Genomic DNA, 72,089 nt, shown 5'->3' with positions numbered 1-72,089 from the left:
GAAATAGTAGTCAGAGCAGCAGCATAGGTTGAAAGGTGAGCAGATTCTTATTTGCCAGGAGCTGAGGACAAAACATGGGTAGTCAACCAAGTAAAAGGGCGAAGCTCTTTTCTCAGCCACCGCGCTCATTCAGTTGGTAAACCATCGCCAAGCTTTCCACCGTGCCATCTCAGAAGACCTTCGTTGTCAAGCACAAGAATGAAAATTGTCCTGAAGCACTTCCTCTCAGGGTCAAATAATCTGGATGCCGCGAGTCAGTGGAGAAACATGTGAATTAGAGGAATTTAAACTAGAAATTTATCTGAATCACGTGTGTGCATTTCAGGGAGTGTGATAATCTAATTTTTATTATAGTGAAAGGTTATCTCGAATTTGTACTGATATGAAGCCACAAGCAGTGTTCTGAACAATTTGCTAAATATAAGCTGCTGAAACGCACTTTCGTGATCTAAAAGAGGGCTTCCTCTACTCCAAAAGTTTTGATGGCTTACTCATGTGTTTGCTTCTCCACATGCTCTGCACAGCCACTGTTGGATCTGTTACCTTTGTACATACTGAGTTGCTTCAGGGGAAATCTCTCTGACTGCTTCTCCATTGAGGAAGCAGAAACACAGCAGTTTCGTGACTTGAATGTTTCAGGCAAACTAGCTGGTTCACATACAAATCAAAATTTAATATTATCTATGATGGTTTTATTGCATGCTTTTGCTTCAAAAGAAAAAAAAAAAATCTCCCACCCCTTGGAAGCTTTCCTAATTAATTTGAAGAGGAGTAATAAATCTGTCCATTGTATCCTGCCCTAATTAAAAACATAAAAAAACAAATAATAAATCTTATGATTCTTGCTTTAACTATCATCCCATGGTACATATTGACATCATACTTATGAGAATAACGTTAGTATGTTGGCAGACAAGGGATGCCAATGTATAATGTTAATATATAAGAATATTAATGCAAAACTGATTTATGCTGCAGGAGAATCCTATAGGCCAACTTCTAGGTGATTGTTACACTAATAGGAGAATAAAAACTACTACACATTGCATACTCTCTGCAGAAGTGATTCTCCAAAGGGTTGATTTTACCCCTCATGGGACACTTGACAATGTCTGGAAAGGTTTTGTTATTAGCATGGCTGGAGGGGGGTTGCTACTGACATCTAGTGGGTAGTGACCAGGCATGCTAGAAAACATCCTGCATTGCTCAGGACAACCAACCCCTGCCCCCAGCCCTCGACAAAGACAAAGAATTACCTGGTCAAAATGTAAATAGGGCTGAGATTTAGGTACCCTGCTCCACAAGCAAGCAAACTTTTCTTCCCCTGATATGATAAATGTATTGCTTTCTATTTTAGAGTGTTTTTTGGGGGAAGGGGTGTATGTGTGTGTGTGTGTGCGTATCTCTGACTTCTGAGGCTGAGAAATATATGGACTGAAGATAAAATACATTCTCTGGACTTAGACAAACCGAGAGGAAAAACAGCATTGCCTAATGTAATCACTGAAATTCCTAAAGTGAATTTCAGAATCCAACTTATTGAAAAGAAACAAAGATTACGTGTTATCTGCAGAGTACTGTAACAATGCATTGTGTTACTGTTAAGTATTAAATGAGGCTACAAATAAGATAAAAGCAATAGTTAAAATATCCTTAGAGTCTTGCCTAGTATTCATAAAATGGTATTTTTCTGCAATAGCTAATATCTGGTATTAGGAAAAACAACAAGGAATTTGATAGTTCTCTTTACATTTATCATTTGATTTGACCTCTTTGTGTAACCGAAATTCTTTCTTGACTAGAGGCCCATCTGGGACTATTTATAAAAAAAACTGTATTTCACAAGTTCTTTGCAAAACTAATCTACAATGACAGAAAGCAGTCCAGAATTGCCTTGGGCTAATTGTGGGTAGAAACTGACTGCGAAGAAGCATAAGGGAGCTATTTGGGTTGATGGAGATATTCTGTATCTTCATAGGGGTGTGACTGCATGAATATACATATTTGTTAGAACTCATTGAATTTAAAATGGCTGCATTTTGGTGTATGTCAATTGTATGATAATAAAGAAATGGTTTTTTTAAATTGCCTGGATTAGATGATAAATCATATGGCCATTTTACCTCTAAATCCAGAAGAAAGGGAATCTCACACTTAGATTTGGAATCAAGCAACAGGTAATCTTATGTGGATAATAGCTTCTAATGACTAGCCCTTCCTCCTTGTGCTCTGCCTGTACTGTCATTTATTTCTCACAGGTATTATTATTATCTTTGTTTTAAAGATGAGAAAACTGAACCCCAAAGATCCTGAGAGTAAACATATACTAAACTTTGCATAAAACCCCAAGAAGTTTACTCTATTATTATTATATTATTCATAAGTAAACTATGGGTTTTGGCACTAGCTACCTTGCTGAAGGATACACAGCTATACAATGAATATGCCAAGAATAAAATGTACACTTTTCTTAGTTTTTCCAAGATGCCTTGGATGACCCTATAACATATTGTCTAACCTGGGTGGAAAGACAGTGTTATGAACAATTAAGTTGGATCACATGTGATGCAGAAGTAAACCAGCAAAGCTGGGGTCTATGGCATGTGGTCGCTATAGATGCTATTTTGCCTGTCATCCTTGGCACAGTGTATTGCATTTTGTAGCCTAGAAGAGCTGATTACTGCTCCTTTCTACACTGAGCAGTTCAGGCATTCTTTCTCTTTAACACAGGTACAAATCAAGACACACAAAGAATGGACACCTAAAGCAGATTTACTTTGAACTTAGTTTGTTGATGAAAAATGAGATGAGATAGTGCATCGGGGAGGGTCCTCATAAGAAACAAATCAGATAAAGAAAATTTGGTCAGGGTTCTTTACAAAGGATCCAATTATAACATGTGGATGTGGTAGAGAAAACACAAAGATGAGCCACAAGAGATAGCAGCAAAGCTATCACACCACTTCTAGGCTTCCGAGATAAAATATAAGGTGCCCAGTTAAATTTGAATTTCAGATAAATAACCAATAAAGGTTACAAATGTTTTAGTATAAATATGCTTTTTTTCCCCTCTGGATTTGAAGCTGAGTCTACTCTCAAAAAGGACAAAGGGAAGGAATAGAGAGAGGTTCCTGGCTGACTAGAAGGCAGAGATTTGAGTAAAGCTTATGACATACCTTAAGTGCAGGGAAGAGGCAGAGGGAGGGACCCTCACAGGAGGGAGCCTAGGGACGAGGAACCTGGCCTTGCTTTCCTCCCACCTCCTGTGCTCCTATAGAGCCTTCGCATTGCTGAATCCCCAAAGACCAGCTTCCTAGGGCACAGGGCGCAGGCAAGAAGGATGAGCAGAGCAGATCTGGAGAAACAAACAGCAGCTATCTGGCCCAGATAGGATTACATTTTCAGTATGGCAACGGTGGCGGCCAGGCTTTGGACAAAAAAGCTATACCTAAAGTGACACCCGACTAATGAAATAAACTTAAAATAAAAAAAAGAATCAACAGTAAATTATAACCAAATGCGCATTTTAGAGTACTTTTCACTCAAAAATACTAAACCTGTGTAACAAAGTTCTAAACAGGGAAAGCAAATTATGCAAAAAATATATAAAGTGAATCAAAGGAATACTTACTGAAACTAGATCCCCGCTTCTTTCAAAAGGAAGGCAAGTCATAGAATGAAAACTAGATTAAAGTGTCCATAAGATAAGAAAACAAAACATGATCGCCTGAAGCTACTGGATTTCTCTTAGAAAAGCAGACAATGTAGGTTGGAATTTCTTTGGATTAAATCAAATATTCTCCTCTGGATGAAATAGTTTTAAGATATGAAGACTTTCTTTAACCATTCCAGATATGTCTTGCTATAATGATATTGCTTATGATTAAGCATTGCTTATGATCATAAATGTTTTCTGACCAAAGCATTTTGCAAATTTTATCTGCACCCATGATTTTGGATGCCCTAAAAATGTTCATTATAAGTGAAAATCTAAATATGAATTTAACAGCGTGATTACAAATTTATGGTAAAGTAAACACAGAAAAGCATAGACACACAAAGAATACGTTTGCATACAGACATATCTGGAAAGAAATGCATAGAAGTGATGGCATTGCTTCTAATTGTGGATATAGGACCTACAGGTGACATTTTCTCATATTTTTACCTTTTTTATACTTTCTAAATTTCACATACTAAATGATTCTTTATAGTCAGTCAAAATAAATGATATTTTAATATTCTACTTTACGAAGGTTTCATGTTCAAAAATAATAATAGTTTTATGTTCCTTTTACATTATTTGTGATTCTGATATAAAAATGATTCAATAGAGGAACATATTTACTCATGGATAGCACATTGTATTTATCCATTGGAAACACCCCAGAGAAGAAGATTGCAACTTTGTGTGTTCTTTTAGTTTTCATAGTAAAATGGAAATTGTTTGTAGTCTTTGCCAAGAATAAGGCTTTGTAACTTTGAGTTTGGCACAGACCATATACCACATATCACTATCCAAATGTTGCTGGAAAATCTGAAGACTTTTTCAGATGCTTTTACAAGAGTGAGTGAAGTATTATCTTATCACAGTTACCAATTATATGTTCATTCTCTTGAATGAGTACAGGGGAAAACATCAGGGGACATTTCTGGCCTGGCATCTCAATTCCCCATGTTTGGCATAGGAATGGCTATCAACTACATAATTGGGCCAGGGTACAGGGAAAGGAGAAATGGCTCACGGTAGGGGACATACACTTGGCACTGTTTGGGCCATTTCTCAACATTTCAGTAACTGGAATGCCTCATTTCTCTGTGTCGACAGTCCTGAGTAACATAGTAGTACCCAAGAGATCATTTAAAGTCTAATTTTTTTTAAATAGGTAGCTTTTCCAGGCAAGCATAGCATTTTGCATTTTAAGTCCTGTCATCACCCATTGAAAAAAAAATATATGATGTATTTCCTTTCATGCATTTAAGTTCAAATTTTTGAGGTCATTCTTTTTTTCCAAATAATCGCTGGGTGCAGTCCTTTTTTTTTTTTTTTCCTTTCTGAGTTTCAACAGCTTACCCTTAAAAGAAATAACAGATTAAAGAAATGCTAAGATTTGCATTTTTTCTAAAACTAAGGTTAGCATTCACTGTATGAAGCTGATATCCATTTATAGGAAAAAAAAATTTGAGGGTTTCTAAATTCCTGAATAAGAACATGGAGCGTTTTTGTTTTTAAGTGCATTCTAAACTGTCGAGATGTAGGTTACAGCAAACAGAAAACAGAACATTGTCAAGTTAACAAAGAGAGAATGTGGGGTCAGTCAAAACTTCTTGTTTCAGTTAGAGCTTCTGCCACAGGTCTATAGAGAGGGTCAACCGGGAGAGTCTGAGCCCGTTTACTCGGTGGGGTGTTCGAAGAAGAATGTATAGTTCCTATGACTCTATGTTAATTACAAAAGAAAAATAGTGTTCTTTTTAGCTCTATCTCTTAATGAACATCAAACTACTCAAGATAGCCAGGAATATTAGTCTTGGAGTGAAAGGACCTGATCAGAGCAGTATCAACTTGGTCAAATCATGTTTTTGAGTTCTTTCATTTGTCCCCACCTGAAACATGTGGATCATTGTTGTGGGGCATATAACCAGCAATTAATAGTTAAACTATAATTTTCAAAAAATTTGCTTGAACACACATACACACACTTACATGCATACTTCCATATTTTGCATCTATTAGAATAACTCTTAAGACAGAGAATGAGAATGGACGCAAATACATTAGAAAATTCTTAATGTTAGGAACTAGGAAACACTATACCATACTAAACCCATAAGCATTATCTCCATCCCAAGGAATGGAAACTTGAATTCATTTGCTGGTAGCTTACTTCTTTATTGTGGAACAATCACCTCATTAGGGTTTTAGTTATGCAAGTTCAAATCCAGTATCCGCCAGTTGACTTGGGGTGGGGAGGGTGTTCAGGACACCTAATGCAGACTTTCTAATATTTTAAATTGGTTGTACTTATTAGAGCTAAGTCTGCACAACCTTCCTCTTTACTCTTGTTTGATTTTACATTTCCTTTCTGGAATTAGAGTGCCTTTTTCAGGGACAGTGTGTGAGTGTGAGCTAATGCATCTGGTCATTAGTGATTTGGAGCAGAGACACTGAGATACAATGAAAAGTGATACAATCCTGCTGTTCTTCTCATACTACGTGACAGACTTAGAAAAGGACAGGACTCAGATTGCCACAGCTCCACATTATTGCTGCCCATGTCTTACGTTTATAATGACTGTACTCTATCCTTGTGAAATATGCCACAGTACTTTCTCATGTGTACTCTTTAATGAGAGACCTAGGAGAGGCCGGAGGGCAAGGCTACCTCTCTGGTTAAGAGATGACTTTTCCGGGAGGGACACGAGCATTGCAAGCTTGGAGGCTCCCAATCACACCCTCCTGAGGTTGATACCTGTTCTGACCATGACTGTTCCTGACCCTGAGAGTTACTGCATCTAACTATAGCTATCAGTTAATCCTTATCTGTTATTTCCTTTCTATATTTGATAAGGCAAGAAATCTTAAAAAATGCCTCCTGTGATGTGGGGAAATAGAGACACTGTCCTGGCCTTGTCCTTCCATGGGATAACGTGGATACTGAGGAGAGCAGGAGGAGGTAAGGAAAGCAGAGTCCAACATTTTAAAGAGAAACTGCCAGTTAACTATGGCAGATGGCCCAGACACCTTTATTTTTTCTCTTTCTACACTCCTCATTAAAATAACAATAAAACAACATAAAAAGAAGGAAAAAAACCCACAAAGACCAAAAACAATTGGTGGGGCCTCAACTGAAATTCAGAAATCTCAACTGACTTTGAGAAAACTGCAGACGCAAGCGAGGAACTGACTCAGCAGATCATAGAAGTTGCAACCTGAGAGTCTGATGGGAATTTGATGAAGAAGTGTGTCAGCTGACCACAAAAACCTTCTGAGAGTTAGACCCTGAAGACAATTAGTACTACCCAGGGGTGAAGTAAGGCGTGGTGCTGAACATATAGAGAGTGGTTGAACTTCCTACAAAGAGTTTGGACACTCGGAGCCTGCAGAATCAGAGGCCCACCCCTCATCCTCCCCTCCTCCCACACCCACCTCTGGCCAAGGGGATGGAGTTTTCTATTTGAAGAAATTAAATCTAAAATGCCCGAGAGATACAGTGGTGGAGCTTGAATTCAAAAACAGAGAAGCAATACATAGTGAACCATGGTCTCTGTGGTGGGCAGACCCTAAGGGGCACCATTCCTGCCATGATTCTTATCTTCTAGTATTAATATCTTTGTAGTGTGAATGGGACCTCTGAGTCACTTCAGCCAGTAGACTACGACAGTGTGATGCGATGTTACTCCCGAGATTATGTTACATTAGATAAGACTCAGTCTTAGTAGAGTGGAGCTGTAGAGACTCCTGCTTACTGGCCTTGAAGAAGTAAACGATCACAAAGTAACTAGCCATGTAGGAGAAGCCCAGGTGGCAAAGAACTGTGGGTGACCCCCCTATGAACAAAAGGCAGCCTCTAGCAAGAAACAAAAGCCTCAGTAGTGAAACCATAAGGAAGTGAATTCTTCCAACAATCTGAGGGATCCTGGAAGCAGATCCAAGCCCAGCCAAGCCTCTGATAAGAACACAGCCTTGGATTTCACCCTGTGAGCAGAAAACTTGGAGCAGAAGACCCAGATAAGCCATGCCAGCACTTCTGACTTGCAGACTGAGAGATAATAAATGCGTATTGTTTTAAACCCCTGAGTTTATGGTTATTTGTTATACAACATCAAAAATTAATACAGTCTCTCAAACTCCTACCCTATCTTCCTGATAGAATATTAGCAACCAGACATATAATCCTATCTCAGCAAAAAGAGGATTAAAGAATTCTTCTCTGTAAAAGCTGAAAGGTGTGATTTGCTTGCACTGAGGGTCCTCTAACTAAAAGGCCAGCCACAGGCTGCTCACCCTACATGCAAATCCATTAACGAAGATGCATCTCATACATTACATGTATGTTCCAGAGATGCATCTGGAGCAAACATTATGAGTTTTACAACTAAAAGCCATAAAGATAAAAACTTCCTTTCTTCTGTTTAAATCTTCACAAAACCTCACACTTCCAGTTCCTGTTTGCATCTTTAGAGAGAACTCATAATGTTTATGACCAGAAAAAAATACCATTTGAGGTATTGAACCAGGTAATCAAAAGGTCTTTAATTATGATATTTTAATGATAATTTGCAGCATATACTATAAAAATATAGAGAGGATGCAATAATTAGACACATATACAGTTCTATCTTTTCCCCAGAATATAAAAAGCAAGTAAGAATTCCTTGGAAAATTCATGATCTCTCACTTTTTACTGTAATTGATATTTATAAATTGACACATTCTTATACTTACATTTAGATATTTTGATTTTGAACCCATCCTCTGATCTACACATTGTAGTGTTCTGGTAAGTGTTTAACAACTGTAAAAATACAAATAAAGCTCTGATTTGTAGTGTTTATAGATTTCCTAGGTGTAAATATTGCCACAATGGCCAATTTTAAGCTATCAACCTGGTATCATTGAATGCAAAGTTGCGACAAGATGCTCACAATTGGTTTTCTTGAGCCTGTGCAAGTCAGCTCCAGTATACCACTGTATTTAACCAGTATATCTCATATTACAGGCCCTATGATTCTCAGATGCTTTGACATGAGTATATGTGGTTGACTTTCCATAGAACTTGTGCCAGTGGATGGGCTATCGATTTCATGCAAAATAACACTATAATGCTTTGACAATTTAATGTTGTTACATATGATTTTGTTGGTGCTAGTGGAAACCAATCAAAATTGAACATTGAAAATTAAAATTCACTTCGTTTTTTTTCTTGGATGGTTTCTTTAATTCAAAAACATCAATACAGAGTTTTTTTTTAATCTCTAGAAAATTATATTGAAAGAGAAGTTTGCCCTCATGAAATTGCTAGTATTTCCATGTTTGGAGTTTATAACTATATAAAAATCCTAGTCTATACAAGATCAGAAAACAGATGAAAAGTCAGAGTAAGTGTTTCAAAGGTGGCTCAGTAATTCTATGACTATACGAACACAGAAACAACCTAAGAAGCAATAGTCAGTTCCCATTTCTCCACCTTTTCATTCGGCTGTAAACAAGGTGATCTAATGATTTTCTTGGTTTCACCCATGCTCATAAAATTCCTCATGATTCTTAGAGTCAAATGAAAATCTGATATGGAAAATGATTGTAAGTAGAACTTTTGCGTACTAATTAAGAATAATGTTGTGTGACAAAAATACCTTTGGCAATCTTGGATGGAAAGTCAGCCAAGTTTGCTCATAAGAGAGTGCTCTTTCCTATTACTCTTAAATTGTAGGTCAGGCTCCCTGAGTAAAGGACTCCTAGGTGGAGAAGTGTGTACAAAAGACTTCCTGCGGAGAGCTCTCGAGACCATCATCTGTAAGGAACAAGGGGCACAAGACTAGAGGGAAAGTTTGATTGGAGATGCAGGTGCAACAAGGGCTTCAACCAATCCCATGGAAGCTATGCGGTTGGAATGGTCCTTCAAAGATGTCCGAGTCAAGGCAAGAGGGCCAGACACGATGCATAGATAAGCCACTGGACAAGGGTCATCTCCAGGGAGGAGGTATAACCTCTCTTCAGCCAGAGGCAATACTGGAGACGGACTCAGCTGTGTCAGCAGGCGATACTCCTAGCACCTAGAATGAGTGCCAGGAATAAAAGCCTGGGTCCTGAAGTAAGAATTCTGAGGATCCTGGGCAGAGCACTGTGGGAATGATCTCATTAAACAGTGTTTCTTATCCTAGCCCTCGTCCTCTTAATTATTAATATTCTATTTTAATCTTTTTGAAGCACAGTAGATTGTAACTGATTCTTAGTCATTTACATTCTGTTCGGAAAGGAGCAATTTCTCTACATTTAGTTATTTCTAAACATTTTTTATTATGGAGTATCATTCCTTATCAGGAGATGTTTAAGCCAATGGATGCAAACAAATAACAAATATGGTATTTAAATAGTAATATTTAAATGGTTATATTGAATAAAACCTTTCACTTTTTGTGTTTTTAAGAAATGAATCTGCTAGAGTATGATTTTTATTACAGTCAATCAGGAATTGTAAAAGTAAGATAAAACCCTTTGATGTTTCTTGATTAGGTAAATACAAGCCATTTATATTCTAGCTAAGTTACAGAGTAACATCAGCGGGGTCATAAATAGTGGATTATATTTCACAGGAGCTAACAATAATCTTTTAAAATCGAGATATCCCAAGGGTACATCTCGTGAACTAGCTATGAAGCTTTCATGGTAACAAGATATGGAACAAGTAGTAATTGGATAGCAAAGGGCATCCAACATGGATTATAGTTAATATTCTTAGTGTTTTCAAGGTGAATGTCTTGCAAACATTTCCTAGTTTTTATAGACATTGAACAAGATACAGCTCAAGGATTTAACTCTTCAAAGTGCCTGTGTCATAACCTATTTTCTTAAGCTTGTGTGTGGGTTTGACAATTCTGGCTTCGGTTTCATCTCTCAGCAAAGCTAAATTAACAGATATCAATCTATAGTTTTCTGTTGCATAACACCCTGTGATTTTCAAACTGGGGAAAATAAAATAGCCATTTAGCTTAATGTGGCTGAAGAATTTTAGGCCTAGATAACAGGCTCATTTTCTACCTCTCTTCCTCCTTGCACATAGTCTTCAGAATTAACCTCATTGCTTCCTAGATTAAGTACCTGAAACATAAAAAATTACAGCTCCTGACACATATAAGCTTAAAATAGTTACTGGTGATATTACTTCAAAGGCAATTTACTAATATCATAATTGACATCTTGGATCATCATAAATAGCCCAGAAATCTGAATTCTGCCTGAAACATCATTTGTTCTCAGATAAATTACTGGGCATAATAATCCATTACATTCTTTCTGAATATATATAGAGGGAAATTTTCTTCTTATTGATTGGGAGAAAAATTTCATGGCTTTCTCAAATATTCTGAATGCATTGACAGAAATATTGTCAACATCTGGTGGAAAACTCCCACTAGAAATTAGTTCCATAGTGAAATATTATAGTTGACTGTTTCCAAGAATCCACAACCTTTATCTTGCTGATAATAGGCAATTGGGCACTGAGGATATTGAGACATAATAATTTCCTAGGCGTTACACTAGGGAGGAAAACAGATTTCCACTGGGCCTAGAGTTCTTGGAAAGGAAACTAAGAAAAAAATTTCCTAGTCTATTCTCTTTCTCCCTTCTAAAATGTTAAAAACTAAAATTCTCTATCATCTTACACTGTTTTATTTTGATGCAAAATATATTATCCACATATTCTTTACGTGTTTACTGATTTTCTCTCTACTTGTTTCAGAAATTTTTGAGAGAGGGATATTTAAAATTCTCTATAAATGGTGTTGCAGTTGGATGCCCATATGGAAAAAAAAGAAAAGAGAACTTTGTTCCATGTTTGCACCATATACAAAAATGAACAGAAAATGGATCATAGGCATAAATATAGAATCTAAAGCTATAACATTCCTTCAAGAATACCCAAGAGAAAATCTTTGTTACCTTTGGCTGTGTAAAAATTTCTTAGACTCAACACAAAAAGCATGAACTATAAAGAAATCCAATTGATACATTGTACTTTACCAAAATTAAAAATCTCTGTTCTTCATAAGACATTGTTAAGGGACTGAAGTGACCATAGACTGACAGAAGATATTCGCAAAGCGTAGATCTGATAAAGGACTTGTATCTATATTGAATGAGGAATGTTTGAAACTCAAAAATGCGAAAGCAAACAATCAATTTTAAAAAATGGGGAAAGTTTTTAACAGGTGCTTTACCAAGGAAGATGTGAAGATGGCAAATAAGCACATGGAAATTTGCTCAACATTATCAGTCACTCAGAAAATAAAATTTAAAAACACACTGGAACATGACTCCACACCTAATAGAATTGTTAAAATTCAAAGAGTGACCATACGAAGTTTAGACAAAAATGTAGAATAAGTGAAACTCTCATGCACTGCAGGTGGAAAAGTAAACAGATACAACCACTTTGGAAAAGTCATTTGGCAGTTATCTAAACATGTAAAAATAAATCTATGGTATAGCCCAGCCTTTCTACTCTTCAGTAATTACCCAATGGAAAGCATATGTCCACATAAAAACATGTTCAGGGATGTTCACAGCAGGTTTCTTCACCTTTATGTGTAGTGATCCCAAACTGGCAACAACGCATCTGTCCATCAACAGGTAAATGGATTAAAAAAAAAATGGTTATACTGGAATACTACTCAGCAATGAGTATACTGGATGTAGTAAATGTATACTGGAATACTACAAAACAATGAGATGTTAATAAATACCACAACATGGTTGAATCTCAAAACAATTGTGCTGAGTGAAAGCAGAAAGACAAAAAGGAGTAAAACTGTATGATTCCATTTATGGAAAATTCTATAAAATTCAAACTAAAATATAGAGACACAAAGGAGATGATTGGATACCTGCGTATGGAATAGATGTAGGAAGAAGAATTATAAAGGGGCACAAGGCAACTTTTGGGGATTGTATATGTTCATTGGCTTCATTATGGTCATTATTTTACAAGTATCTACATATGGCAAAATTTATCAAATTGCAGACTTTAAATATATGTAGTCAACTATACCTCAATAAAGCTATCAAAACACCGGGAAAGTGGTTGCCAATAGGAGAGAAGGAGTAGTTTATGATAGGGAAGAGACACATGGGAGATTCTGGGATGCAGGATTAGTCTGTCTCTTGACTCAGGTATAGGTAAGACAGGTGTTCTTTTTATTACAATTCATTCCACTGAATATGACACTATTTTACATTTTATGCACCTTTTATCTTTTCATTATATTTCACAATTCTAAGAGTTTAAAAATTTATATATACATATTATCTTTGGAAATGATAATTTCTAAAAAAAAGGAGATCATTATCCCTAAGACTCATGAATTTTATTGTTATTCCTTAATAACAGCCTTAATAATTCTGTAATAAGAATTTTATTATTCCTTAATAATTTTATAATAATTCCTTAATAACAGCCAGTTTGGGTCTTAGTAGTAGAGAACACACCACCTTATGGAACATTATAAATTATGTGTAGGGGCCAGCCCAGTGGTGCAGTAGTTAAGTGCACACGTTCTGCTTCAGTGGCCCGGGGTCGCTGGTTTGGATCCTGGGTGCGGACATGGCACTGCTTGGCACACAATGCTGTGGTAGGTGTCCCACAAATAAAGTAGAGGAAGATAGGCATGTATTTTAGCTCAGGGCCAGTCTTCCTTAGCAAAAGGAGGAGGATTGGCAGCAGTTAGCTCAGGGCTAATCTTCCTCAAAAACAAAAAATTACGTGTAGTCTAAGCTTCCTTTGGAAATTAAAATCAGTTTCTATTTCACTCACAATCACATTCCTATGCAAAGTGCTTGTAAAAGATAAACCAGAAAACTACAATTAAATCATATCTCTCTGAAACTTATTGGTGGTCCATGCATCATGGAATTGTTCTCTGTTCATCTGTCCAGTGGTGCTGCTAGGTTTATAGCAACATTTGGGTGGGTGGCTCCCAGGAATAAGTGCATCTTTTCATTTTATGCTGTTTTATGGCTTTGCTGTATTCTGTATCCATTACATGCAGTGCCTCTGTCATCCCCAAGGGTACAATATTATATTTATTATGAGCATTTATCTTGTCTCTGATGGTTCATTTTCTTTTCCATCCATGGTGAATTTCCTTTTTACCTTCCACATCACTTCTAGGAGTCATTCCATTCACTTGCTCAAAGGCATTATCATGGAGTGCAGTCTATATGAAGAATCTGAGGGGAAGTGTTGGTGTCTATAAATGACTCCAAGAAAACGTCCTCAGCAGAAGGAGAATGACTGTGTGTGTATCTCATAGAAAGAGAGGAATGGTTCAGAATTTAGATGGGGAAAAAATTCTTATCTCATAAAACAGTAATGTCTGTAGGAAAAATGAGAACCAAATCTCAATGTTAGGAAGGAAAAATAAAATAGATGAAAGAAAAAAAACCTTTTGAATCAGTGACAGGACATTGCTTTCTCATTGATGGTCCTGGTCTGTGAAACTAAAGAGTATTGTTTTTCCTTTGAATAGTCCCTGGGCCTTATAGATACATGATTATTACTATTTTAAAGTAGGAAAGTTAAGCCAAAGAGTCTTAATGCTAAATCCAAGACAACAGAGAGAATCAGGTTCAAAGTGGAGGTTTGGATTTTTGTCCTGTGTGTTTTGCACACACAATAAGAATGTTAGTCATCATAAAAGATGACATAAGGTAGCCTGATCTCCCTATAAATAGGATGCTTCTAATCTTCTCCAGCTCTAATATCTTACATCTGGGGGATTTTGATAGGCTAGGCTATACCAATTCTAAGAACTCTCAAGAACTGTATCTCAGATATGAATTAATTTCTTTAAAACAGCAACATATGTGGCTATGAAAATTCCAGAGCAACATGAATTAGGGAGGCAAATTGTGCAGTAGTTCATTCTTATCCGAAGCATTAAAAGACAAATTAATTGTGTTTGATAAGGGCGAGTTCTGATACCAATTAACTTCTTATCATCAAATTGAGAAAAGAGAAGTTGATATTTCTTTGTGATACTCCTAGAGGTATTTATAGTTGCTGGGCAAATTTCAATATTTTCATTTTTTAAGAACCATGCAATATGTGCTATCAAATGTATTGTTATATTACTTTAGATGTATATGGTACTTCTTTGGAAAAGTTTTCTCATGTGTATTGTAGGCTGAGATAGAAATAGTTGCTTTGACTCATTTTCTGTTTGAAAATTCTGGCACAGAACATAATTTTTCATTATGTTTATGCAAAGGCCAAAACTATCCATTCAATGAATGGGTTAAATATTTCTACCCAAAATTTTTGCTAGAAGAGTGCAAATCTTTTGTTTCATTTTGAAAATAATAAGAGTAATTCCACCATTTAGAAAGGTCTTCTGAAGAGTGCTGGGTTCCCTCAGCCCCATGATTTGTTAACAACATTACCAGTTTAGTAATAGTTTTCATCTTTTATGGAGAAGGAGGAAATAGGGAAAACAGAAATTGTTTCTAGATTACCTTATTTTTATTATTTTAATAAAATGAGACTGATATTGCTTCTACCAACAGTTGAAGGTACAAGTGTGCAGGGGGGTACCCATAAATCTTCAGAGGAAACTCATCTTAAGAAAAGGATATTTGATGACCTCATGTATTATTTGGTCTGGGAGGCTCTAGATAGAGTGTAGTGATGATAGATAGAGTCATATGGAATAGTAGTTTCTACCTAATCATTCAATAGTTGTAACAAAACAAATGAGATGCTGTTTAATACTAGCTAATATTTACTAAAGACATACCTACATTATTTTAAAGCCTTGAAACATCACAGGGAGGGTCAGTCTTAATATCTCAACTTCATGGATGAAGAAACAAGGTTCAGAGAAGTTACATAGTTGTTAAAAGACAGAGCTGGGCTTTGCTTCCAGGTCTGTCTGACCCCAGAGCACATCCTTTTCCCATTATGTTATTCCTATTGCTTCTCACTTTGAAAGCAATATGGAGAAGCTATTTTAAGAGTGGGTGAAGAAGTCACTGGATCTGAGCCTCTCTAAATATTAAAGTGTTTATGGAAGAAGTAAACAGATTGATAATATAACCAAATAATACAACTTTATAGCCAGCATCTCAAAGAAGAAGCATCCTAAATGAGACCCAAAGGAATGACTTCAATTTTCTTTGAGTTAATTCATGAGTATTCCTTTATAGTGGTATACTGTTAGCTTTTTAAAGAAAGCCATTGTAATCATGATCATGATGATGTTGAAAATTTACATTTCTATCCAAATTCAATTAAAGCCTCTGAATTTGGCATTGATGCATAAGAAATCTTGTAATGGTTGCATGGAATACATGTCTAAAAGTCTGCTTCAATTAAGTAACAATAGAACCGATGGATACTCAATGATATATATATTGAAACGTGAAGTAAGAGGTAAAGCTCAAAAGACTCGCATGATATCATTTATGCCAAATAAAGTACCAAATCATTGAACGACTTCATTTTTAACTTATTTCTAAAAAGTCAGATTTTGTTGCAAAATTGACTTTGTTTTATACTAATCATTACTTTATAAGCACAGCTCAAGAACCTGATGAATGGTAGGGCAGTCAAATCTATGAAATTGTTTATCCATGAGAGATTGTCTCAGTCTTAGTCTAAGCATTTGTAGTTGGCATTTTTTTAAGGATCTTATGTTTTTTGCAGTCATGTTTTATCCTCTGCCAGATAGCAGGACTATTGTTACTTTATTCAGTTCTCTTTTCATAATTTCAGAGAAATTTGAAAGTAAAATGGGTAATTAATTTCTGATGTCTTACAAATGATTGACACAGCACAAGGAAAAAGAAAATACTTTTTTCCGAGTTTATAGACCTCAGATGGAATTTCAGAATCAAATGTGCCTGTGGATTGCTTTTCAATGGTGGGCTTTGCTCTTAGATTGTCCTTTTTCCATTCACCCTTCCAGGATTTTTTTCCAAAAATATCCTGTGAGGTCCAAATAGTAGCCAGCATTCTGTCTTTGCTTGATGAGCCTGTCCATTTCCTAATCCAACACTTCTCTTGAAAAGGAAATAAAGTATATTGCAATTAATAGTATGGGGGTATCCTACATTTTGTGGAGAAAATTGGAAATTTGCCTGCCACTCTTTTTCATCCCTTGGCTGAAAGAAAAACAATCAAAACCCAAGGAAGGAAAAGGAGCCCAGGAACCAGAACATGAAACTGCTGCCAGACTGCTTCACAGCCTTTATCCCTGTGTGTCATTTTCCTTTTATGCCATTTAAGTATATTTCTTAAGAATAACCAAAGACTTTCAAAAGTGCAGCACTCCTGCAGAACAAATTCTCCTACAGTCAAAACATGACTTTCTTTTTTTGTTCAGTAAGGCTCTGTACACATCTGCTTCTACCCAGTCATTCCTTTAGCAGGATTCAAATGCACTGTCTTCTGTCTGCGTTTTCATCTGTGCTCGACATCTGTATGTCTCTACTTGCCCTACTTCTGCACTGTGTTCCTGTCCCTCTTCCTCTGTCTTTTCCAAGAATTTCGTTGTTTATAGTTATTACTGTTTACCTCGTGGGAAGTCAAAATGGCAATAGAGCTGATCGGCCACTCATTTGTCTGCTCTGAAGCCGGAATAGGTTAATTCAACCACAAACTCCCTGGAGGTTCCTCAGATTCTTACCTTTACAGTTTCACGGAGGCTCCTTGCCCCCTGATCAATTGATGAGAAAGTGACAACAATCTTCGCTAAGGTGGAATTGACTGAATGCCTAACATGAGGCATTCCTACGTGATTCCTACTGCCTGAACATGAACATGATTCCTACTGTGTGAGGAATCGAAGGTGGTACCAAATCATATCACATCTTCCTTACTCTCAAGAGTTATTAACAATTCAAAACAGATGATGATAATAATAATAATAGAAATGGTAAGAGTAATAAAAAGAAGAAATAGGAGGAGGAGAAGAAGAAATAGTTGGATTCTAATCTGGGAGTAATTTTTAGGAAAGAATATCCCTGAGGTCTAGGATAATCAAGGAAGTCTTCATTGACTAGGTGAACTCCAACAAGATATCAAAGAGAGGGTTGAATTTTAATAGGCAATAAAGAATGGAAACCATATTGGTTCAATAGTTCATTTATCCACTTTTTCCTCTATGTATTCAATCTGAAAACATTTACGGAGTGCATACTACGTGCCAGGTATTTTACTAAGGCCTGAGACCCTAGTGGAGTCTTCACTCTAGCGGAACAGTAGCGACAAAACTTATTGAGCCTGCAGTGAAATAATTATAATAAATTTGATATATGCTAGATTCAAAGATGTACAAAGGTTTCTGAGAGCACAGTGAAAGAAGGGAGGAATAGCAAAGTACTTGCAGAGCAGTTCATATTGAACATTTGAAGTGAGAGGGACAAGGTGAGTGAAACTATGTTTACCTGAAATATAAATTAAAGGACCGAAGCCAGAATACAGAACTCGGGTAGAGTCAAAGATCATGAGAAAATCCTGGTTTTATTTTGGAAGTAGCAATAATGTCCTGATGGATGTGAAAGATGCCTCTCAGGGTCATATTCGTAGGATTAAACTTAGGAAATACTTTACAGAAAATACATCCCTGTTTCCTCTTATTAGTGGAAGGGCCCGAAGCCACAGCTCCCCTACACAGAGGTTTGATACAACAAGTACTGTTCAAAGTGCCCTTATATTTATCAGCTGATTAAAGCCCTTCGACAGTGTGATAAAAATTATTATTTAGTTATTTTTCTTATTATTATCCCCTTTTTATGAATGAGGAAGCTGAGGTAGAGTAGTTAGACAGCTCTCTTAAAGACTCACGGCTACTAAGCTTGAGAACAAGGCCTAGAATGGGGGGATCCTGGAGCTGCTTCTTGAGTTCTAAGCTGTCCTGCTACAGTTCCTCAGGCTTGAATCCAGAGAAGAGAGGAGGAGGAGGAGGCAAGCAGACAGTGTTGGTTTGCGAACTGACCCCCTACACAAAGCCCAAGGAGAGGTCAAAGAAAGAGGCAGGCCACTCCAGATTGGCAGGTGACAGGTTTAAGAAGCAACGTAACTTACTTATGAGGCTTGTCTAGTGGCCACAAGACCAATACATCTCTGCACCTGCCCCCAGAATCTTAAAAGTTTATATAGAGGCCTTAACGGGGTTCAGTCACATACACTGTCCAGATGGTCTCAACAACACAGTGCTCTCTCAGGACTGTGTCCTTGAAAATGGCTCTGGCTGTGAGACCGGTGGGCAGAAGGTACATTCCAAGGACGGGGGTGGGGGGCGAGGAGCCTCTGATTGCCTGGGTCCGGCTTGCAGGTCAACTGGCAGTCATGTCCTCTTGATGACCTCTTCCAACACTCTGCCCCTCCTGACCAGCGGTCAGCCAGAGGGTTTACTGGCTTGGAGGTAGCTTTTTTAGTGGTCATCTGGCTGCACTGGAGGCAGAGGCCTCAGCAACAATATGGACACAAGCAAGAGAAAAGACAGATTAAGATAATGATTCCTGATATAAGTAACAATTTTTTCCACCAAGAAACTCAAGATCCAAACGACTGATATTAAGTCCCCCAGGCTGGGGGTCAGATCTCTCAGAGTGCTCACTGTGTCCTCCCCTGATTTAGTAAAGATGACACGTTAGCAGACTTATCAGGTATGAACACACAACACTGGATAATGACACAGTTGACTCCTTGCGAGGCAGTAATAATGTCCCAGGCCATTCTATTTTGGGGGACAGCTTTTCTCATTAGCAACATTTCAGTGTTCAATAAGGCCAGGCTTTGTCGGTTGTCATTCAAGGCTTGCTGAGTGAATTTAGTAAGGGCTTCTGTGTGTGTTGTAAGTCCTCTAGGCTAATGGAGGGAAAAAAGATTGTGGCCAAATGACCATACCAGTAGAAAACAGAACATGTCCACCTGGCCTTGAGGAGAGAGATGTTGACAGCTTTAGCAACTTGACCTGGCTGTGCATACCATATGTGTGGGCAGGGGAAGGCAGCACTGTCAGGCATGAGGAGATGGAATATGCCAGACCAGGACCTCCAACTTCTCCCCTTTTTCAATGGTGCGTGTTCCATTCCAGGCATAGTGAGTTTCAACAGATCTGTCTTGCAGCAGGACAAGGGAATCCCAGTGGAGACAGTATTTCCCCTCTCCCAGGGGTGTGAAGTCCCAGTGGGATGTCCCATTGCAAATTCCAGTAGATAATGCCTTTCCTAGGCATGATGAGATTTAATGTTTTCAACAGCATAGTATGCAGATGTGTGGTGAGAATTGGGGCAATATTCATGATATTGAGTGTCTCAGCAGTGGTCCCCAGTCTGGCACATGGAGCAGGGATTTTATCTTTGTGACAGAGGTATAAAAAAGAGATAATATTTAAAAGTTTGGCTGTGCATTAAGAAGTCATTCCCTTCCCCTTTTGATTTTCTTTAGAGACTTGAAATTAAGATTTGCATTTCTTCCAAATATAATTTCTGTTAGACCACTATTTCCTTGAAAGACAAGAAATGCTGAGTCAAACCTATGAGTGAGAAGTTTAACTTTGTATGATTTACACATGTTTTGGAATTGACTGCTTATGAAATAACTTCTAACCTTTGAGAGATACAGAGCCTCCATGAGTGACAGCTGTTAAAGAATAAATGTTTTCAAAAACTCAAAAATAAGACTTACATACAGTGAACATATATCAAAGATTTTTTGCAACTTATTAATTAACAAGGAAGCCAGTAAGATGTTAAAAGTGGTTCAAATGAGAATTTGACTTACAGAAATGTATATTCTCTAACAGACAAAAATAGTTTGCATTGCAACGAGTAGGAAACATTTGCATCGCTCCCTGTTTTTCACAATTTAATGTCTACCCCTTCAAAGCTGTCAAATACCCTAATCAATGGCAAATCAACCAACGATGCACATCCTTATAAAATCAGACAGTCCCTGAGGGGCTTCTAGACAATGCCAAGAGTTCCAGCAAATAAGCTTCCAGTAGCCTCACTTACCTACCCATTTCCAAGACCTGGCTACTTTTTCCTGACATGAAATTCTAGCAATTAATTAATTATAGGAAGAAACTAAATTAAGACAAAGAACATAACAAACATATTATTGGGGAAGAAAATAAATGTAATGAAAAAGTGCTTTTTTTGTGTGAGGAAGATTGTCACTGAGGTAATATCTGCACCAATCTTCCTCTATTTTGTATGTGGCATGGCTTAATGAGCGATGCATAGGTCCAAGTCTGGGATCCAAACCTGCAAACCCCAAACTGCTGAAGAGAGGCAGGCAAACTTAACCACTACACCACCAGGCCAGCCCCTGAAAAAGCTGTATTTAAATACAGACATGTGCCGCATAACCCCCTTTCTGGTCAATGATGCACCGCATATATGACAGTGGTCCCACAAGATTAGTACCATATAGCCTATCTGTGTAGTAGGCTATCCCATCCAGGTTTGTGCAAGTACACTCTATGATGTTCTCACAACTATAAAATCACTTAACAACACATTTCTCAGACTGTAGCCCCATCATTAAGCAATGTGAGGCCGTATTGGTTTTAAACCATTGCACTCTGCAATATTGAGTTGTTGTTGCTGTTTTTAAAACTAAGGCTATCCTCCTTCACCCAAATAATCAGTAGCATCCCATTCTGATTTATCTTTATCTCCCTTCTTGCTCTTGATGCAGACTAGACAGTCTCAATATGTGAAGCTTCTCCACCAGACAGGTCCAAATAAAGAGGCTGGAATGGCTGTGAAATCTTCAATTTAGGTTGGAGCGAAAAAAGAAAGGTCTAGATATTTCAGATAATTCAGCTGCTTAAATTCCCTGAGCATAGTGGGATGCTTTGCTTCTGTCATCACAATACAATGAAAATCTAAGTGACCAAGAGAATTTCTGAATCTTTCAGCCATTTTAACATGTGTAAACCTTTGATTTACTGGAAATGACGCCAATCATGCATTTGAAGACTTTCACTTTACACACTGTCAAAATGTCAGAGTAATTTTAGATGAAAGATTTCTATTTCCTCCTGATGATATAAAACAAAATTAAAACTTTTTTCCCCCTTTTCAGTTTTAACCAGATAAGGTTTAAGGCTTGAAAAGCAATTACGTTTCTACTTTTCCATGCTTGTCTGAAAGTTTAAGGTTGAAGTAGAATTGAGATTGATAGCACTTATATTCTGCCACAGTGTAATTATTATCCAGGTTCTGGAAGCCAAACAGAATCTGAAAATGGCATTCACATCATGTCATTTAAAGAGCTTGATTCTGTTTGCTCTCATTCACACAAACCCCACACATAAGCCCATCTAGAAAGCTTATAAGCAACATTGAATGTATAATTCAAAGCTTATCCTTACTTTTAACTGCTTGGGTGGTTAAAAATCAGGTTGATTTGTTTCTGTCTACATGAGAAAAATGTCTTTCAAAAAGGATTTCATCTCATCTGAAATGGAGACGTACAACTTATTTTGTTTGAAATGAGCGGCTTTTCTCCAGTGGAGTGGCGTATTCTTCATCCTGCCATTCAGAAGAGATTATTAAATTAGCCTGACATTGGCTCATTAAAATTCCACGAAGTCATGAAATAGAGGTATATCACCTAAATTCATAGGATAATCATCAAGAGATTTAAAAAAGAAAAAGAATCTTAAACTGTGGTTGCTTCTGTAGGGAAAAAATGAGAGACTGAAGTAATGGTTGGGAAGGAGGTAGGAGAGAACAGAGACTTCCTTCATTTTATTCAAATCTTCACTTTTATCATTTTTAACCAGATATATACATTGCTTCTATATAATACTAATAAAATAAGATTAATAATAATTACATAAAGATAAAGATTATGGTACTTCTATAAAATTAAGAGAATTTTGCAGATTTACATGCACTGTCATAGCAAAGTTGTCATGATATTTGAGTGAGAACTTCAAGGTTCAAAAATAAAATGTATATTTTAAATAAATCAACTATACAAAAGTAAAAAAAGTAAATTTATCTGTGGATATATGCATTAAAAAGATTCTAGAAGGATACACCTCAAACTATCAACACTCTTTATTTGAGTGGCCTAGGATTTGGCAGAGGCAGAGAAGTAGAAAGGTTTATTTAATAATCTGCTATGTTGTGTGGATATTTTCATAACGACAATGAACATAAAGTGCTTGCTATGTGCCAGGTACTCTTCATAGCATTTTGCATGTATTAACTTGTTTATTAATTGTTTTAGTCTGCTTGAGCTGCTATGACAGAATACCACAGGCTGGTTGGCTTAAACAAAAGACGTTTATTTCTCACAGTTCTGGAGGCTGGAAGTCTAAGATCAAGGAGCTCTCTTCCTGGTTTGCAGAAGGCCCTCTTCTTGCATTCTCACGTGGAAGAAAGAGCTCTAGTCTCCCTCTCTTGTTATAAGGAACTAATTCCGTCATGGCAGCTCCACCCTCATGACCTCATCTAATTACTTCTCAGAGGACCAACCTCTTATACCATCCCATTGGGAATTAGAGTTTCAACATATGAAATATTTGGGCACTCAAACACGCAGTCCGTAACACTAATTCAATAATGAGTTAATCTATAAGTAATACAATGAAAAAATATTACATATGTAACTTTTAAAGAAACATAACAAGTCACAAAAATATGGAAGTTCTATGATGTTTTTCTCCCACCTGACAATCCTTTTCTATCGCCCTTCTTCAACTCTTAAGTGTGGCACTAATATTAACATATGCAATTTGAAGTTTTTATCAGATGGATAAAGGGAAAGAAAAATTTTAGAAATATTCTATAAACGGTTGAAGTTAAGTTTTATTTTGTGACTATTTCATTCCGTTTGATTTGATCTTTGTTTGCTCTAGACCAGTGGTTCTCACCCCCTTAAGAACCTGTGAAAGGCAAGTGATTCTGGAGCTCCACACCAGGTCTACCGAGTCTTAAACTCTGGGGGTGAGATCTAGCAATCTGCGTGTGAACAAGCCCTCTAGACGAGTCTGGTGCCGGCTTAAGTTTGAAAACCACGCATCTAGACTAAGAAACAAATGTGTTTATACTCTCATATTTTCTCGATGAGACCTTATACAGAGAAATAATGGGAAATAGTTTCCAACCAATAAAAGTTCCCAATAATTTATTTCTGAGCGATGTTTTTCTGCTTCTTTGTAAAACCCCCACTACTAGGATTTCTGTATCTAGATGGTTTTTCTGTATCCTAAATAACCGTCTCACAACAACCTCTTCCATTATCTATATACATATATGGAGTTAAATTATGCTCTTCTGATAAGCATTTCAGACCAGTGAATTATTTTTATTGAGATGACTAATAATGCAATGACTGATGGGATAGCATCTGCAGACAATCCTCAACTTTTACGTAACACGGGAAACACAAAAATCACTGTCAATTTGCATTTGAAAGCATCGGTGAAAAATCCTATTGATGTATACTGTGCATCTTAGAATGCATTTACACTTGTCTGTACATTTTTATGCAAAACATTGCACTCAACACATTATATTTGACAATGTCCCTTCCACTTCTTTATGCAGTTAAACAAATCCTCCTTGTTTTCGTTTTGGTGCATGATAATGTAAGTTACTGTGGCTCCTCTTTCTAAACTTAAAACTTTCAAACTTTATTTTTTATAGTTGCACCTTTCCTTCTAATAAAAAGCTTTTTTGGAAGCTATAGTGGATTAAACAGTGCCCCCCAAAATTTACGTTCACTAGGAATTTCAGAATGTGACCTTATTTGAAAATGGGGTGTTGGCAGATGAAATTAAGTTAAGATGAGTTCATACTAGATTAGAGTGGGACCTAAATGCAGTGACTGCTGTTCTTCGAAGAAGAAGAGAAGATACAGAGAGAAGAAGGCCATGTGAAAACAGAGGCAGAGAATGCAGTGATGCAACTACAGCCAAGGAATACCCAGGACCACCAGGAGCTACCAGAAGCGAGGAAGAGGAAAGGAAGAATTCTTCCCCAGAGCCTTCGGAGGGAGCATGGACCTGCGGACACCTTGATTTCAGACTTCTAGACTTTGAGACTATGAGTGAAGAAGTTCCCGTTGTTTTAAGCCACTAAGTTCATGATAATGCAGAAACAGAATAACAATAATAAGAGCCATAGCAGTAATAATAGTAATCAACAACTCTACAAAATAGAGGCTGCTCTGGACTCTAGAGTTAGGTCTGGTAAACTGGATGTATCTCCAAGGGACACTCCTGATTTCTCGGAAATCTACTGCTCAAGAAGGAGTGGGAACAGTGCCCTCGAGGCTTCATTCTTTGCTTTCAGCACATCAGATACTGTTTTTCCAAAACTTTAACAAAATATTTTAAAGGAAAAAACAATTTCTATTTTTACTTACAAAGGTAGAGTGCTGTTTCCCAAACCATACTTTGCTAAACGGCAGTCCCAGAAGATTTTAATAGGAGGACAATCAAAATAAAAAGGGAAAAAAGAAAGATTTCAGGATCCAAAAACTGAAAACTTTTCGCGATGAGTACTTCTCTTGCAGGTTCTTGTGCACATTGAGAAACTGAAAGATCTCGAGGAAAAAGCCAGTTTATCATTAGTTAACATAGATTCTACGCATTTAGAGAAATATGGAATGGACTTTGGGTAGGCCCTGAGAGAATGGAAATTAGGCTGGCCCTTAGAAGACTAAATGCTAGCTCTGCCACATATGGCCATGCAACCTGATTCTACCCACAACCTCAGTTTTCTTCTCTGAAGACAAGAGAAAATACCTGGCTTGTCAATGTCCCAGGGTTGTTAGAAGGATCAGCATCTAAGTTACACTGCTTTTCTTTATGCTTTCATCCACTTATAATATCTTATATCTGGGATGTTGATAAGACCTGTGTACTTATCCAAGAAGGCTGATAAAAAAATAACTGATATATGTGAAAGCACTATGGAAATAAAATAAAACACTACATGGATAGAAGATTGAACTAACTACTTAATTTTCCTAACTTATTGATGCCATGCTAGGAAGTTAAAAGATTTTTTATTTATGGACAATACAAACGAAAAAAGCAATCTACACCTCTGTTTCAATTCTGTATAAACTCGATGCCACTTCTGAGGTTAACACTTTCAACTTGACAGTAATGTTTATAGTAGGGACACTTACAATGTTCTTTTTTATTGTCAGCATCCTTCAAAGCCTAGAAAATGTGAAGTGTTTCTATTGCACTTCTATTTACATCTTCCACATTACTTTTGTACTTTGTACTTCATCAAGAGTATGTAACAGACTACTTATTTCAGACCTGGAATAACGGCTACGTGCCTGTGTGTGAGGCATATTAATGAGTACATAACGAAAACATTATCATTATTTCACTGGAAAAAATGAAAAAATATATATATATGAATAGGACACTGGAACTATTTGTTTTGCTCTGTCACGCTGTTAGCAAAAGGAATCATTATACCAAAAGCCTACAATTGGTGTATAAAAAGAGATTCTTCATCACATCTTCAACTGAACATTCAACCAAAAAAATAAAAATGGCTATCTTATTCAGAAAACATCTGACTCATAACAAGTGGACTATAATTAGAACAAAGTGAATATTACTGAGGATTTGACATATCAACGAACTAAGTTTCAAACAGATTAAACACACACACAAACACACAACCAGTCATGTGCATATATAACTAATTGACTTGAGAATACAATTTTGTAGTTTAACAGATTTTTTCCCCAAACCAAATATGTCTCTGCTTCTTCTGAAAATATGAAGATATTAATTACAGTGTGCGCACACACAGACACACACTACACAGATACTTTTTAAAAGTCTAAACAATGATATTCAAAAGAAAAGATTTTACATTCAAAAGGCAAGATCAATTGCCTACACAATTCAAGTTTTCCAGTTAATTTTTTAATTCTGTGGTTTATTTTGTTCATCTGGAAGTGGATTTTTAACTGAAAATTGCCCTGAATATTTACTGCAGTTCTCTGCAGATCAAACAGACTTTCACATACACAAAAACAACAGTATCCAGTTTCTAATGTTCTTTTCCATAATATATGCAAAGAATGACTTATTACTTGTCACTTAAAAAAACACACATTTCCTCTAATGTTGGGCATTTCATAAAACTGTCTCTATAACATACTGCATGTCCATATGTAGCAATGTGTAAAAGTCTTTGGATGTCTCGCCATGATTTGCAGTATATGTGTTGGTGCTCCATGCCAACTTTCCATTCTCTTTACCAAAGAAGTTGTCTAAATTGTTAATACAGAATGTTTTAAACACAGAATGTCACCCAAACCTATTTTTCCCTAACATACTTTTAAAAGGGGAAAAGGTCAGAATATTCCAATCAATTGACGTACTCAATCTAATTTATGCACCTAGGAGCTCAAAACCATGCGTCATTTGACCATTTTTCATTTGTTTCTAGCGAGATTAGAGATAGATTTCTTACCGAATTTATAATCCAAATTAGGATAAAGAGAGAAAATAGATTATGGAAGTTGAGTAGCTGTTGCTGTATTTTGTTTGTTAAGGGCCAATTTTGGACACCTGGAAATTGAATTGGAAAGACTCTGAAGGAAAACATAGTCAAATCATTAACCCTTTCCACCTTATGAGAATAAATAGTAACCAGAGATTGGTAACCTAGAGCTATTTTAAGGAATATGGATTGCTTTTTGAGGACATAGCTAATGTCATTTTTCCAAAGTAGAATATTGGCCTTACAGAAATGATGGGAAAAATGCTAAAAATGGATTTTCACCACTTGCTGCTATTCCAAATGAGATGCTACATTTCCAATGAGTCTTCCATGGAAAAAAAAAAAGCAAGTTAGTGAAAATAAGAATTTCCATGTGTTTATGAAAGGACACCATGTTCTTGCCAGTAGAACTGGTAAAACTCCCCCTCCTCACCAAAAAAAAAGGATAACAACAACAACAACAATTTTTTAAAAAGATAAAAAGTAAAGAAAAAGAAAAAAAAAGCAAGGAAAACAACCAACACTGTGACCACATTGAAAAGTTGAATATCAGGTTTAGCTCTGTTAGAAAAATCTAAAGACATCCAGGCAATTTTCAGATGCATTTAAGGTTTTGTGTTTATCTGCTTTTTGTTTTATTTCTGTTTTATATCTGTTGCTTACAACAAAATGAGCATTGACATCCTTTAAAATCGCCAATACTTTTTACACAAAGAGAGTACGCCATAATTTTAAAATCTAAGAGTGTTTGTGTTACCCAGTCTAAGAACCCAGGGTTTAGAGTTTAGTTTCTCTAGGAACGTAGATTCAAATCTTTTCACCTCTGCCATCTATTCCTGTTGGTCACTTATCACTGTAAACAGGGGAAGAGTATTTGATTACGCATCAATAGAATGGCATGAGTTATAATTCCACCTTATTTTACTCAATCACCTATTGAAAGTCCTGTTGCTTCTATTAGGTACCCGTGTAACCTTGGGAGAGGCAGTTTTCCTGTGGATTTCTTGTCTTCCCTCATTTGTAACCTACTGGGTGGGATTAATTGATCTCCAGGGTTCCCTCCAATTTTAGTTGCTGATCTAAGCATCATCTTGGAGATCTGAATCAACTCTGTAACGAAGCAGGAAAGTTCTCATTTCTTTACACCACATCTGCTCAGTTCTAATTCTAGAACTGTGTGCTTTTCTTAAGATGTCAGGTGCCACAGAAATAGGCCCTTGAGAGGCAACATAGCTAAATAGTTAAGGGAATCAAGTAGAATCAGATTCCTAAGGTTTGAATTCTTGCCTCTGTTACTAATAGCTCTGTGACCTTAGTAAGTTATCGCATTTGTGTGTCTCTATTTTCCTCATTGTAAAGCTGGAAGAGTTCACCTCACAAAGTTAGGGTTAAGAATACTGTGTTAACATATGCAATGTACTTAGGGAAGTGCCTGGTGAGAAATAAGTGCTACATAAGTGTTTGCTATTATAATCATTCGCTCTTACAGAACTTGAGAAAGACGCTGAGAGCAAACATTTGTATTTAACACTGATCCTAAAGTACTATCCATTCATTGGAACTTAACATTTAATCAAAGCTTAAAAAATGAAATGGTGGTGATAAGATTATCGTAATTTGCTGATGATAGAGTTGTCTATTTTGAAAACGCAAGAGGAGTAAATGTTAAGCTATCACAAAGAGTAAAACATTTTTAAAAAGCTGTAGCTTTTCTGCAGAACAACAAAGGTTTAGAAAAATAATGGGGGAAAAAAGTTCCATGCACAATGAAAGCAATGTATAAAATACCTAGGAATAAATGTAACAATCGTTTAACAAAAGAAAAAAAATCTACCAAGAAACAAGATAGAAAACTTAAATTAATGGAAGGATATACTCTAGCTGTAGATTTGAAAACATATTATTATCAAGATGTCAGTTCTTCATATTTTAATATACTTCAGAGCAATGTACTAAACAATCTCACCTACTTAAAATATGTGAATTTTGTTATATGTAAATTATGGCTTAATAAAAAAAAAACTCCCTCATGTCCCCATGTGTTTTCAAACTGACAAAATGATTGTGAAATTCATCTATAAAAATAAACATTTGAAAAATGCCACAGAAATAATTTGAGATGCATTATTCTATTAAATAATAGTGTAAGTATATATTTGGAACCGAAAGGGGTATTCAGTTTAGCGGAAAAGAATGGATAGTTCATGACTAGATCCAACATGGTAGCCAGCCTCTGAGACAGCCTCCAGATACTCCTTGTCTCCCAATATTCATTCACGGCCTTATGTCTTCCCCTCAAACATCGAATCGTGCTGACCTGTGTAAAAATAGGATATGATGAAGATATACGTATGGCCAATAGACACATGAAAAGATGTTCATCATTGCTAATCATCAGGGAAATGCAAATCAAAACTACACTAAGATATCACCTTACACCCATTAGATTGGCAAAAACATCCAAAACCAAGAGCGACAAATGTTGGAGAGGTTGTGGAGAAAAAGGAACCCTCATACACTGTTGGTGGGAATGCAAACTGGTGCAGCCACTATGGAAAACAGTATGGAGATTTCTCAAAAAGTTAAAAATAGAAATACCCTATGACCCAGCCATCCCACTACTGGGTATCTATCCTAAGAACCTGAAATCAGAAATCCCAAGAGTCCCTTGCACCCCTATGTTCATCGCAGCATTATTTACAATAGCTAAGACGTGGAACCAACCTAAATGCCCAGAATCTGATGATTGGATAAAGAAGATATGGTATATATACACAATGGAATACTACTCAGCCATAAAAAAGGACAAAATTGGTCCATTCGCAGCAACACGGATGGACCTCGAGGGTATTATGTTAAGCGAAATAAGCCAGACAGAAAAAGACGAACTCTATATGACTCCACTCATAGGTGGAAGTTAACATATTGACAAGGAGATCTGATCGGTGGTTACCAGGGAAAAAGGGGGGTGGGGGGAGGGCACAAAGGGGGAAGTGGTGTACCCACAACATGACTAACAATAATGTACAACTGAAATCTCACAAGGTTGTAATCTATCATAATCTTAATAAAAAAAAAATAGGATATGATGGAAACGCATATTTGTGACTTTTGGTGACAGGCCGTGAAAGACATTGTGACTTTTGTCTTGTTCTCTTTTTCCATCACTTGCCCTGAGGGGGAAGCCAGCTACTATGTTCTGAGGATACAATCGAAGCCTCAAAGGAGAAGCCCATGTGATAAACAATTGAGCCTTCTTATCAAGAGTCAGAAGCAACTTACAAGCAGTTTGAGTGAGCCATCATGGCAGTAAATCTTCCAGGCTCAGTCAAGCCTTCAGATGACTGCAGCTTTGGTGACATAGTGACTGTAACCTCTTTAGAAAGTCCAAGCTGGAACCGCCAGTTAAGCTGCATTCAAATTCCTGATCAAGAGAAACTCTGAGATAACAAAGATTTATTGTTCTTTTAAGTCACTATGTTTGAAGTGAATTTATTATGAAGTAATAGGTAGCTAATATATATCTGTATAAATAATTACATGGATTGCATATGATTATATATATACTAATATATAAACATACATAAAGAATATATATGAATATATATTTATAATATATAAAACAAATATATATGAATAATATACAAGGATAAATAATCATATGGATTGCACATTGACAGGAATAGAGAGGCTATCTGATAATCATCTCTTGTCAAATATTAAATTACAGACATAATAGAGATATAAATTTTGAGAAGTATGAAACCAACAAAGTATTAGAAAAAACATATTAGAATGAACAATTTTGGATTTGAGGGCTTTTATAAGCGTTATATCCAAAGCAAATATCATAAAGAAAGATATTTACAGATTTTTAATCATTAAATATAAACTATTTTTGCATTAAATAGTACAATAAGCAAAATGAAAATGGGTTTATCTCAAGAATAAATGGCTGATTTGCATTATAAAATACATCTTTGAAATTATGATGTCAAACTAGGAATAGAATTCGATGTTTTAAACATACTAAAGACCAAAACAAATCTCCGAGATGTAAAAAGCTTACTAATGAAACATTAAAAACATTTCCATTTTAATATGTAACAAAACAAGAATGTATAACATTACCATTTTCGTTTAAAATTCTAGTTGGGGTTCTATTTTATTTTTTATTTATTTATCTTATTTATCTATTTACTTTTTGAGGAAGATTAGCCCTGAGTTAACTGTTGCTAATCCTCCTCTTTTTGCTGAGGAAGACTGGCCCTGAGCTAACATCTGTGCCCATCTTTTTCCACTTTATTTGTGGGAAGCCTACCGCAGCATGGTGTGCCAAGCGGTGCCATGTTCGCACCCAGGATCTGAACCAGCGAACCCCGGGCTGCTGAATCAGAACGTGTGCACTTAACCGCTGCACCACCTGGCCAGCCCCTCTAGCTGGGGTTCTAACTAAGGCACTTAAGAAATTAAAAACAATATAAATGGCATAAAAATGAAAAGGAATAAAATAAATCTGCCTCATTAATAGATGTTGCCATTTCCTATAAAGAAAAAAAGTGTAAGAAAATTATGAAAAGAGAGCTAAGCAATTTTGTCGGGATATCTAATCAAATAGAGAAATCAATTGCATTTCTAATCACCAGAGATAAACAGATAGGAAATTTAAAAAAAGAGATAACTCAGCAAAGCAACAGATATGTAGGTACAGACCTTACAGAAGATCTCTATGGAGAAATTTGTCAAACTTTATAGAGAAACTTGTAAATCTTCTCAGTAGATATTAAAATGTACCTAAATAAAACAAGAAAACTTTATTGATAAGAAATATCAACATTCTAGTAATGTTCATTCTACCCAGTTTGATCTATAGATTCAATGCAATTCCAATATAAATATCAGCAATATGTTGGTTTTTTTTTTTCTTTTTAGGAAGATCGGCCCTGTGCTAACATCTGTGCCAATCTTCCTCTACTTTGTATGTGGGATGCCACCACAGCATGGCTTGACAAACAGTGCATAGGTCTGTGCCCAGGATCCGAATCGGTGAGCCCCGGGCCGCCAAAGCAGAGTGCACTAACTTAACTGCTATGACACTGGGCCAGCCCCAATATGTTGGTTTTTATGTTATATTAAGGAGAATAAAATTTGTATTTGAGTATCAGAGAAAGTAAACATGTGAGTCATTGTTTTGATGTTGCACTGTTATTCAAAAGATATCACAGGCCAGCCCCCATGGCGTAGTGGTTAAGTTTGATGCCTTCTGCTTTGGTGGCCTGGGTTCAGGGGTTCAGATCTTGGGCACAGACCTACACCACTAGTTCTCCACGCTGTGGCAGTGACCCACATACCAAATAGAGGAAGACCGACACAGATGTTAGCTCAGGTATGAAATGTACAGTTTTGAAAACTACTGTAACCTTGCAAAGCAAATATCCATTAATTCAGAAATAGGAATTATACTAGTTTGCTGGAGCAGCCATAACAAAGTACTACAGACTAGGCAGCATAAGCAACAGAAATTTAAGGTGTTGCCAGGGTTGTTTCTTCTGAGTCCTCTCTCCTTGTCTTGTAAATGACCATCTTCTTCTCCCCGTGTCCTCGTGTGATCTTTCCTCTTTGTGTGCCTGTGACTTAATCTCCTCTTCTTATAAGGAGACCAGTCATATTGGATTAGGGCCCACCTGCATGTTCTCATTTTACCTTAATTAACTTTTTAAAAGTCCTACATCTGGGGGCTGGCCCGGTGGCCGCGTGGTTAAGTTAGCGCGCTCCAGTGTTTCATCGGTTGGAATCCTGGGCGCGGACATGGCACTGCTCATCAAATCACGCTGAGGCAGCGTCCCACATGCCACAACTAGAAGGACCCACAACAAAGAATATACAACTATGTACCGGGGGGCTTTGGGGAGAAAAAGGAAAAAAAAATAAAATCTTTAAAAGTCCTACATCTGAATATACTCACATTCTGAGGTACTGGAGGTTAAGACCTTCACACATAAATTTTGAGGAGACACAATTTAGCCCATAACAGAAATTAAAGATTCTCACATTCAAGTGAAAAGATGACTGTTTTTGTTTGACTCTTCTGATGAACAATTGATGACAAGAAAGAGGATTTTAAAGTTAATATTTTCCTTATAATTGAAAATACACTGATAGAAAGCATAAATAGAAATTTTGAATTATATGCCAATCATAAAGCCACTTTCAGTTTATTGTTAGACATCCGCAAGGTACAGATTATCAGAGGAAATATTACAAAGCCATTGTACAAATTTATATTTTAAGTTAAATTCAAACTTACGCAAAAGTGATTTCTATGAAAGTTAAATTGTCTTAGAAAAATTGTTCCTTGAGAATCATCAACTTTAAATGTACTAACATTTATATTTTTAAATAATCTATTTGAAATTTTTCCTAAAGTTTTCATACCCTATAAAATACTCCCAACAGCTCCAGTAACAATTGGGTCAGTAGAAAGATTCTTCCTCCAATTAACAATTTTCAAAAAATATTTGCAGGGGCCGGCCCCATGGCAGAGTGGTTAAGTTCTCACACTCTGCTTCGGTGGCCCAGGGTTTCGCTGGTTCAGACCCTGGGCGTGGACATGGCACCACTCATCAGGCCACGTTGAGGCAGCGTCCCACATGCCACAGCTAGAAGGACCCACAACTAAAATGTACAACTATGTACTAGGGAGATTTGGGGAGAAAAAGCAATAGCAAAAAAGATTTTGCAAATGTGCATTTGCCAAGAGCAAACGATGCTGCTTTCAATCGTATCTTATGGAAAACGGAGCTGTTAGATATAAATTGTAATAAACTAATAAGTGAATTTGCAGAAAAGTGAACCATAAAAATCTTATAATCAAGAAATCACATTAATAAAGTATTATTACTTAGTACGTTATATAAAATAATGACATCAAAATACTAATTTTATGAAATTTGTAAGTTTATATCGTTACTCATATAACACTGTTTTTCCTATTATGTTTTATAAGAAATAATATATTTTAAAGGATAAAACTTCATACTTTAGTAACTTCAATGATACTTTTTCTGCACTCTTTAAAAAGGTGCCCCATGTTTGCATTTTGTACCCTTGGGTCCTGTAAATTATGTAGCTAGTCCTGCCTGGCAGACCTGGGAGAGTATCAGGCCGCAAGGGAAGTTACTCTGAAATTTACCCCTAAATGTTCTCTTTACAAGTACATCAGATAACCTAACCTTGGGACACTGGTAAATTAACATGACAAAGAGATTTATGCTTTCAGAGAAATACAAAATAGATCAGGGCAGAGATATTTAAGAGTCAGAATGTCTCCACGGCCTGTAGGATTGACCTAATTTAAGCTATTAAAATATACATGAAAAAATTTACCAGTGAAAAGGAAGAGCTCTTCAGCCTGAAAACACTGAAGAAATCGAATCTCAGAAATAAATCTGGACAGAGTCGATCCACAGATGTTTCATTCCAGAGAAAGTCTTATTCAAAGGGCTTTGTGCCTACTCTGGTTCCATTAAACATGCTTCTGCTATTGTGATTTACTAAGCAGCCCTCTGATTTTTCCATTAGGGTTACAGGCTGGGACATAATTTGCCAAATGTGCTTTGAAGACTATTCTATTTTATTAGATCACTTGATAGTTCTGTTTCTTATCATAAATGAATAATGTGCCCAAACTGGTGTTATGTTTTGAATAGCACTGTTATTTTCACTAGCTAAACTTTAATTTACTTCCATCCTGAAACTATGTAAACCAAAGGAATTGATGTAAAATAATGAGACCAACCAATAAGAAAATTATAAATAAGATAACATTTATCAGTATTGATCATCTCCTTGATTTTGTTAGGTTATTTGTTAGTTTTGTTGGTTTTATTTTATTTTGTTAGTTTTATGTTCCTCAACGTAACTGTAATTAGAATAAAACTGAAAGCTTCTACCTAATACAAATTCTTAGAAAAACACTTTCCCTTCTAGATCTTATGAATCAGAATCTCCGAGAATTGTTTCTTTTAGCAAGTTACCAATTTAACTAGTATATAATCAGGACAGGAGAGATACAGGAATCGGTAGTTCGGAGCCACTGCCTCCTTTATAGGGACTGAATGTTTAGGTCCCCACGAAATTCATATGTTGGAATCCTAAACTCCAATATGGTGGGCGTAGAAGGTGGTGCCTTTGGAAGGTGACTAAGTCATGAGGGTGAAGTTCTCACGCATGAGATTAGTGCTCTTATAAAACAGCCTCCAGAGAGCTCTCCCTTCACCATGTGACAACACAGTGAAAAGACAGCTGTCTATAAACCAGGAAGTAGGCTCTCACCAGATACCCAATCTGCCGGCTCCTTGATTGTGGACTTCCCCACTTCTAGAACTGTGAGAAATAAATGTTTGGTGTTTAAGCCACCCAGTCTATGGTATTTTTGTTAAAGCAACTCTAACATATGAAGACAATATATTTCCCTAACTTTTCCAAATTTATAACATCCCGTCTGGACTTTATCCTATTTTGTATTCTGCTCTCTGCCAGTTTTAATGCTTGTTAAGAGTAATGGTATCAAATAATATAGCAGGTAGCTAATATATAATACATACCATTCAGTTAGTTAATAACAAAATTGAATTTAAATGGACAGGACCCATGGAGAAGGTCGTTCTTTGAAATAGAGAGTGAATAGGGACATGGTAGCATTCGGCCCCAGCCATCAAACCTAACTGCTTTTCCTAAAATTCATACTGAGGAGCTAATTTTGTTGTGTTATTCTTTTATTGAATATAGTCATTTTTTGTGGATAAAAAGATCTTGCAGTGGATGAAAAGCTGATAAAATGCAGTAGCATGAGTAAGCCTAGCCCTGCCCTGAGGTCCATAAGCCATGGGAAGAGTTTCCAAACTAGGAAGGAATAGATGTAGACACAGGCGCTAAGTATAGAATCAAGGATTGAAGGATAAAACTGATAAGATAAATGAGTTTGGGAAATTAGTAGGGAGAGTGGTCCTGTGAAAATGCCTGGAAAAGATGTTATTCTTTTCATTGTCTACCTTTCTGTGCCGTGATACATCCAGTCTCTGCTGTATTTAATTAGTGAAAAACTTTAGGTTATGGAACATTCACGAGATAGAAGTAAGATCCTTCAGTTCACAAATTATCAAAGCACTGAACAGCAAATCTGAATATTAACTTACCAGTGGTCTAATTCTTCTCTGATAAAATAGTGGTTTATTTTCTTAGGTCGTCTAATCTGACGGGGGGTATAGAGGTTGCTTCCTCAGCACTTTGGCGTATCATTTACAAAGACACCCCTCACCCTTTCTAGATGGGTGCTCAGCCAGAGATCTCATGTCACATGGTCATCAAATCACACCTGTTGCTATGTCCCAGGATTTAATATGACCTCCTCTCTTATTCATGGCCACCAAACAGGTATCGGATTAAGGACCTCAGAAGCTTATACTGCAAGAGTAGTAACTGAACCTCTCCCGTGGTTCAAGACTGAGATATTGCAAGGTGAACGCCAAACAGTAATTCAGGAAATGGAGACTGATGGAAAAGTCTTCTAAGTGAAAGAGGATGTAGAAATGAGAGAATCCAGGAGACAAAGGCGTGAGAAGATTAGGCAGATAAGCAAGGGAAAATAGGGGAAATCCTGGCAGCAGGCACTGTGTTCAGTAGCTAAACTTCACACGTTCTTCTTTTTAAAAGCACAGGACAGTTACATACCCAATGTGAAAAAAGTCTATCACTTTCCATACCAAAGTTATGGGTTTCTGTTAAGCACTCAGTCACCTCTCAGCATTCAACATCTAATTTTCTGAAGGAGTAGGGAAAATCGTTATCTAAAGGATGAATGGAAAGGGAATTTGTTCGCTTATCTATCTTAATAGTCCTCAGAATGATTACTCTCTTCAAATATTGATCATCTCTGTTTTGCGACTGTTTATATATGACAAATAAATTTATTGTGCCTACTCTTCTTAGCTCCAATTGTTTAAATTAGCATATCATTTCATTTTATAAGTTGAGTATCTTTAGTTAGTCCTGTAATAAACTTCCTGAATTACAGTAATAACATGACTCATGCCAGAGAGGGTGTATTTTATGGTTGTGTAGGGAAATTTTAAAGTTAGAAAAATCAATGATTGTTGAAATGAAGAGACAGGTTGGTAAAAACTACGGCACGATCTGTGTTTGCTTTTAAATGGCTCTGTTAGTAACAGATCATAAATTAAAATGTATAAAACATCATTCTATCATTTAAACTTCAAAATTAGAGGAACCTGATACAATTTTGGAAGTAATTCTAGAAGTGTAAGTACCTTTTAAAAATACATTTAAGCCCATTTTACTTCTTGGGACTATTTCTAATGTCATCTAACACAGACAATGAAAACTGGACTCCCCTCAGGCCAGCAAACAACATAAAATCTTTTAGAATTCTTCAGCGTTTGAATGGCATGGACTAAAATGGAATTATCTGGTAAAACATAAAAACCAAAGTTTTGTTAATATTTGTTTAGATTTTTTTTTCTTGCTTTATTCAGTCTCCATGCTGCTTGCTTCCAGGACAAGGATCCAAAGTCTAAGATTCCAGGGAAAGACTATTTAGCAGAATGTTTGGTCTCTTTAATAAATGAAAAGACAGGAAATAACATAAAATAGCACTATTACATGAAATTTCCACCATAGATTTCCAGCTCAAAGAAGCTTAAATTGAGAGTCCATTGGTCTGCATTTCTCCCCATTTTTCTATATGGGTGAGGAAAGGGTGGCCGCTGGAAGTATTTGGGACAATGACGAGTTACAGAATTCCCCCTTTCCTTTCCTCTTCATTAGTTACCACCTATTTTTCTCCCTCGGGATTCTATCAACATCTAAAATCTCCAGTCTCCCCTGTGACCAGGTATCCTGGAATTTCACTAACCTTTTGCCCTTCAACCATAGTGAAAGAATGTCTTAATTTCTTCAAAGAATGAAGTAACAACTTACAGATTATCTCTGTCAGCATTTCCTCTACATTCATTTTCATTTTATTGAAGTAACAATGAAATCTAATGCTTTGATGGACAGAGAAAAAGGACGGAACTTGCTTGTCAAAATCAGGCCTGACCTTTTGAAACAAACCAGGTCAGATCTTTGCACTTTGGATAGATCATTTCACACAAAAGCAAGACTGATATCCATATCATAGCAAGAACAGAATTATAACATTCCATCAAAGTTTTTTTTTGCTTTTTTTTTTGGTGAGGAAGATTGTTCCTGAGCTAACATCTGTTGCCAATCTTCCTCTTTTTGATTGATGAAGATGGTCTCTCAGCTAACATCTGTGCCAGGCTTCCTCTAGTTTGCATGCGGGATGCCGCCACAGTATGGCTTGACGAATGGTGTATAGGTCTGCTCCCAGCATCGGAACCTACGAACTCCAGGCCACCAAAGCAGAGCACATGAACTTAACCACTATGCCACTGGGCCAGTCCCCAAAGATTTTTTTAATGGGTTTTATTTCTTAGAGCAATTTTAGGTTCACAGCAAGATTGAAGGAAAGGTACCGAGATTTCCCATATATCTCCCTGTCCCCACACATGCATAGCCTTTCCTGTCATCACTATCTCCCCTAGAGTGGTATATTTGTTGCAACTGATGAAACTACATTGACTTTTCAAAAAGAATGTTTTGTACCCTATTTTTTAAAATAAAAGCTATATATGTTTAAGGTGTACAACATGATGTGTTTTTTTTTTTTTTGGTTTTTTTCTCTTTTTTGCTGAGGAAGATTATCCCTGAGCTAACATCTTTGCCAGCCTTTCTCCACTTTATACATGTGTCACTCCCTCAGCATGACTGTCAAGTGGTGTAGGTCCATGCCCGGGATCCAAACCCATGAGCCCAGGTCACTGAAGCAGAATGCACCAAACCTAACCACTACACCATGAGGCCAGCCCTACAGCATGATGTTTTGATACACATATAGATAATGAAATTATTACTATAGTCAAGCTAACTAACATATCCATCTCTTCACAATTACCTTTTTTTTGTGTGTATGGTGAGAGCACCTGAAATCTACTCTCTAGAGAATTTCCAATATTCAATACAGCATTATTAACTATAGTCATCATGCTGTATGTTAGATCTCTAGACTTCTTCATCCTACATAACTGCAGCTTTGTACACTTTGACCTACATCTCTCCATTTTGCCCCCCTCCTTGTCCCTTCTATGTGTCCGACGTTTTTTGATTCTACACCTAAGTGAGATCATGCATTATTTTTCTTTCTGTGGCTGGCTTATTTCACTTAGCATAATGTCCTCCAGATTCATCCATGTTATCTCAAACGGCAGGGTCTCCTTTTTTTAAGGCTGAATAAGATGCATATATGACAACTCCTTCATCTAACCATCCATCAATGGACACTTGGGTTTTTCCCATGTCCTAGATGTTATGAATAATGCTGCAATGAACATGAGAGTGCAGATATCTCTTCAAGGTACTGATTTCATTTCCTTTGTTTTATACCTTCTTTTTGGTTTTTTAAAGAGAGCGCTGTTTTCTATTAGAATATGTCAGTTTTTATATACAAATCACTATTTGTGTACAAAGGAATACTAAAGCAAGACAATTCAGTTGAGCCTTCAAGGCATATGTTCACTTGAGAGAATCTTAATATATGATCCCCTAGTAGAGTAAGTTTGCTTTGGCTCACAACTATGTGGCAACATATATCTAGCTCTTAGGATAGACCTACGATTCCAGAATTTCAGTCAAGCATATACAGTCATGCATTTGCTTTTGCTATAGGTTAATGCCATTTGTACTGACACTTTCTCTAAAGTGAAACTTTTCTTTTTTTGAAGACTGGCCCTGAGCTTACATCTGTGCCAATCTACTCCTATTTTGCATGTGAGACCCCGCCATAACATAACTTGATGAGCAGTGTGTAGGTCTGTGCCCTGGATCCAAACCCAGGAACCCTGGGCTGCCAAAGTCAAGCATGCAAACTTAACCACTATGCCACCAGCCTGGCCCCTAAGGTGAACCTTTTATGTAATAGAAATGCATTTCTTTGTCACATGGTTATTTACTGCAACCTTAATATAATGGAATCATAAGTTTAATGTGTTATTTAAATATTTTCTAAAACCCATTAAAATAAACATCTAACTATTAAAGTCAAAGGAGCATATTTAAGAACCATCGAAAATCACCTTGGGTGACATGCTTTGGAAACACAAGGGTAAAACATGATGCTAAAAACATCCTCATTGTCTTGGTAGATTCCCCATTCTGGTTTACGCTCACTCCACTTTCCTTAACTTTAGGTACTCCTAGGTTTGTATTTATTTGAACTGTTTTGACAACATGTCTTAAAAATTATAATCTGTGTTTTTATTTCCAAGTGATTGAAGAGATGGCTTAACTGGTAAGAACAGATGTCCCACTGTTTTCTGACCATAGAGGCAGCTCTTTGTTTTTTGTTCTAATAGTAAAAGTAGAAAAAAATCCTGAAATATATTATGCTAATATTTATTTTAAAGGGAAGTGCTGTTTGGGAGAATGATGCCTGTTTACATCAGATGGAAATCGTATTAGTACAGACACTTTTTTTTCTTCCAAGCTCTAAATACACTCTTGTTCAAAGGGCACAAAAGCATCACAAAAGCTTAGTTAGAACCAGACAATTGCACAGCTTTGCTTTTGTCTGACTCCATTTGAATCGGTTGACTTTTAAAATTGAATGAGAAACATTGTTTCCTGATGACAGAGGAGAGCATAAAAGGCTGGGAGTACAATATGGGATAGCATTACTCACCTTGGAGAACGCATATTCCAGGTGCTCTCTGCCCGATCATTCTTGTCACAGGTGAAGAGTTCAAATAATAGTAGCCCTGATTCCTGAAACGAATATCAGATGAATTTCAGGGGAGGAAAATCTTAAAGAGGAGAGAATAAGTGAGGTAGGGAAAGAAAATAAATGAAAATCGAAAGAATAAAATGAATAAGAAAAGTTTACGTTAAAAACAGAGAATTGCGAGGCACCCTTTGCAAAGATGATGCTAATCTAACCCAGCTAGTGGATTATTTCAGTTTTATCTTCTGAAACACTTAGGCTGAAAGTTATTCTTGATGATGATAATTCAAACCTCGCAGGGCCATTGCTCCAGGAAATATAGGGCTTCAGCATTTCATGAAATTTACAAACACTGTTGTGAATAATATTTGGGAAAATAAAATGGAAACAAATTAGGAAGCCAGGCCTTAGTTGTCAAGCACGTGAAACAGGTCATGTGAATCTTCAGAACCAAGCTGCCAAATCTTTTGAAGAGCTGCTATTGTTGGATCTTTTCCTGGTCTAGCCTCCCTTTCCCCACTACCCTCTACAACAACTCCCGGGCCTTTTACTTCATTTCCCGAGTCTGAGTATTCTTGCTGCTCCCAGTTTATGTAAGAAAGATTCAATCTCTGTGGCATCTTCTCTGTCCAATAGTACATATCTTCAGACTTTGCACTAGTCATTCCATGCTTCCACGTTACTGACTGCCTATGGATAACATCTCTCATGCATGGTAGAGGCACTTCTTCCTTCAATTTTAGTATTTTGGATGAAATATTACAGTCATTGAGGTATAGACTCTCAAGGTATGAATCTAAGACGCAGATAAGGTAATGAGAATATTTAGATCCCGAAAGTTGAAGATGAGAAGCTCTTTGTTTTGTCACTCATGCTAGCCATTATGCAGCTGCCTACAGAAAGAGAGTCAAGTAGTTAAAAGGAGAGTTTCCATAGTTAATGGTCCTGGATTGAAGCTCTGCTTCACAACTTACTGGTTGAGAGACTTCGGCTAAATTACTTACTTCATCTGTAAAATGGAAATAATAATTATAGCTACTTAGTAATATTGCTATGAGTCTATAATTGAGATAACACAGATAAAATACCTGGCATATTTTCTAGCATGTAGTAAGCATTCACTCTGGCATGTGGTAAGCTATTATTATTCTCTGTTGTTATGGTTGTTACTACACTACCAATAAGAAGAAATGGTGCTGAGTAAAGTGACCAATTTATATGGTGGTGGCAATGGGGAAGAGCAGACTAAGTAAGACAGGGTTCTGGCAGGGAACCGATAATGCACTCAATGAACTCAAAGGGTTAATTGAAAAGAGTTCAATCGAGGGACTATTTGCTGATGTAAGAGCAAGGGTAACACAATCATAAAGGGATGGTGAAATGCCCAGAGTCTTGCAACAGTAGGGAGCCCAGCTATAAACCCTGGAAGCCTGGAGAGGAGAGAAGAGAACGTTACGTTACTAGAACCCAGAGAGAGCTATAGATGTTGGAGAGGGGTCGCCCTGCAAAAGCTATGGTTAAAGAGTGACAGTCCAGCAAGAAAGTGGCATAGGGCTATATAACCACTCTCTGTTCTTCTGCTGGTAACTCTCACTGAGAGAGGACAGCCAGAAGCCAGAGAGCCAGACCCGAGGCTCTGCAGTTCTTGTAACTCTTGGGTAGAAAGCAAGGCAGAGAACGAACCTGGGGGGACAAGCAGAGAATAATACTGGTGGGCAAGCACACCACAATTTCAATTTATTTTTCAAAAACTTCAATTCTTGCCAGTATTATGAAAGCAGGATTTAATACTTGTTATGTAGAGTACCTCTAAAGTTGCTTTGTGGGGCCCTGGAACTTTGTGGATTGGAGCTTGGATCTTTGACTTACAACAATACTGTAGGACTGATATCTCAGAATTCCTGGGAGTATAACCTCCAAGTACTTATATTTTGCTTTTGAATAGTAAAAAGCCCAGTTTTCTGTCAAACAGGATATCATTCCTAACAAGCAGATTTTCTGTCAATGTATTAATTTCAACGATTCGATTTGAAAGTTTATATCAATAAAGTTAAAACCAGATATTACACAGAAATTCAATGTACTTCTTGGACATGTGTCCATTGTTTGAACCAAACTTACTGTAGAAGTCTCTACTATGACTCCAAGACTGTAGCACCTTTCAAATAAAGCTCTCCATTTTGTTTATTGTATTATTTCAAAATAAATGTGACATTTTGAAATAAATTTGGAAGTTTGTTATTAACTATATTATTATGAATATTTTACAGGTATTTTTAATCCACTTTGGCTGCTTGGACACTCATGTTGGGGTCTACTGGTAGCATTAAGTATGGAAAAATGCTGAGTAGCATTTAATATTTGCATTTTAAGTTGTCTCTCCTGAATCATCATAACTCATTTCAAATTGACTGAAAAAATTAAAGCTAGTATATTCATTACTCTGAACAGTTCATTAAGAAGATTCTAAGACATTAGAAGTCTTTTTTCTCCAAAAACTGAGCTTGAAATTTCTTGGAATGAGATATCATGTGTGAATAAAAAATTGTCAGCTCAATAGACTTCAGGGGAGATACAAAGTGAAAATGAAATTCACAACTATTAATACAAGTAAATATGCAAGTAAATATTTGCCGTTTATTAGAAATAATGAACTCAACTGCAACACGCAGAAAAAAAAATTGGGCAAGGTATGATTAAACTCACGTGCAAAATATTCCAAATAGCATGGCTAACGTCAACATCCAAAAATGTCATTCATTCCACACTCTCTGACCAAACCATGTCCCATTAAAAAACAAAAAATAAACAGTTCAAAGAGAAGATCAGGAAGCACTTGACATAATGATTCTACCACAATAAAATATTTACGATTGTCTCTTTCATTCAGGAAACTATTTGATACCATCATGGAGTGAATAAAGTTGGAAGCGCGGAAAGGGTATTGACGTCAACACATGCTATATTAGAGAAATAAATATTGAGAGAATGTTTAGAGAATCCCATGACAATGAAAAAAATGCACATTCACTTCAAACAAACGCATTAGGAAAATTTGACAGTTGATGCACTTTTTTAAGAAAAATGTTATTGGTATTAAGAAATAAAAATATTAACCTTATATTTTTATTAAGAAAGTAATCTTAAATATTGCTGCTTAATTTTTTAAAAAATCTATAAATTCCACATTCTCTAACCACTCCCACTCCACAATTCTGCCTCTACTAGAAACACCACTGATAGTAGTCCAATATTATTAGATGTTCTATTTCATTTATGCATTTATAGTTGTGTGATGGAGGCCAACACGACCATAAAAATTATCAGAAAGTATTGTGGAAAGTTACTAGGAGTCAAAGAAAACTTTGCTCTGTCTGTTTTTGAGGTGGCAAAGGCAAAAAAGAAATAGTAACTCAATTAATTAAAATCAAAAAAAAAATTGTGGGAGAGAAAAGGAATTCAGCGCTATGTAACTCTAGGTAGATATCATCTACCTAGATTATCTATTAGATTATCTATTACCTATTAGATTATCTCATCTAATTCCAATCTGGGCACTAATTCTTATGATGCATTTCTTCCTGTGAAGTGGCAGTTATCTTGGTATTGCAGCTGTCAGGAGCACACACTGTTTCTCCTCTGGTTTCTTGCTTTCAGGAACTGGATGACAAGTAACTCCTCCAAAAGAGCTCAGGGCTGAGAAACTGTCTTTCTTGTTGACCTTTCACATCTAGATGAAACATCCACTTTAAGTGATAAAAATTTTACTTGAAAAATCATGATGGATTCCAAATTCCTTAGAACTTCCCTGGACTGCAGTGAAGAAAAGAAATATTCTCTAAGTCTGAAGGTCTCTATTCCTTGGCTTCAAGGTACAGAAAAAATCTTACAGGAAACAAGCAAAATTCTTACTTTCAATTTGTGAATTCCACCATTTGAAATACATTCCTTTGGATTCTAAAGGAAATAGGTGAGTTTTCCAGCTTTTTTCAAGTGAATCTGAAAAAACTTCCCACAGAAACAAATAAATTTTGATGAGAAGGAGTGAAGTCAGACATAAATCTAGAACCAACCAGACTAGAGAGAGATATTCTGTTTGGGGCTTCTGGGCATCAAAAATCACAATCTGATAATCCCAGTAATGAGGGGAGAGGAGAGCGAGATCTCTTAAAAGAAGGATTTAATGATAAAATCTCAAGGTTAAAAAATATTTCAAAAGCACATTATACTAGCATAACTCCTGTTCATTTGTTGAATTAAAAGGAAATGCGCAGTAGGTTTCTGGGAAGAATTTTGAATCTCCCTCAATCCCTATATAGAAAACCAAAATGTTATTGAGAAAATTACATCTGAGTAAAGACACAAAGAAGATGAATGGATCAGTCACAGAAATATCAGAGAAAAGGGTAATCCAGACAGAGAAAACAGTTCCAGGAGGCCTCACAGCTGGAGGGAGCCTTGCGTGTCTGAGGGAGATTGTGGGGAACAGTGTGGCTAATGCAGAGGAAGAGAGCTGAGAAGCAGATGAGGTTGGAGTTCTCAGGGGGAGGCAGCTCATCCCTGGGCTGTGCCTCCTCCTCTGTGTGAAGTGGTGACTCCTAGGAAGATTTTAGTCCCTGGAGAGGTGAACTGTGTGTAACATGATCCCTCTAACTGCTGTAATAAGACACGTTTGTGTGACCTACTCCAAAGGAGCTAAGAAAAAGGACGTAGAGAAAAGACAAGGAACACTAAATTATTTATACTGGAATTTTAGGGAACAGGAAAAGGGAAAATTATGAGTTTTTTCTACTTTCTACACTCATGGTTGATTTCACTTATTACTATGACAATGCATTACTTTTGTAATAAGCACAATCCTATATATGCGTATGTATATATGTTATATATGTGTTATATATGTTACGTATATTTTTAACTTCCTGGATTCCAACGCACACGTGCTGCATAACCATCTCCAGTCACCATTCTAGTCACCCAGGAACTATGCTGTGTCCTCCCCCAAGTCAGTCTTCTTATTCTTGGGCAGCTTTTTTTATTAAACAAGTTTTCCTCATTCTAATCTACATTCTGCTTTCCTGTAACTTCTCTGCAACCTGTGCTAATTTTCATCATTAGGAGACACAGAGAACGGGTTTAATAATTCTTCTACAAGACATCTCCTCAGGTCGCTGTAGAGAGGCGCCGGAAGTTGGAGAAGCCGAAAGAACAATCAACACATTTCGCAACTTAACCAAAGTCTGGCCCTGCACAGTGGGCAGAAGTAACAGTGACAATAAGAGGAAGAAATAAGCAACGAAAGAAGTGGAGTGGGAACATGTCCTTATCTGGGATGTAAAAAGAAACTGCCTTGCATGTTGGGCAATCTTACCACATCATAGGTAAGTGATTGAGAAATGTGAGGTCCTGGTCAGCTACCAAGGGAAGCACCAATGAGGAATGATTGAGAAATTAAGTCAAGAGAGGACTTAACACCCTCTTATTGGTCTCAAGAATTATTTTTAGAAATGTTATCTCATATTTTCCATGCTTGTATTATTTCTTGACCTTCTAATTTTACACCTGACTGCCCTGAGTGGGTGTATGTGCACGACGGGTGGGGAGTTAAAAGAGGAAGTGGTATTTTCAAAGCACAAAGGAATAAAAACTTCCTAGACTCAAGTATAAGAAGCCAATAATCTCTCTTCCCACTTAATCATTCTGCTGCCGTTAAGTGGACTTACGTGACCCTCCCACAAATGGAAAAGCACTTAATAAATTGCAAACTATTATAGAAGTGTTAGTTAAATAAAAAGAAATATAACATCTATAAATAAATAAAGGGTGTATTGATCGTGCTTGCTAAGAAGAACCTCAAACGCATGGGAGATGCAGAAGAAAACATGAGAAGGCCTTTTGCTTATTTGAAGCCTTGTTTCTCGTAAATGAAAAGCTGAGCCTCTCACTGAACCCAAAGTATCCTGTCATCTTAGAGGATGCCCTTTATAATAAAAAATTTGATTCAGAAAGCATTCATTTCTTAGTTTATGTAAGGTATGGGACTGGAGGTATATAGAATGGAAAATATTTTTCTGTTTTCCAGAAGTCTCTCATGGAAAAGCACATGCAAACACTAAATGAACACCACCAAAACTACAAGTGCAAACCAACAGTAGAATCACAAATGCTGGTGGAAGGCAGAGTGATCAGAACAACATCAAGATCACTGAGATAGTCAATGTAGGTGGAGAGAAACTGTGAAAACTAAAAATGAATTCATTTCCCAAGAATGATGACTCTTTACTTACCAAAAAGTCACTTTTTTCCAAGCGAGGCTGAAACCCAGAAGAAACACAAGCAAAAGTCTAATATGTTCGTAGACAAGTATTATAATAATAATCACAACTACTATCTTAATGTTGGTTAAGCTCTTTCTAATTTCTAGGAATAGAGCTAAGTATTTGACATGCTTTAAATGAATTAATTCACTCAACAAACCAATCCAATTTGTCAGAGATTGCAATGGTTAGTAGAGAAGGAGCTAGCCCCAAACAAGGTCTGCTCGCCTCCACCGTCCAAGCGTTACAACCAACAGTCTCCAAATTGGCTGTGCAGATCTCTGTAGGGATATAAAATGACCTCTTGGGGTATGAGAAGAAAATATGAAAGAGGTTCATTTCAATTTTTGTGTTTCTTCCTTTAAAAATGGTTTTTGTATATATAAACTATATAGTTTATATAGTGTATAAATATAAAAATTTACATATACTGTGGGTTGTGCTTAAAATATGTAATGATCAGAATGTGCAATCTGAAAAGCTTGGAAAAGAATGCTTAAACTATTAAGCCATATGGCCCCAAAAGTTAGACCTACCAAAAAAGCCATATACAAATTTCTTTCAAAAATTCATTTCTAGAACACTTTTATCAATTTTGTTAGGCCAAATAAAAATCTTCTTGTAAAATTCAACTTCCATTTTGCATTTTAGAAAAATTGTTAGCAATTCTGCTATTGTAGTAACTCAAATCCCCGTAGATTAGACTTGCAAATTACAAGGGAAAAGGGACTAGTGGAGGCAAAATGATATTATCTAGAAGTTTGAATTGATATAGATCGAAACGATTTTAAAGACTGTTATAAATTGCAAGTATCAAATCTTTAAAATAGTCCATTTGGGGCCATTTAATATACATTTCACTTGATTGTAACATAATACATCAGGCAATGAGCAAAATGAGGACCTTCTTCATGATGAAATGTTTCCCTTCTGCTCAATATTTTCTGTTTTAAGAAAATAATCTGAACACTGTATATAAGAAAGATCTATCACAATGGATAAGTGTATACAGTAAGTGGCACAATAATAACAGCTATTATTATTGTACTGTATTAGTTCCCTATTACAAACCACCACAAATTTAGTGACTTAAAACAATATGAATTTACTAGCTTACGTTTCCAGACATCAGGAGTTGTAAATGGGTTTTATGGGCTAAAATCAAGGTATCTGCAGAGCTGTATTCCTCCTAGAGGTGCTAGGGGAGAATATGTGTCCTTAACTGTTGCAACTTCTCAAGGTCACCTGCATTCTCTGGTTTGTGATCCACATTCAAAGCAAATCACTCCAACCTCTGCTTCTGTCATCATTTCACCTCCTCTCACTCTGAGTCTACAGCCTAACTCTTAGACTGGGGCCACATCTAGGAGAATTTCCCTATCTTGGGATCCTAGCTTAATCACATCTGCAAAGTCTCTTTTACATTGTAAGGTAACATATTCATAAGTTCCAGGGGTTAGAACATGGCATCTTTGGGGAGCCATTATTCAGCATACTCCATGGTTTGACCTCTGGCCCTAAAGATTTCTGTCCATCTCACCTGCAAAATATATTCATCTCACCTCAAGATCCTCAAAATTCTCAAGCCATTATAGCATCAACTCAAATCCAAATCTCATATGTGTCTCATGAGCTCAAAAGTCCCAAATCCCAAATCTCACCATTTAAGTCATCTAAATTAGGTATGAATGAAGCTCTGGGTATAATCCATCATGGGGAAAATTCTCTCCATTTATGCCCCTGCGAAACTAGAAAAAATGTTATCTGTTCCCAAAATACAATGGTGGAGCAGGGATAGGATAGCAGTTAATAGTTAAAGATATTCCTCATGCAAAGGGATAAAACAGAATGAAAAAAGTAGTCACCAGTCCCGAGCGATTTCAAAACTCCAGGTGGGCAAACTCCATTAGGGTTGAAGGCTGGGAATAATCCTCTGTGGCTTGAGTATCTGTCCTCCTCTGGACCTGTAGCTCTGCTCTCTGAGTTGTCCTTCCTTTTTTTTTTTTTTTTTTTTTTTTTTTGAAGGATAGCATATGTTTGAGGCCAAGTAGTTTCATCAGCCTGCTTCTTGCCTATAGAATTTTTGGGGTCAGATAGGCTTACTTCATTTATCTTCTCTTTGTCTCTTTCAGTCCAAGCTGGTAGTATTTCTGTTGTATAACATCCTAAAAAACCTCGTGGGAGGTTCACTTCACTAGGCAAGAGGCTTCTTCACAAATCTTCCGTGGATAAACGCATCTGTATTCCCTGTCTCTACTGAGATGGTTGATGGGCTTCCTCATTCATGTACTTAATCTCTTCAAAGGACTGTTTATGTGATTGAATTCTGACCTTTTGGTCCTTGTGAGGCACTAGCAGAATCTTGTCCAGCCACATGCTTGGCTTTCTCTCCAGAGCACGCTTTTCTGGCCATGAATCTCCTAATTTTAATATGTTTTGAAATCTGGATAGGCTGAGAATTTCCAAAATCATCAAGTTTTGGTTCCTTTTTGCTTCTGAGTTCTTCTTTCAACTTACCTCTTTCTTCACATTTTGCTATAAGCAGCAAGCAGAAACTAGATTGCATTCTCAGCAGTTTTCTTGGAAATTTCCTCAGACAAATATCCTAACTCATCATTTACAAGTTTTGCTTTCTACCTAACCTCAGGACAAAATTCAACTACATTTTTTGTCACTATATAACAAGGATCTTCTTTCTCTCAATTTCTGATAACTCTGTCCTCATTTCCTTCTGAGCCCTCAACGGCAATGATTTAACGGTCATATTTCTACTAAAATTCTATTTACGATGATGTAATTATTCTTTAAATGATAAAAGTTTTCTCTGCTGCACTCCTTATTTCCTTCTGTGTCTTCACCAGCAGTATCTTTAATGCACATATTTTAACCAATAGTCTGTCTATGATCTCAGAATTTTCTAAGATGATACAGGTTTTTTCCTACCATGCTCTTCCCTATTCTCCCAGCCTCTGCCCCTTACCAAATTTGAAAGCCAGTTCTACATGTTTAGGTATTTGTTCCATACAACAGAACCCCACTTCCAGGTACCAAAATCTGTACACCTTTTGTTGAATGGCTACCATCTTCCAAGGTGAAGCTAAGCACTTTATAAGCCGCCTTAATTAATTATCTTAACAATTGTCCAAGGGAAACATTATTATAATTATTTTACAAATGTGAAAGTTTAATATGATTGAAAAATAATAGGCTTTGGAGCTAGGTAGATGTAGATTCAAATCCTAGCTTTATCACTCTTTAGCTTCATATTCTTGGGAAAATCATTTAATCTTTTAAAACATTCTGAGCTTCAGTTTCCTCAAAAATAAAACAGTGGAAATAAAACCTACCATGCAAACACATGTTCCTTTCCTACCCTTCTTACCCTTTTTTTTTCTTGGTGGTGACGGTGGTGGTGAGGCTTACATAAGATAATATATGTAATAACTTGCTCGGTGGGCATGTTATAGGAGATGTTATTCTTGATATTTTTCTATTCTGTTGCCATATATGGAATTAACTCACATGGAAAAGATTATTACCTGAGGGGAGTAGATATATGTGACCAGGATTGTTGTTAAAGCAGAATAAAATAGATACATTTAGAGAGACAGGCTATTATAGCTGATGAAGATTTCTGAAAGCTCTGTGGTGGTTAAAATACCTTTTACTCTCCATGTATTTCCATTGCTTTTCTTGAGAATATTTAATAGTTAGGATATCAGACATCTTGAATTGATTAGGGAAAAGATAATGGATTCAGGAAAGTCTTTATTTGATGAAAATTCAAACATGGAGGAGCTCTGTCTTTTTATGGAAATTTTTTTTTTTTCAAAGATTTTATTTTTTCCTTTTTCTCCCCAAAGCCCCCCGGCACATAGTTGTATATTCTTCGTTGTGGGTCCTTCTAGTTGTGGCATGTGGGATGCTGCCTCAGCGTGGTTTGATGAGCAGTGCCATGTCCGCGCCCAGGATTCGAACCGACGAAACACTGGGCCGCCTGCAGCGGAGCGCGCGAACTTAACCACTCGGCCACGGGGCCAGCCCCTTTTCATGGAAATTTATTAATACATAAGTGCCAATATCAGCTTGAACAAAGGAGAAAGTATTACAATCTTTAGTTAAAATATATATTCTAGTTATATTCTATCCTTCTAAAGCTGTTTCTTTGAGAAAAAAATACACACAGATGACATCAGCAACATGGTGGAGTGAGCTATTCCCCTTCTCTCTCCCCCTTTTGAACTACAACTAAATGGACATTCACTGACCAGTGGAGGAAGCCCACACAGCACAACAGGATGCCTGAGAGACACACTCAGCTATACACTTGAGGGTGGATGGACTGACCCTGCAGGAAGCGGCAGAGATAGGTGAGCATGCCCTGCTCTCCCCCGATAGCCCTGTGCATGTACATGAATGTTTTCCAGCCTGACATTCAAGGACCCAAAAGTGGGAACATGCACTCGGGTGACCATAGGAGGAGGTAGAAGGAACCCTTGCCTGCACTCATGATTGTTCTGGCTCTCCTGGCAGGGAGGGGTAGCCCACCATGCTCCTGTAGTGCAAAGAGCAGCCCTAGCCCGGGTCACAGCCAGGAAGCCTTGCCTACCAAGCACAGTGGCCGTATACAGAGCAGACCGTACACAGAGGCAACAGCAGATCTACACACTGGGGCAAGCACACCCTAGGCCCAAGGGAGCACTCATAGTGCTGCAGAGCTCTGAAAGAGGAAACATGTCCCGGGCAGCTGTGGGAAGAAGCCTGGCAGCCTTGAGCCCACTCAGGTTCACCTTCCCGGTGGGGAAGGGGAGTCCATAGGACCTCTGTGGTGCCAAGGAGCAGCCATAGCCCAGGTCTCAGAGAGGAAACCTGCCTGCCAAGCAAACCTCAAGCAGAGACTACAGCAGATCTACACACTGGGGCAAACACAGCCCAGGCCCCACACACCTAAGCACTCAGTGCTGTTAAGCTCCAAAAGAGGGAACCTGTACTGGCAGCTGTGGCAAGAGGCAGTGGCAGCTTTTAGCCCACTGGCGATCACTTTCCTAAAGGGAAAGGGGAGTTCATAGTGCCCCTGAGGTGCCAAAGAGTGGCCCTAGCTCTGTCCACCAAAGAAGCCTTGCGTGCTAAGCACAGTCCACAGAAGTGCCTGAACAGACCTCAGGCTGGAGCAAGCACCCATAACACCCCCGCAGCCTTCAACAGACAAAGCGGGGCCAGAAACTGCTCCTGCTTCCTCCTAGCAGTATCAGGTGGAATCTGCATCCTAAGAATACCAAAAATGCTCCAACAAAAGAATAGCTCATCAAGCACCATGAGAAACTGCAGCAACAATTCAGACCAGAGGAAAATGAGAATTCTCCAGAAACCAACCCTGAAGACACAGAAATTTACAACCTAAATGACAGAGAATTCAAAATAACCTTCATAAGGAAACACGGAAAGACAATTCAAGGAGCTCAGCAATAAAATGAATCTCTTCACCAAAGAGATTAAGACTATTAAAAAAAAATCAAGCAGAAATTCTGGATAAGAAAAGCCTAATTAATGAAATAAAAAATAACCTAGAATCATTAAGAAATAGAATGGATATTATGGAGGGAAGGATTAGTCTTCCAGAGGATAAAAATGTAGAAATTCTACAGGTGCAGGAGGAGACAGAACTAAGATTTTTAAAAAATGAAGGAATTCTTCAAGAAATATCCAACTCAATTAGGAAAAGTAACATAAGGATTATAGGTATTCAAGAGGAAGAAGAGGAGGGAAAGGAGCAGAGAACTTGTTCAAAGGAATAATTGCTGAGAACTTCCCAAACTAGGGGATGTTTCAGGATTTACAAATAAATGAAGCTAAGAGAATGCCCAAATTCATCAAAGCAAAAAGACCTTGTCCAAGGCACATAATAGTAAAAAGGGCAAAAGTTAATGATAAAGAAAAAATATAAGAGCAGCAAAGCAGAAGAAAATAACCTACAAAGGAAACTCTATCAGGCTTTCAACAAATTTCTTGGGAGAAACTCTACAGGCTAGCAGAGAATGGAATGACATATTCAAAATATTGAAAGACAAAAACTTTTAGCCAAGAATACTGTATCCAGCAAAACTTTCCTTCAGATACGATGGAAAAATAAAAGCTTTCACAGATAAACAAAAGCTGAGGGAGTGCATGGCCACTAAACCTCCCCTACAAGAAATAATTAAAGATGCCCTCACCCTGGCAACAAAAAGGCAAAGGTCTACAAAGCTCTGAGCAAGGAGATAGACAGACATGATCTGAAACCTGCAGCTCTCTACCAGAATAGGGAGGCAAAGATTCAGTTATGACTTAAACGAGGAAGGGAAATAAAGCATCAAAAGTAATGATAAACACTTCAACTTAGCCACAAACTATTAAATTAAAAACAGAACAATTTGTAACACCAATGACTCAGAAGAGGAGAGGAAAGGGAAGGAATGTGCTTAGGTTAATGGAGATAAGAGGCTATGAAAAAATGGACTATCTCATCTCCAATATCTTTCATAGAGTCCTCACAGTAACCACTAAACAAAAAATCAGAGGAAAGCCACAATTCGCAAAAAGAGAGAAAACTGAGAAGTCCCCCTCGGAAAACCACCAAAATGAAATGGCAGTCAGAAATACAAAGGAAGAAAAATGATGGAAACATAGAACAACCAGAAAACAAGAGATAAAATGGGAATATTAAGCCTTCTCATATCAATAATCACTCTAAATGTAAATGGACTGAATTCTCCAATCAAAAGACACAGAGTAGCAAGATGGATTAAAAAACAAGACCCAACAATATGCTGCCTCCAGGAAATGCATCTTAGCTCCAAAGACAAACATAGGGTGACAAGCTTAGGGTAAAGGGATAGAAGACAACACTCCAAGAAAATGGCCAACAAAAAAAAGCAGGTATTGCCATACTTTTATCAGACAAAGCAAACTTTAAGTGATAAAAGACAAGGAGAGACAAAGAGGAGTACTATATAATGATAAAAGGGACATTCCACTAAGAAGACATAACCCTTATTAATATATATGCACCTAACACAAGGGCACCAAAGTACATAAAGCAATTATTAACAGACCTAAAGGGACAAATTAACAGCAACACAATAATAGTAGGGGACGTCAACACCCCACTCACATCAATTGACAGACCTTCCAGACAAGAAGTCAATAAAGAAATAGTATCTTTAAAGGAACGATTTGATGAGATGGTCTTAATAGGTATACCGAGAACATTCCATCTGAAAACAGCAGAATATACATTCTTCTCAAGTGCACATGGATCATTCTTAAAGATAGACCATATAGTGGGAAACAAGGTAAGCCTCAATAAATTTAAGAAGGTTGAAATCATCCCACTCACCTTCTCTGATCACAATGCTATGAAGCTAGAAATCAATCACAAGAAAAAACTGGGAAAATTAGAAATACGTGGAAACTAAACAAAATGCTATTGAACAACCATTGACTCATTGAAGAAATCACAGGGGAAATTGAAAATACCTGGAGACAAACGAAAATGAAAACATAACACATCAACTCTTACGGAATGCAGCAAAAGTGGTCATAAGAGGCAAATTCACAGCAATACAGGCCCACCTCAACAAGCAAGAAAAATCTCAAATAAGTCATCTAAAAATGCACCTAACAGAGCTAGAAAAAGAATAACAAACAAAGCACAAAGTCAGCAGAGGAGAGAAATAAAAATCAGAGCAGAAATAAATGAAATTGAGACTGAAAAAAACTGTAAAAAGGATTAATTAAAATAAGAGCTGGTTCTTTGAGAAGATAAACAAAATTGACAAGCCCTTGGCCAGACTCACCAAGAAAAAAGAGAGAAGGCTCAAATAAATAAAATTAGAAATGAAAGAGGAGAAAATACAACAGATACTGCAGACATACAAAGGATTATAAGAGAATATTATGAAAAACTATATGCCCACAAATTCGATAACCTAGAAGAAATGGATGAATTCCTAGACTCACACAACCTCCCAAAACGGAATCAGGAAGAAATAGAGAATCTGAACAGACCAACCACAAGTACAGAGATTGAAAGTGTAATTGAAAACCTCCCCAAAAATAAAGGTCCAGGACCAGATGGCTTCTCTGGAGAATTCTACCAAACATTCAAAGAAGATTTAGTACCTATCCTTCTCAAACTATTTTGAAAAATTGAAGATGGAACACTTTCTAACACATTCTATGAGGCCAACATTACTCTGATACCAAAACCAGACAAGGACAACACAAAGAAGGAAAACTACAGGCCAATATCACTGATGAACTTAGATGCAAAAATTCTCAACAAAATATTGGCAAACTGAATACAACAATACATTAAAAGGATCATACTTGATGATCAAATGGGATTTATTACAGGGAGACAGGGATGGTTCAACATCTGCAAATCAAACAATTGATACACCACATTAACAAAATGAAGAATTAAAATCACATGATCATCTCAATAGATGCAGAGAAAACATTTGACAAGATCAAATGAGCTGGGCCTGTATTGCTATAGAAGGAAAGTACCTCAACATAATAAAGGCCTTATACAACAAGCTCTCAGCCAACATCATATGTAATGGTGAAAAACTGAAAGCCATCCCTCTGAGAACAGGAATGAAACAAGAGTGCCCACTCTCGCCACTTCTATTCAGATAGTAGTGGAGGTGTTGGCCAGAGCAATTAGACAAGAAAAAGAAATAAAATAAATTCAAATTGGAAAGAAAGAAGTGAAACTTTCGCTATTTGCAGATGATGTGATTGTATATATAGGAAACTCTAAAGAATCCACCAGAAAACTGTTAAAAATCATCAGCTACAGCAAAGTTTCAGGGTACAATATCAATCTAAAAAAATCAGTTGCATTCCTCTACACTAACAATGAACTAGCAGAAAGAGAAATCAAGAATACAATCCCATTTCCAATCACAACAAAAAGAATAAAATATCTAGGAATAAACTTAACCAAAGAGGTGGAAGACCTATACACTGAAAACTATGAGACATTATTGAAAGGAATTGAAGAAGACATAAAGAAATGGAAAGATATTCCATGTTCATGAGTCACAAGAATAAACATAGTTAAAATGTCCATACTACCCAAAGCAATCTATAGATTCAACGCAATCCCAATCAGAATCCGAATAGCCAAAGCAATTCTGAGAAAAAAAGAACAAAGCTGGAGGCATCACAATCCCTGACTTGAAAACATACTACAAAGCTATAGTAATCAAAACAGCTTGGTACTGGCACAAAAACAGACAAACAGATCAATGGATCAGAATTGAAAGCCCAGAAATAAAACCACATATCTATGGACAGTTAATCTTTGACAAAGGAACCAAAACCTACAGTGGAGAAAGGAAAATCTCTTTAACACGTGATGTTGGGAAAACTGGACAGCCACATACAAAAGAATGAAAGTAGACCATTATCTTGCAGCACACACACAAATTAACTCAAAATGGATTAAAGATTTGAATGTAAGACCTGAAACCATAAAACTCCTAGGAGAAAATATAGGCATTACAGTTTTTGACATTGGTCTTAGCAACACCTTTTCGAATACCACGTCTACTCGGACAAGGGAAACAAAAGAAAAAGTCAACAAATGGGGCTACATCAGACTAAAAAGCTTCTTCAAAGCAAAGGAAATCATAAGAATACAGAAAGACAACCCACCAACTGGGAGAAAATATTTGCAAATCATTTATCAGACAAGGGGCTGATCTCCAAAATTTATAAAGAACTCATACAACTCAACAAACAAAACCACAAACAGCCCAATCAAAAAATGGGCAAAGTACATGACCAGATATTTTTCCAAGGAAGATATAGAGATAACAGACACATGAAACGATGCTCAACATCACTAATTATTAGGGAACTGCAAATCAAAGCTACAACAAGATATCACCTTAGACCAGTCAGAATGGTTATAATTACCAAGACAAAAACCAACAAATGTTGGAGAGGATGTGGAGAAAAGGGAACACTAATACGCTGCTGGTGGGAATGGAAACTGGTGCAGCCACTACGGAAAACAGCGTGTATATTTCCCAAAAAATTAAAAATAGAAATACCATATGATCCAGCTATCCCACTACTGAGTATTTATCCAAAGAACTTGAAATCAATGATCCAAAGAGATTTATGCATGCTTATGTTCATTGCAGCATTATTCACAACAGCCAAGACGTGGAAGGAACCCAAGCACCTTTCTACAGGTGAATGGATAAAGGAGATGTGATATAGAAAAACAAAGGAATACTACTCAGCCATAAAAAAGACAGAATTTTCCCATTTGCAACAACATGGATGGAACTTGAGGGTATGCTGTTAAGCGAAATAAGATTTCACTCATATGTGGAAGACAGCAAATACATGGATAAAGAGAACAGATCAGTGGTTACCAGAGGGCAATGGGGTTGGGGTAGGAGAAAGAGACAAAGGGGCATGTATATATGGTGATGGATAAAAATTAGACTACTGGGGGTGAGCACGATGAAGTGTATTCAGGAAGTGATAAACAATAATGCACACCCCAAATTACACAATGTTATAAACCATTATAATCCCAATAAAATTACTTAAAAACAAACAAACACACAAACACATAAAAAGAGAAAATTACGATTGTTGGTTTGTCAATCTTGGGGGAGTTAAAAAGTTCGATAAAAATATGATACATTAAGTAAAAGGAAAAAAAGGAAGCCTCTGGGACTATATTTAATACTTTCCTCCTTGGTAAAGAAAGAATTGTTTGACACAGTTAATTTTAACACAAACCAACCCAGGAGTCGTCTCAGAACTATCCCCTTGGAACCTGGATGAAAATAGAAGTTTTATCACATGTCTTTTGACAAGGCACCCAACTAGGCAGAACACTTATAGGCTACAGTTCAGAATCCTTATAAAAATTTGTTGACTTTTTTTTTTTACCACATTTTTAAGCTGTCAGAAAGTAAGGCAGTTTATATATTTACATATAAATATACACTCTACTGGAGACCTCAACTTGTCATCATTTTTGTAGATCTAAGATAAGAATTACTAATGAAAATGTTTGCTTTCCTTTACTTTTTTAGACACTTTACTTTTTTAGAGCAGTTTAAAGTTTACAACAAAATTGAGATGAAGGTGCAGAGATTGCCCACATACCCCTTGCCCTCACACATGCAGAGCCTGCTCCATTATCAACATCCTGAACAAACTGGCGCATATTTTACCAAGGATGAACCTATACTGACACAGCATAATCATCCAACATTCATAGTTTAACTTAGAGTTCACTCTGGGTGTTGTACATTGTGTGGGTTTGGACAAAAATATAATGACATGTGTCCATCATTATAATAACATAGAGAATATTTTCACCGCCCTAAAAATCTTCTCAGCTCCAACTATTTTCTCCACCCTACCCTCACCCCTGGCAATCACTGATCTTTTTATTGTCTTCATAGTTTTGCCTTTTTCAAATGTCGCATAGTTGGAATCATACAGTATGTAACCTTTTCAGATTGACTTCTTTCACTTGTAATATGCATTTAAAATTCCTCTATGTCTTTGCATGGCTTCATAGTTTCTTTCTTTTTAGCACTGAATAGTATTTCATTGTCTGGATGTACCATAGTTTATTTATTCACTCACCCACTGAAGGATATCTTGGTTGCTTCCAAGTTTTAGCAATTCTGAATAAGGCTGCTATAAATATCCATGTGCAGGTTTTTGTGTGCACGTAAGTTTTCAACTTCTTTAGGTAAATGCCGAGAAGCATGACTGCTGAATTGTAAGGTGAGAGCATGATTGTTTTGTAGGAAATCAATACACTGTTTCCAAAGTGGCTGAACCACTTTGCATTCCCACCAGCAGCGCATAAGAGTTCCTATTGCTCCACATCCTCATGAGCCTTTGATGTTACCAGTATTCCAGATTTTGACTGTTCTAGTAGGTATGTTGTGGTATGTCATTGTTGCTTCAACTAGCGTTTCCCTGATAACATACGATGTGGAGCATGGTTTCATAGGCTTATTTGCCCTCTGTGAATCTTCTTTGGTAAGGTGACTGTGCAGATCTTTTGCCCATTTTTAAATCAGTTTTTGTTTTCTTACTGTTGAGGGTTTTTTTTTTTTTGGTTTTTATTTTATTTTATTTTATGTGTGAGGAAGATTAGCACTGAGCTGCCATCTGATGCCTATCTTCCTCTTTTGTTGCTGAGGAAGACTGGCCCTGAGCTAACGTCCATGCTCATCTTCCTCTACTTTATATGTGGGACACCTGCCACAGTATGGCTTGACAAGTTGTCTGTAGGTCCACACCCAGGATCTGAACTGGTGATCCCCAGGCGGCAGAGGCAGAATGTGCAAACTTACCTGCTCCTCCACCTGGCTGCCTCCCTTACCGTTGAGTTTTAAGAGTTCTTTGTGTATTTTGGATAACAGTGCTTTATCAGATGTGTCTTTTGCAAATATTTTCTCTGTGGCTTGTCTTCTAATTCTTTTCACAGTGTCTTTTGCAGAGCAGAAGTTTTTGATTTTAATCAAGTTCAGCTTATCAATTATTTCTTTCACGTATTGCATCTTCGGTGCTATATCTAAAAATGCATCACCATACCCAAAGCCGTGTAGGTTTTCTCAACTATGCTATCTTCTAGGAGTTTTAGTTTTTTGTTTCACATTTGGGTCGATGATCCATTTTGAGCTAATTTTTGTGAAAGGTATAAGGTCTCTGTCTAAATTTCCCTTTTTGCGAATGGAATCAAAGTCTTCTATCTGCACGCCTTCCTTTCATTTCCACCTCTACTGCTCCTTGACAAGTACCCTGTGCTCTGAGTTGGTTATTTTCTCCATCTGGGTACCACAGCCCCTGAAGGAAACACTGCGTTGCTAAACCCTGCCTGGTGCTCCAGTTTTTCTATTTTTTTTCTTCCTGCGTAACTGGATGAAGATCTCCTCCCTGGGTGACAATAAAGATAACTGCATCTCCATTCCAGGCTAAGGTGGAAGCTATTTCCTACAGAATCATTTTCCAATTCCAGACATAGAAAGATCATGACCTTCCATTTGCCCAGAAGGCATGAGGTCCATCTCAGTCAATTAGTCTTGACCTCTGTCTTCTTCCTCCGGGCGCCTTCCATTTCTTTCAGCAAAGTTAGATTTCAATGCTTTTTAGGGTCTTCTGCTAAATTACTATTATATTATAGCAATATAAACCATGATAACACATCAGCAATTGAAAGAAGAGTCTTTTCTATGTCTTTTTTTTTTTTTTAAAGATGTCTAAAGTAATATCAGTCTCACCAATTGGGGGAGAATAGGATCTCATGCCTAGGAGATATGTCAAGGTCCTTTCTACCAAGAGAATGCTTGAAAGATTATTTCTTTACACTATATAATTATTTTTAGCACACATAATATTCACCCTGGAAAACTTATATCGCCTTTCTGAGCTGATATGTGTCATAGTCAGTTACAGAATGTTTCATATTCAGCTCAAGAAAACATACACTGCATTTGTGAGCTAAATAACACACATTACTAATTGTTTATTTTCACTTATTTTTATCTGTCTCTTGTGGGTTGAGTTGCTGCCAATGTATTTAGCTCAAGAAATGTTCCTGTTCCACACTCTTCCTGGCTTCATAATCAACTTGTAGCTTTTAGTCACATCTCAAATACATATTGGCAAAGCAATTTAAATCCTTAAAATGCCTCAGTAGATTGATACATTCTTAGCTGAGAAAAAACAAAAACAGAATCCTCAATATGCATCGTGTTTATCAGCCTTTATCACAGTGTTCTTTGACTATAACGCATTCAATGAGTCAAACAAATGCCATGTTTCTCTCGGACTCTAAAATCTTGGGCTAAGTAAAAGTGATGTTTAATATCCTGTGAGTATATTTGTATTTGATGGTAGTTTTATGTGAAATGAAAGAGAATTGGGGAAAAATGAGCTTATGTATTGGCTCTGACAGAACACATTATGATAAATTCAAAAGAAGCTGGATGGCAAACATAGCTGTTGAACCGGCAAATTGCCGTGGTCAAGAAGGTGTTCTGGGAATTATACTCAAGAACAAATATTAAGTTAATAAACTATTGCCAGCCTAGATTTTCCTCTTTTGAAGACTTGGCTGCCGGTATCATCTGCTGACATCAAACCAGGGAACTTCTTCTACTTCTGTCTTTATCAGAGTCTTCATTTCTCAGCCAAGGTCAGGTAAATTATCTTCTTTTCTCAACAGTTAAGTAAAGTCTGAAAGACTGGAAGACAAAACCAAAGGGAAGCCAGAACTCTGGTGTATGGAATAAGCTGGAGCATTTCTATCCTCCCCATAGTGGTGATCAACATAGATACCTTTAGTTAATATTCTTAAGATGCTTATTGACAATCCCCCCTTTTGTTGGCGTCACTCCTTTCCAGATCCACTTCTTAGTGAGAATAAAGGATGTTCCCTTAAAGACCAAAGACACAGGCTGCCACTCCTGTTTCCTTCCTATGCTTGTATCTCTCTTCCTTTTGCAAGCTCTTTCTTTCTGTCTCTCATTCCAAAGTGAAACTGCCTTAAAATCCATTTAAGCTGTCAGCTATATAGTTCATGGTTCAATTGTCCCAGAGGATAAGTTGGAAGTTGCTGTGGGGGGCTGGTAATCAAGAATAAGATGCAAAGCTGATATGCATTGCCATTTCAGGAAACTCTACCATGTAACTCAGCAGTTGGAGAATTTAGCCAACCTCTTTTAAGGAGCTCTTTACATCCCAGTATTTCATATATATTGTATTTGAAAGCAGGCTAATATTCTTTAATAATTTTTTATTTCATTTTTCTTATTTAAAGGCCTCAGAATACCTTATGCAAAATAAAATCCAAATACGTTTTTTAAAACATGTGTACTTTTTGTTTCTAAAACAGAAAAACTGTACTCCTGGCTTAGGTGACAATTCAACAGGAGGAAGTGAAATATCTTGACCTAATACATAGAAGAATATGCTGAGGGTTTATTGCCTTTACGTGCGTAGTATTTTCGTCACGAAATCTCTCCTCTTTAAGGACCTTAATGCAAAATAATTCTTTGAAAAGAGGAGTCAAAATAATATCTTTATTTTGAAACCAAGCAATAATATGTTTATCCTGTCCTTTATCTATTTTGCATTTAAAAGCAAACTGCTATCTTGGCCTTGTGAATCACAAGTAAGTAAATAAGAATTAAAATATTGCAATATTTCTTAATAAAAGTCTCCTTAAACCAGGGAAAGAAGAGGATATGGGCTACGCTTCATGCTGATCAAAATGGCAGGTAGAGTGCAATGTTTCAAATGACCTGCTTTCATTTGATCTGCAGTGGAGAATTATCATCTCTTATCTTAGATTCCTTGATGTCGATGTTTCACTTTTGCTGCTCTTGGTGGTAAAGAACTGGGAGGCATTTCTTGGGAAAGCATATAATCCATTGAGGAAAGAACTCCACCACCTTTTGTGGACTCAAGAATTGAAAACCAAACACAGACAAATCCTCACAAAGGATACAAGCATGACTTCAAAGTTTGCAAGCATTTGGATTTAGTTCTCCTATTTCTGATTTTAGTGACCAAAAACATCAAGCTAGATTTATCTGTCTATGGGCATAGCATTTCCATTTCTTGGTTAAAAAAAAAAAGACAGAATTGCACTTCAAATGTAAAGAAGCAGAAGAAAAAAAAAAAGATCTCTATTTGTGTTTTTAAAGTGTCTTTATTTCTTGGAGCTTCCTGATTTTGGCAAGATGAGCAAGAAGAGGACCAAAAGGATTGAAGTGACTATTCTTATCCTCAATGTGGGAGTTATTCCTGTTAGGCTCCTCTACAAAACCAGTAGCTCCAACCACATCTTGAGAAGTTCTCTTTTACAAAACATGTTTGATCTGACAAACTGCCTGGCAAATGCATAGGGGAATCTGAGCTTGATCTCAGAAACACCATCCACCTTTATGTTCACCTCAGAACACTTCTCTGAAGACATTTAAGTCGCCCAAACAGGAGACAGGAATGTTTTACTTGAAGAATTTGTGTGGGATTGCTGTACACAGGGAATTTGCATAATGATGGGTACAGAGTTCCAGTGGTTAAAAACATTAGGAATTTTCTCATGCATTTACATGTTTGATAAATTATTTTTCTCCAGCTCAGTGCCCAGAGTGTGCACAAATGGTTGCATGATTTATGCAGATCTATGCAAAAGCTCTGCCAACAGGTATAAGTGGGAGAATCAAAGTCTGCTGTCCCCACGCATTCCTTTCGCCTCCACCTCCACTTCTCCTTAACAAGTACCCTGTGCTCTGAGTTGGTGATTTTCTCCCACTGGGCTCACTTGGCATTTATACCTCTACTCATGTCATTGCCTCCATTTGGATCGCTTGCCCACTTCTTCTCCTTGTAGCCAAAGCATACCATCTGTAAGTTCCAAATGAAGTCCAACGTCTTCCAACAGCCTTCTCTGTCTGAATACATTGTTATCTCATGCCTGGAGCATTTGGGATACATTATACACTCTGTACATGTTGAGTGTGTGTGTGTGTGTGTGTGTGTGCATGTGTGTATGTCTCCTTCATTGCATTTTTTGTGTTAGTTTCTCTCATCACAAGTATTACAAGCTTCTTGACAAAAATGTTCATGTTTCAATAGCGGTTACCATGTACTGAGTACTCACTATGTGAAAGTAGCAAAAATGTGGGAGGAAACATTGAAAAGTAAGCAACAAAAGAATCAAATTAAACTTTCTTATCTGACAACATTTTTGTGTAATATTGAATAGACAGCTGGCCCATTCACATACCTAATACTAAATGTCACGATTGCAGAAAATGCTATTTTCCACCAATATCATCTCTCTTTCTTTCATAGGAAGATAATCACTTCCTTATAACTAGATGTGGTATTGCAATTCGTTCTGGCTAAAGGGATGTAAGCAGAAGTGCTATGTGCAATTTCTGTGATATGTCTTTAAAGGGAGAAGGCAAGACCTTCTTTATTCTTTCCGACATAAACCTGATGGCTGGAGCACAAGAAACCATTTTGGACCAAGAAGGATCCTGGGGACCTACTATCATGTATCTACATTATCAGCTATGGATAGTAGCATTTAAGGGAGATGATCTTAAAATTAATTAATAAAGAAAAGTAGACAAACAAAATCTTCTTCTGTTTTCTTAAGCCACTATTGGGTCAGTCTCTAGCATTCACAGCTTAACATTATTCTGATATCTCCCTTTAAACCTAGGAGGTCCACATTCTCAGTTTACCTAAAACAGTCCTGGATTACAATGATGTCTCATTGTAACTTTTCTACTACTTCTCATCCCTCTCAAAAGTATCTGGCTTAGACAATGTGTTATATGGTGATGCTACATAATCTTCTAGATTCCAAATGTTTCTAGCTGCAGAAACATTTATGGAAATGACATTTTTCCTAGGAGTTTAAATGTAAAACAGCTAAAAATGGAGTTCCTCTGGGGTTAAACAGGGTTGGAATGGTTACAGATTTGCTTAATATCTATAAATCACAGATTAGGCCTGACTTAGTAGGTGTGTATGAGTTTTGGAGGGGCAGGTATTTATATGTTTACTTGCCTGTTCGTTTTTTTCCACACTGGATGAGAATTTCTAATAACTTAAAGTATAGTATTGTTCTTAGAGATAAATGTAATGATTAACATAAGGAAGAGATAAGGAAGATCCACTCAACAGCGTTAAAGGCTCTTTCCTACTTGTGTTCTATTGAGTTCAGCCAATTCACTAAGTTACGTAATTACACGCTCACAAGATAAGTGCTTGGATTATGCCAATTTTACAGAGAAAAGATTGAGGCTTAAAGAAGTTCAGTGACTTTTCATGGTTATATAGCATATGACTAAATGGTAAACCTGAACTCAAACCCAAATCCACTCTACTTCCTCTCACAAATTTTGGGGACACTTAGTCCAATCCTGAAATCTATAGATGGTAAAACTGAGACCTAGAGACTGCTGCAATGGACAAGGAGCAGGAAAGTTTGCCCCATTAGAGCCAAACAATGGGATTCTGGCCTTCTGGGAAAGTTTAATTGTAAAACTATCCCTATCGAAGGGAAAGAAGACAATCCTGTCTTTAGTTTTACATAAATGATGTTAGACACTTCCAGCCTTCCTAAGGCAACTTATATAATTATCTTTGAGTGAACCCTTCTTTTGAAGTTTTATCGTCAAAGCTGGAGGTCCAGTGGGTTACAGACTGATGGTACTCTGAGCAGTCTGAAATCTGTGTAATCCTAGTAATGTCATCCTAGGGTATTTTTAACTATGACTCAGGCTTTCAGGAGCAAGACTACTGAATGAGAACATGAAGAGCGGGGAGCCAAGGTGTGAAGCCTGCAGCACGGCTGCCCGTTGAGCATGTATGGTGCATAGGTCGACTGTATTGGGTTTCAGATGTACTGAGATGCTGAACCTCTTAGCTCTTGGGATGGAGCTTGAGTGATGCAGGGACCCGCGAAGTCTCCTTTGTTTTCCCCACTGTATAGAGTACCATGCGTTTGGGATCATTTGCTCGGTTCCTTTTGATGTTATGAGAAGCCCTGGCCTAGACCACCCGGAAGTACAGGGAGCTAGTGAGTAGGGGCCTGGAAGAATCTTCTGAACCAAAGAGCATGCCATTGTGGAATCTTTGAGTACAGTTTCTGTAATACAGATAGAGGCCTTCCTGCACACATAAGGCATATTCTAGGGATATAAATTGGATGACTATGTAATTTGGGAATGAAAAGGGGTGCAATTAACAAAGCTGGGAAAAATGCATAAATCTGGCCCCTCCTGAAGAAACTGAAACACACGTTCACAATAGAAGTGCATCACTTCTCCCCTCAGGAGTCTCTTCCAAGGTGGAGATGTCTCAGTAGCCAGAAGCACTGGCAAGTATTTTTCTGTAATGAAAATATTTTTCCCATGACTGCTAAAGTTTTGTGCCTGAATCTTTCCCAGCAAACCAAGATCTTCATGATGTTTCCATGAGTTTTGCAGTACTTGACAACGTATTCAGCTTCCCCATTCAAGATTTTTAGAGTAGGTTGCTGAAATAAAGGATAGCATACAGGACAGGTTAGTTGAGAATGTCAAAACACACAAACAGGAACTGATGTTTATAGCTGTTATCACTATGATTGTCCTTTCAAGTCACTCGCGTCACTTAAGCTATGTATATGGACAGGTGCTGTGTATTTATTAGAAGAATAGGAAGGTAGCATTTCCCACATGGTGTCTCCCATATATGTCTCAGGGTGGGTTGACATACTTTAGATAAGTGTTTCTCAAATTGTGATCTCTAGACCCCCATCTGCCAGGACTAGAAAACTAAAGTAGCTTGAAAAAATTGGGCTTTTATGCTTTCAGTAACAATAAGTCTAGAGGTAAACATTTCAGTCTGATTAAGCGGTTGAGGGACACAATAAGGAACCGGGCTTTTCCCTTTTTTCTGCTAAATATCCTTTGCATGTTGGCTTTTGTCCAAATCTCCTCGTGGTTACCAAGATGACTATTGTGCCTCTATTATTGTATCTTCCTTGCACAGGGGAGAAAAGAGGAAGTAAGAAGAGGTTAAAAGTCATGTTAACCAAGTCTGTCTCCTTTATGAGGAAAACAAAACATTTCCAGAGGTGTCCTCTTATGTCTCACTAGGCAAGATTCAATCACACGGCTATCATCAATAAATCCTTGGCAACGGGGAATCAGATTATGGTGACTAGTCATGCCCAAGGTGACCAGCTTCCCATCAAAGATTTTTGCTTCCCTTCTACAGTCTAGAATGTTGCTGAGATGTAGCTTTCTAGATAAGGGATAGCATTTTCAAACCCTCTCTTGAATCCAGGTGGAGCCATGTGACTACATCCTGACAATAGAATGTGTGTAGTAGCAATCTTGTTACCTCCATGATGAGGTGGGAAGAAGCGAACGTCTCCTCGCTCACTGTTCTGGACGGAAGCTAAGTACTCTAAGACCAAAGGGGAAGGTAGAGTGCAAGCTGTCCATGAATTATCACATAGAATGTTGCCTAACAAATACTTCAGCTGCTAGGTGAACAAGAAATGAATTTTCATTTTGTTAATTCATGATGTTTTTGGGGTCTATGTGTTACAGCAGCTAGCCCTGTCCTAACTGATACATTGATTTAGGCCGACTCATGACTCATCCTCTAAGGGAAGGGCATCAGTAACTACTTTCTATGAGTTCTCGATGCCTCTCTGCTCTTGATCAATTAATTCAGCTCTTATTAACAGGGAAAAATTTAGATATAGATGTTGAAACAGCAATAGAAGTGTCTACCACACCAAATCACAATAACTTTTGGATGTCTATTGAAAATGCTGAGCACTGAATACTGTCCTACGATTACTAAATTAGGCTCAGGCGTCTACATCATAAAAGAACTCTATGTGATTCTAATGCACCCCAAACTTGGGAACAACCACTCTGTAAAGTGTCATGGAACAGCAGCCCATAGAACCTTAATGCATTAGCTTCTTCCAGAGCACTGATGTGCTTAGAAGTAGAAGGAAGCATTAGAGACAGAAGCCATCATGTCTTGAAAGGGAGAATGAGAGCAGTGAATCTTGCTGATGATGACATGAGATACAGGGGATGATGTTTACCACTATCTGGATAGTGTTATGATCGTGTGACAATAAATCAGAAATATAGTTTAGGGGGAGTAACCTCAACATAAGAGAGGAAGACTTCAGTTCCCTCAGGCTTGCCATTTGCCTAAACACAGTTGCCATAAGTGCATTGCCCAAAGGATTTCAAGTTAGGTAGGCCACCAACAGCACCCTGTATGCCACATTCAAGTCTTTAAAGAGTGCAGCACCTAGTAAGTGTGGCATCATGAATTAGAAAAGACATAAATCTCCCAGACAGGTGTTCAAGGCTTGAAAGGAGGTAATGTGGAACTGGGAACTGAGAGTCTCTTTTGAGCAGCAGGGCAACACAGATAAAGATTCCTAACCTGGTCACAATGTGGGGTGGTAAACCTGAACTAGACTGAAGTCACAGGAACTGAGGTGAAGATGTTCATAAAGAAAGGAACCGGGAACCGGAGGTGTGGATGGATTCATTAGCTAGTGAGCATGTGCAAGTGTCTTTCAAATGTTTGTTTCTACATTTTAGGTGCAGGAATACCCTGAAGGCAAAGCAGTACAGCCTAAAGATCTTCAGAGTAATTCACTATTCCTTGAACTCCGGGTGACCTAAACCAAAGGACGAGGGATGGCTTAATTTGATGAGTGTAGAAGGTAAAAAATGATTTAATCTATTTGGCAAGGAAATCTATTGGCAAGCAGCAGAAATAAAACTACTGATGGAGGCTCGGAGACATGACGAAGGGCCTGTGTTCAACATGGAAGGGCACCAGGAGGACATCAAAAGGCCACATTGCATAACCACACTTTTCCGTCTTGCAAGTTTGCTTAGGGAGACCGAGTTAGTGGCTGAAATATTACCTTAAGCACTTTGAAGTGGAATATCTTCCGCCCTCTGGTGGTTATATATATTTTTTTCAATTTTAAGTAAGAAAATGGAATGAGGAGATCACAGAATGCCAAATACAGGAATAACTGAGATCATAAGTGTCACTTGATAATGTCACATTCATGATGTCCTAAACTTTAGTTAAAAGTGTTAGCTCTTGAACAAGAGAGAAAAACATTTCATCAGTTCTGCAGATTGCTGGGAAATCCACTTCCTCCCAGTTTTTCTCCACCACTCTCCAGGAACTTTTCCACTACACTTCTATCATGAGAATACTTCAGTGATGCCAAAAATTCTGACTTCACTTGAGATGGCTCTGAAGTCCTGCTGCTTCTCCATATTTTGATAGAAAAGCCTTTTGTGACTTGAAGGGGAGTTTCCAAAAGAAACTCCAAACCACATCATGACTTTAAAAGGGTGATGATACAGTAACACACTAAATGATGCCTGGCCTGGATTTAACCAACTTGTCTCTTTCCTTCCTTGGTATATCCGGGAGGGAGAAAAAGAGCCTGGCTATTGTCATGGCAAACTGTCATTAAATTATGTCAAGTGCAAATAGTTGTGACTGACACCTGCAAACAAAGAGCAGGAGCCCAGGAATAAAAGGGCACTTTAATGAAGATTAGATGTTCTTTCAGCAGCAGATTTTAAGGACCTAGATTTCATAGAATTAGAATTCCACATATATACAATTTTATCAGAACTCTAATCTATACCTTTCCATAACCAAGAAAGGTATACTACTGAGAAGAAATAGCTAATATATTATACTTATTTTTTTCAAAAAAGATTAAAATTCTTATATCCAGTCTTGTACACAAGGGTACTGTTCAATGAAAACCCCCCACCTATTACAAGAATATATTTGGTGGGGATGTTTTATATATATAGCTACACATATATGTAAATGTAATATAATATAACATAACAATGTAATATATATCCATATAATACAAGCAGTATATGTTTAATAAGTATTTACAAAAGAATTGAAGAACTAGGAATTTGAAGAAGTCGTAATTTATGCCTGGAATTTTGTGAAAAGGAACTTTCTGAAAAACCACATGGTATTCCTGATTTTTTTTTCATATTGTTGAGTTGGATCAGATTCAGAGCAAAATAAAAGATATTTTAAAGCCTTTTAATAGAAAATTTATATTATGCAAATCCTAGGAATTGTATTTATTTTAATGGTCTCTATCCAAATGAACGCTCCTATAAAATACAGTTAGTGGAACTTTGGTAGAACCGCTCTGATATTTTACAATGACTGTGAAATGTGACTTTGAAAGCCCTGCCATTTCCTAGTTTGAAAATGGGGAACTCTGAAACCAAATTTTGAGAAGTCCTGCATGCGAGTGTAATTTTGTGCGTTAGGAAGCCCTCTACTTCCTCAGCACGATGACTCTCTTATAGGAAAGGATGAGCACACGATTTCCCGTTCACCAGGAAAACCTTTAACTGCAACATTTTGGAGTTAGTTATGCTTGACTTAAGCTAGATCTCAATTTAGCTGCGCATTCTATTTGGTTTCCAGGCATGGGATAATCTTTAGGTTTAGAAATGCTGACGATGACTTCTGAAGCAACTTCTGCCTCCAATAGCCCACTGTGCACTCACTGGGACACAAATCTTGAGTTAAAAAAAGAAAAAGTAATGAAGAATGGAAGGAAGTGAGGAAGAAAGGAAGGGAGGAAGGAAGACAATAAGTAAAGAAGAAAGGACCTAGGAGATCCAGAGATTTTTGTTGAGAAACAAACATACACAGCATACTTTTGTACATTTGTCCTGCACAGATTCTGGCTGTTAACGGGGTCACAGTAAATGATTTTGAATTGAACTCTTGCTCCTAGTGCAGAAAATAAATATGCCCAGGAAATAAAAACATAGCTTCACCAGGCTCCTGTGCCAGAGTTAGTATTTTAAGCATCAAAACTTGATTGATGGGGCTGGCCCTGTGGCCGAGCGGTTAGTTTGCGTGCTCCCCATCGGCGGCCCAGTGTTTCACCGATTTAGATCCTGGGCATGGACATGGCACTGCTCATCAGGCCAGGCTGAGGCGGCGTCCCACATGCCACAACTAGAAGGATCTACAACTAAAATGTACAACTGTGTGCTGGAAGGATTTGAGGGGAAAAAGAAGAAAGAAAAGAAAAAGAAGACTAGCTAAGGTGTCAATCTTTAAAAAAAAAAAAAAAAAAAAACTTGACTGGAAAACTCCCATCCTTTGTCAGTGCAAGTCTATACCAAATACTGAAAATTTAAAAACTCAAATTTCACAACTTGCTTCATTTCCTTAACCAATTATCAATAATCTCTTTCTCTCGCTCTCTCTCTCTCACATACACCCCCATACTCTACATATGCAATTTATTTAGAATTCATTAATTATGTGGAAGAATGTGTTATTTGATATGGCAAATAATATTAAAAATGGTTGTTTACTAAGCAACTTGGATATATTTCAATGTCATTTTTATTGTACGTGAACAGCAAAGAATATTCAAGACAATTTATTAGTTTTAATTGTTTCATAGCTCAATTATAACCAGAAATATTATGCTATCTCTTTCAGATTAAATGGAATTGTACACTTGATCAGTTCCAAATCTAACATGACAAATTTAGGAAACTTTTAAATTTGAATATATTATAAAATCCAACGTTGATTTTTATTTTAAAGAAATGAATAGTTCTGAAGGTCAACTATGAAATGAAAACTACTCAAATGTTTGTTAACAATAGAATGGATAGATAAATAGTTTAAAAATATGTACAACAACATGGATGAATCTCGAAACATAGTGTTGAGTGAAGGAAGCCAGACCTAAGGGTGAACAAGCCAAAGGCAACTCCTTGTATATGGTACACATCGTGTAAAACTACTCTTTGCTGTTAAAGGTAGTTATGATTAGGAATTCTTTGCTGTTGGTTAAGTTTCTTGATTTAAGCTATTTTTAAAGATGACATCTAAAGTGCTGTTTCTAAAAGAAAAATATAAAAATCTCATGATTAAAATTGTCTATCCTGAAGTTTTCCAGGTTTTAACAGGATGACATCCCTGAATATCCTTACCATAGCTAACCAGCTTTGCATTATTGACTCTTCTGACTTCTCTCGCTTCA

General features: G+C 37.2%; 1 long non-coding RNA gene across 1 annotated transcript; it reads right to left on the bottom strand.

Moving 5' to 3' along the window:
- Positions 1–27,836: 27,836 nt before the first annotated feature.
- LOC102150289 (uncharacterized) lies at positions 27,837–49,828 on the bottom strand. Its single transcript, XR_287991.4, has 5 exons — positions 49,273–49,828; positions 41,052–41,134; positions 31,946–32,026; positions 30,515–30,672; positions 27,837–29,549 (listed from the first exon to the last, which is right to left on the bottom strand). It is a non-coding gene; the product is annotated as an uncharacterized lncRNA (long non-coding RNA).
- Positions 49,829–72,089: the final 22,261 nt, after the last annotated feature.

This window comes from Equus caballus, chromosome 11 (genome assembly GCF_041296265.1).
Source record: "Equus caballus isolate H_3958 breed thoroughbred chromosome 11, TB-T2T, whole genome shotgun sequence".
NCBI lineage: Eukaryota > Metazoa > Chordata > Mammalia > Perissodactyla > Equidae > Equus > Equus caballus.
Note: the sequence above shows the minus strand (reverse complement) of the source record. Positions and strands in the feature narration are given on the sequence as shown.